Source organism: Dipteris shenzhenensis, chromosome 5 (genome assembly GCF_047967505.1).
Source record: "Dipteris shenzhenensis isolate YYH24624 ecotype China chromosome 5, Dip_SZ_1.0, whole genome shotgun sequence".
NCBI lineage: Eukaryota > Viridiplantae > Streptophyta > Polypodiopsida > Gleicheniales > Dipteridaceae > Dipteris > Dipteris shenzhenensis.
The window spans coordinates 173973-246061 of NC_141600.1; the positions used below are offsets into that span (position 1 = coordinate 173973).

Below are 72089 nucleotides of genomic sequence, written 5' to 3' on the forward strand. Positions count from 1 at the left end.
ATGATTATCAAAATATTCTCAAAGAAGTTTAAGAAACGATTGCAATAGCTCAAGAGAAGTACACAAAACAAGCTAATAAGAAACAAAAACACATGCTTTTTAAAGAAGGCGATTATGTACTTCGGATTGAGAAAAGAAGATTGAAGAGCATTGAGAAATGGCCAGTAATCAAGATGTCACCACGTTTTTATGGACCATTCAAGGTGATTCAAAAAATCAATTATCTAGCTTATAGGCTTGAATTGCCTGATAATTAAAAAATACATAATGCTTTCCATATCAACCTCTTAAAGCCCTTCAAAGGACCTTTACCTTTTCATCCCGTCTATGAAGAGGCCCCATTGATTGTTAATGAAGAAGAAATCATAGAACCCGAATGCATTATTGATCATCAACAGACCTCGACCCGAAAAGAAAATGTCTATACTAAATACTTGCTCAAATTTAAGAACCTCGACCCGAAAAGAAAATGTCTATACTAAATACTTGCTCAAATTTAAGAACCTTCCAAGAGAAGATGCTCAGTGGATGCCTGAGTGGTTCTTTCGAAGTTTTCCAGACCTTCTTAGTTCCTATAATCAAACACGCAACTAAGGTCAGTTGCAATCCAAGCAAGAGAGATGTTGCGAAAATTATATTTATGATTTATCTTGCTTTGAACATTATTATTTTAGTCGAGTGTGACTATGGCAAAGTACTCCATAAGAGCGCACCGAACGCAACGAGAATCCTAGTGGATACTTTGTATGGTTAGTTGGGGACGCCTGACTAGCTTGTGGTTTTGCCATGCTAAATGTTTCGGTATTGTGGGTGATTCCATGTTAATACTGATGTCGCTAGTGTTATTGGTATTGTGCTCGATTATTGTGCTTTGAGCGCGGTTATGTTAGGATCGGTTGATTCGGTGATTCGTTTAATCGATTGTTAATAACTAATATAATTGGCGGCTTGAGTACAAGTGATAGAACTCATAGCGAGGATTGGAGTTAGTGCGAGGGTGTGCCGATCGAGGTATCGCACAGTGCATTATATATGGCCATGGGCCAATTTTGTATTTGTTTAATTATTGCAAGTTTGAGCAATATATTTTGTTGAGGACATAAATCATTTTGGACCCTCAGATGACTATGTAAAGCAAATCCCTCATTTTTGGATGAGAGGGATAATTTTGGCTCCTTGGTGCTTTTATGAAAAATCATAAATACTCTAGATGAGGAAGCGTCTAGGGGGGGGAGATTGTGCCCATTCTGTTGTCGTTTTCATGGTGTTCTTGTGTTCTCTTGCTCTAATTGATTAAGTGGTGAATTTGTGTGAAGATAATTACCTTCTGGTTTCAACTACTAAATCTCCTTTGGAGTCTGACAAATCAAATAGATCTTCACAAGACTCGAGATCCTACTAGAACGTCTCATTTGTGGCCTCCCAAACATTCTGCAAATTTGACCGTTTTAAGCTAGAATATGCACAATTTTCAATATTGTGCCCGATATTAACCATAATGGCTGATGCTTTATGAGCTACAACCAGTCCTAGTAGGCAGCCCGAGACTTGTACATGATAGACTTCTCCTATGCAGAAGCCCTTCTATATAGTCCATAGTGATGGGACCAAGGTGGCGCAGTGTCCATCTCTGTGAGCAATTCATTACATTCAAAACATCTTAACCAGGGACTAGGTTTTCTTGAGCATGCAGATGTTACCATATTGAGTCTCAACATTGCTGTAAAAGCTTACCAAAAAATAAAAACAAATGCTTCCTAGGAGCCAATGGAACTTTTTCAGAATACAAGCAAGCACACAGACTACCTTTGTGTGCATCCTCTTAGTATTATTTTGAATCATACAACACAAAAATTTGCTTGGTTCTGTGTGGTATCTGATATTCAAACTTGCACCAAATGAGCAACAACCAAAGATAACCTTGGAGAATTATAACCTGCTCAACGAGTAGGGTAATTCTTAAATCATTGAAACATGCTCCACCTACTACAGATCCCTCTGTGCATCAACACAATGCCAAAACTGATGCATGAAGTGAACAGTAGCCGTAATATAATGGTCAACAAAGCGAACATTCGATGCAGTATTTGAGTTTGCCTTTACCATGATTAAAAGATTTGAGCTGCAGAGTTCAGCTTTTTAGCAAGAGACAATTGTGTTCTAGTCAGGTTCGCCAAGTAGAGCACCAGTAAGAGATCCTGGATATCAGCAGGGGAGAGTCAGCAATGGCAAATAAAAGTTCCATGTCTGAACAAATTATCCAAAAGCAAGCACCCATATTAGCATGAGTCTCTCAGCTGTTGTGGGTGCGGTTGAGCCTGCAAGAAAAGGTGGTCCCAGTTTTTTCAAACGAAGTGCATACCTGTATGCTGTCATTGAATAGCTTATCATACACATCTGAGGCTATCTTTGGTATGGATGCGATTGTATCTGCAAGATATCTACCCACAACATTGTCTGGAGGTATACGGGCCTCCTGAAGAAATTCACAAAAATTCAAGTCAAAAATTTCTAGATCCTGAATTTGTATATAGCGCTGGTGCAGATGATTAAATATTCAAAGGCTTGATTCACAAGGTATACTTACAACCACATCATCGACATATTTGAAAACCATGTCAATCATGCTGTAGAGCCTCCCCATAGATGTCTCTAAGGCCTCTAAGTCATCCGGAAGTTTCTCGACCATTGTCTTCTTCAAGACATCAACTGCCACCGCAAGAAATCAGCAGATGAGAATGATGTTCAATGAAAGCACTCTCAAAAAATGCTACTTAACAGTGGGAAGCGAACAACAATTTAGTGAATCACGACATACATCCAACCCTTTCTGCCTCCAGCATTCGAAGATCAAGTTGAATCTCGTGAAATTGAGCTGCAAGTTGCCGTTCTCCAAGTGTAAGAGTAGTTGACACGAATGCCTTGATACTTGCTGTTTCATCTTGGAAGGTAGTATCCACAGTCAAATAAACAGGATTTGTAGCCTCTCTCGCATAGAAGTCCTGAATTAGGGCATCACTACCACTCACCCCAGCACTTGTGGAGTACCTATTTGGAGGCAAAAGGAAAAGGGAGAGACTTTTTTTAAATGATTTGTAGGGTGAAAATTCCAGTTCACTTTTGTGCACAACAGAACAGCTCCTTAAAAATTGAACATCATTTTGATATACCCATGTATATACCTAGATGAATCCAGGAACATTCCCAAACTCATCCTCTAAAAACACAACATAGTGCAGTTTCAATCTCACGATATTCACTCATAAGATTGAAAACCATAAACTCCATCACGCATAGCAGGGACTAGCTACTATGACATCCCCACTGACGTCATCAGCGCCCAACAGTGGGTGTAGACCATAGTATAAAAGTATGCTCTCACACATACAAATCCACACACCCACACATACTTGAGCATCCATTTATACAAAGTCTTCGTACTGAGTTTCTTTCGGCACTCCGGAGGTGAAGGGCAAACTCAGCCATGACGATGGCTAGCACTAAAGGAGAAGGCTAATCAAAAAGTAGTCCAAATCTCTTCATTCAAGCTACAACTGCTTGTGAAGTCTAAACGATTTCATTTTAGTCCCATGTATCACTTACGGACAAAATGCTACAGAGATCAAAAGTTACCAGCCAATAATCACTTCTTTTGGATTCACACGTTGATGCAGCTCAAACATGGATCGATGATATTCTATGTCCACTGCCACCTGCTCAGCAATAAGACATCTACCATGAGCATAAATATATGATATACTTCCTGATACAGATGAGATTACACCCAAACTCGATAATAGCATAACCACATTTAGAGGAAGTATGAAAGGTGGTACCATATGGCAATTAAGGCAGAGTAATATGCTCTCTCTCTCTCTCTCTCTCTCTCTCTCTCTCTCCCCCAGCAGCCCTCCGTACAGCTCCCTGTATCCCTCCGTACAGTCCCCATATGCCTACGTACAGCTCCCCGTAGCCCTCCCGTACAGCCTCTGTAACTCTTCATGCACCCTTCTGTACAGCTCCCCATGGCCCTCCGTACAGCTCCCCGTGGCCCTCCGTACAGCTCCCTGTAGCCCTTCCGCACTCTTTCCGTAGCCCTCCGTACATCTCGTCGTATCCCTCCGTACAGCTACCTCTCGTACTTGCAGCAGCATTCTCCGTACAGCTACCTCTCCCATACTTAAAGCAGCTCCCTTCTCCGTCCCCAACCCAAGCTGGGTTTGAACCCCCAGCCCAGACCGGGGGTTAGCTTCAGCTGGGGAGTACTAGAAGACATAGCCAAGATGGAGTGGCCTATCCTCTCGTCCAAATCCCCCTCTGCCTCCACCCCAAAAACAACTATTCCTGCCAGCAGCAGCAGACTCCTCTACTCTTCAGTTGCCAGGACACTCTCTCCATATGCACAGACATATTACCGATGTGGTTTTGACCGACCCATTCTCGGGAAACGTGAACAGATTTATTTCTTACAGCAAGAAGTAAGGGAGTTGAAGATATTAATAGAAGACGTGACAGCTAGACTTCTCCTTGAGGGGCTTGGACAACAATCAGTTATAGATGAAGCTGTAAAGGCTTGTAAGGCTTCTCCCCCTACCTCCCAGTTGGTCTCCACAATCAAGGATTTAGTGCATACCGAAGTTCAAACAATTAAGAAGGAAGTGAGTGTGAAAGTGGACACAAAAGCAAGTAAGACTGATATTCAAGCAAAGATTAAAGAACATGATGCTAGATGGGGCGACGTGCTGAAGATTAGAATAGGGGGACTTCCAAAAGATTGGTACAAAGAGGACACATTTAATGAAACATTGGCAAAGGTCAAAGCACCCTTGCCCAACATTGAATGGACGGATGGTGATGGGAAGGAAGATGACGACTCCAGACCAGCTTCTATTGGACAATCTAAAGGTCATGCCATCCTTACATTAAAATCAAAAGATTTGCGGATCAAGCTTCTACGACAATCTTATAAGCTAAAGGGTACCAAAGTATGGATAGCTTAGGAGCTTACACAGGCTCAACTCAAAAACAAGGCAACAGAATTAGCAAGGTCAAGGCTGCCAAGAAAGATGGGAAATGGGCAGTATATCATGAAGGAGTAGCACTTATTAAAGAGTTCAAATCAAAGCCAAAAGACTCTCAGTCTTGAACCGATGTATGGCCAACTATATATGTGTGTATTATCTAGGTTATCAAGTAGGTACTTTAAATAAAATGGAGCTACCTCTGCACTCCGTGGGAGCTGCCATGTGCCCTCCCTAAGCTGATGTACTAGATGGTTTTCTTGTTGTCCCATAGACCTCTTGGTCTCCCGTGGACTTTAATAGACTCTCTCTCTCTCTCTCTCTCTCTCTCTCTCTCCCTCTCTCTCTCCCTCTCTCTCTGGCTTGACTCCTCCACCAGCGTCCACATGATCATCACAGTGATGCCACATCACGACTGCCATCCTCTCCATGGGCTCAAGGATTTTATGTATTGGTGTCTCTATGACTACGGTTTGTTGTATTTGTCTTGGGTATTGATGCCTGCTTAGAGGCTATATGATGCCAAATCTATGCTCAAAGACATGGATATGCCGAACATTTTTAGGCAGAAGCAATGAAGGAGACCTCATGTAGCATAAAGTTGCAGCTATCCAATGCATTCCACCAACAGACAGATAGAAATTCATAATCAACTCTATATATGCATTATTAATGCAAGGGTTGAAGCAAGAGGACAAGCGATGCCCCAAGTTTTCATACCGCAGTTTCGGACCATTTCCTATCATGAAAAAGATCAACGATGTCTCCATGAAGCTGCGATTACCAGACTATGCACAACCTTTTCCACGTCTCGAGGTTGGATCCCTACAGCACTCAATGTTGTTCCAGATGAGCAACAGCCCAAGATGATTGTCGAAGCTGAAGTAATCAAGCCAGAATAGATTCTCCTCCACAAATGGAAGCATGGGTCAAGACAACAAATTCGGGAATTTTACACCAAGTTCCGTAATCACGGTACCCATGAAGCAGTTTGGCTCGACAAAGGATTCTTCCAAGAGTTTCCCCAAATATTAGCAAACTACTTGGAAGCCATGCATCTACAGCCAAGTTAAGGAGGACGGAATGTCACATGCACCTCTGCACTAGGGTGTATTGTGACACACTAAGCTCATCATCAAGTGCTTAATGTACAGCAATAGATCCCTATTTAGGTGCTTTTGTCATATAACATTGTCTACTTGTGAGCCCTAGTACAAGGTTGAATAAGTCAAGCACGAGCTACGTAGGTCATTTTCCTACCCTTAGGATCAATGCATGTCTACGTAGATTAGTTAGGTCTTGGTTAGTTATGTCTAGGTCTAGGTTAGTAGGCAATCCGGCCAGCCTCGGCTGACCAAACCAAGCCGACGGACCCAGTTGGCCCGGTTGGGCTAACCAAGTTGATCAGTCGGTCCACAAACCAAGTTAGCTAGTCAACTGGTTAATCAGGTCAGCTGGTCGGTTGATCGCATTGATCAGTTTGTTCAGTCATAAACAGTCACAATGAAGCTTCAGTCACTTCAACCACTTAGCGAAACTTAGAAACAAACTTCAACAACAACAAAGGGGAGGCTATAATGCCCCTGCTCAATGAAAATAAGACAATGTGCACCCACTGGCCCCAAATGCCTTGGTGCCCCTTACGGTATTTATTTAATGCTTCTTAATGGAAATGCTTTACAACAAGGGTTCCACCCTACACGGTTCCTCACTGCAAATCCTCTACCTGCCTCAAGGCATCTAATCCAAGTGCACCACTAAAACTCCCACTGGCAAGGCATGCTCAGGCATCCACTTCTGATCTGACCCAACTGAGAGACATTCAGGCATCCATACCACTGGCAAATTGAGCTCAAGGCAGCCTCAAGGCTATTACATGCATCCACACTATCCTTAAGCCTACCACATGAACAACCTTGCCTCTAGGTGCTTGCTAGAACCTGTAGGAGCCCTGAAAGGACTGAAAACAACACACATGCACTGCAAAAAGCTGCAAAGCAAGAAAAAACAAGGAAAAACAGAACCTAGAATAAATTCCCGTTGTCTATGGCAGAGGGGTGAGCTCCTTACTCGCACCTATCCTCTATCCAGGCTCCCCGCAGGATGCAGTTGTCTTCCAGCAATCGGGATAAGAGAGAAATGAAGGTAGAGAACAGAGGGTGAACAAGAAAGAGCTGTAGAGGAAAGATGGTCTGCAGATCTATCCCAAAATGACTGCCTCGGATCTATGCCTGAGTCCTCCTAAGAAAGCATGCCAAAGGCAACAAGAAAAGTTCCTCCTACAGCCTGCACTCGTCCAAAACAGCTCCAGAAGCCACCACGCAGTCAAAAACACATACAGAAAAGTCCAAAACAGCAAAAGACAACCTCAGGCACCTGCTGGAGGTAGTGGTACACGTCTGTACAGGACGTACAGCCATAAGGACGTCCGTTCAGTTCATACGAAAATTTTTAAAAAGTTAAAAAAATGACTTCTTGTACTTCCTAGAAGTGCATACTAGCCTTGGAACAGCTGAAACAGGCTTAAAATGGCTGAAACAGCTCAAAAACTGCACAAGAACAACTAAAAACATCCAACACCTCTAGGAGAGTGAGGGGAGAGAGATGGAAGGTGAGGGAAGGGCACGCATACACATGCATGACAACTGGCATCTCCTTCTTGCCATTTTCCCGTTCAGTAAATGCCTGACTCCCATACCAAGGACAACCGTGTCCTTGGACCCAACTTTTAGACCCCTCTTTTAAAGCCTTTGCCTTGCCCCTAGGACCTAGTGGTGCACCTAGACTTTGCCCTAAGAACTTCTAGGAAGTGTGCACTTCCTCTAGCCAGTCCCTCACGGCCAAACCATTACAACACTTAACCATGGTTAACCCCGGGTTAAGCGTAGGTGGAGTTACAAAGATACTTTACATCACTTTTCACGCCCCCGTGACATACCCTCCTCTTAAAACAGCAAACTACCCAAGTTGCTGCAGAAAAATTACAGTGAAAGTAAAGTAATGCAAATAGGCAAAAATAGCCCATACCATAATATACATCTGTAAGATACAACCTATAATGATGATATGGACTAAGAGAGCTCGAGAGTCCATCCATACATCAATGCATCCTCTGTGTTGAGTATCGCGAACACCTATCATGGAGACCTCACAGCAGAAATACTGTCAACAAGCAGCATCTCGGATGAGATAATCGGTACCACCAAGCGATCTCCAAATACATAAACAGTCTGAATCAAGGAAGGGGAGGTGCTACCCTCCTCTCGAGCACCAAGAAATGCTCCAAATCTCTGCTCTGCTGAACCTGTAGGAGCCTATACCGAAGTGGGCTCAAGCTGAAACGCGTCCAAGTAGATCTGCAATATCTAAGGTGACTCTACCAGGTCACTCTCCTCTATCTACTTCGCATCCAGCGCAGGATAATTCTTGAACTTTACAAGGTAGCGATGGGAAACTTTAGCTTTCACTTTTCTGTCCATATGTGCCAAAATCTGTTCCGGAACCAAGATTTCATCCAACTGTTCCACCTCGGGCTGATCCTCATGAAGCAAGTCAACAGGCACATCACCCTGGAAGGCTTCAATAAACTTACATGAAAGGCATTGTGTATGGTCCAAGTGGCAGGTAGCTTCAGCCTGTAAGCTATAACAGAAGAGCCACTGCTCTTGTTGATGCCTGAGGAACACAAAAATGAGAAGGCACTGCGACACACAGAGCTCGCCCAAGAGAGGCAACAAAAGCTAGACCGAGAGGCGATGCTTCTCCAACACAAACAGATGTTAGCCACTATGCAGGCTCACCGCCACAACTTCGTCATCGACAAAGGTAACACCACTCACTCGGTCCACTCCAAATTTTTTAAGTATGATGTTAAGTGTGACCATTCAGCAATTTTGCAATTTATTCATCAGTTTGTAGCTCATTTGCGGATTCAAGATGAGCAAGACAAAAGTCCACCTCGCAACCCCTCATCTTACGGGTGAGGTGGTGACCTAGTGGCAACATTGGGCTAGTAAGTATGCTGACCCAACAACGTTTAAGATGTATTTTGTTTGGGCAACATTTGTGGCCGACCTCAAAGACCGTTTTCTCCCACCCCAATATATGCTTAATCTGGAGGATGAGTTTTCTCGTCTCTCTCAGAATGGTTTACCTGTGTTGACATACAGTAACAAGGTCATCACGCTGGCGCAGCAGTTGCGTGACGAAGAGTGCCAAGATGAAGCAATTCATTCAAGGATTGGACACCAACATCTGTTATATCATTCGGAACTTCGACCCGCCAGATTACGAGCAAGCGCTAACTCTCGCATTGAATCAGGAGATGATGCTGAATGGGGGAAAACCCAAGCAGGTCCAGAAAGATTCCAAAGCCACGCAGCAGTCAAACAACGCAACGGGTAAGGATCAGAAGAAGGACAACCAGTTCCAAAAGAAAGATGGCTAGGGTTCTCGTCAAAAGAAGAAGTCCAAGCCCAAGATGACTGCGGATGAAAAGGCTAAAGCAGATATACAGGAGGCTATCTACAGCCGGACGAGCAAAAGCAGTACCACCAAGAACATTGCTGCTTTCATTGTCACCACATCGCTAGGCATGGCAAGAAGGATTGTACGAAGTGGCTTTCCGAGAAGGCTGCAAAAGCACCTACTTCGTCCGTCGCCAATATATTAGCGCTTCCAGTCCCGCCTCCATCCTCAACAACAAACGCCGTCTTACTGCTTTGAACGCCATTCCCATGGTGGTCTTTCAAGGTAAGGAGGACGATTTCTCATATAAAAAAGAAAACGCTCATTCGAGCATACGGCATAGCTAACGGGCATCAGTTTATTGTCTTATTCGATACGGAGAGTTCAGAAGATGCCATTTCCCCTCAGCTTGCCAAGTCAGTGGGGTGCACCTTGGTGCCTCACAAGCTTGCACTGAACCGGCTCACGACCAGCTTGCCTACACACATCACACATAAGGCCATCCATTTCACTTTTTCAATTCATAAGGCATGTTTGCGCAGGATTTTATTTTGACTCCTTTGATGGGGTACAACAAGATTCTCGAGATTCAGTGGTTCCGTGAGCATGCACTGTTGCATCCGTACGCGTACGGTTCTTTTTTCCGTACAGATTTTGTACGGCCGTACGTCCGGACGTCCGGACCAATTTTCGTACGTGCCTTTGGGGGGAGGGGAGAGGGGGAATCAAGATGCGTACCTAATATTATTGCTTGGCTCTTATTTTCGAATCCGTACGACGTCCTTGTGAAGGCTCCCGAATCCCAAGAAAGACCGTACGTACTACATAGTACAATCTACGCCCAAATTCCAATCACGATTCACCGACTCTCTGCCTGCACACCGACCTTGCTGCCTCAAGAGCCTATTTAGGCAGACGTTTGCCCTCTATTTAGGCAGCCCTTTGCCCTCTTCTCAAGAGCCTATTTAGGCAGCCCTTTGCCCTCTTCTTCAGTCCTGACTCCGGAGTCCCCTCAGCCCTTCACTCTTCTTCAGTTTGCCCTCTTCTTCAGCACCTTGCTGCCCTCTATTTAGGCAGTCATTTGCCCTCTTCTACTTGCTTTGGAGGTGAGTGCTCACCGTACAGTTGCAGCCCGCAGCTTGCCTCTACGCTCTACCTGCTCCAAGTGTCAAGGTAAATGCAATGGCTGCTCTTTTTTCCTGTTTTGCAGCAAGTGCTCTCTCTTTAGTTGATGCCATCTAACAGGGCAGCCTGCAAGGGCTTCAAGCCCTCTTTGGAAATTGTTCCTTTGCCCAATGCCTTATTTGCCCTCTTTTGCAAATTTGCAGCTTGCAGATGTGCAAATGGGAAGACAAAAAGGACCAGAATGGGAATTTGTAGAGGCCTTAAAGCCTTTAGGGAAGGGCCAATACACTTGTAAATGTAAATATTGCCCTCGTTCATGGGATGGAGGACCGACCCGTATAAGGGCACATTTTCTTGGGCTCACAGGCTTGGGGGTTGACAAGTGTACCGCTCCTCCTGAAAATGGGAAGATACTTGTCGAAGATTGCAGGCAAAGGCGGCCCTAAAAACTGCTGCAAAACAGCTTGTTGAAGATGTGGCTGATTTGGGAGATGCCTCAGTGAGTGGTACTGCAAGTGGAAATGCATCTGGAAGTGCATATGAGCCAAAGCAAAAGACGTTGAAGATGTCAAAGGGAACCTTGGAAAAGGCATGGAAGTCACAAGCACAGAAGGATGCATACATTGCTCTCCGTCATTTTTTCTTTGCAGAGGATATTCCTCATTGGAAGGTGAGGAGCCCTTATTTTTTGGAGATGCTTCGTGCCATTGGCCAAGTTGGGCCTACCTTCAAGCCTCCATCCTACAATGTTTTGCGCACAACGGAGCTAACTAATGAAGCAATATGCATAGATCAAGAGATGCTACAATTTCGGGATAAGTGGAAAAAATATGGCTGCACCATAACTTGTGATGGTTGGTCTGACACTCGACGCCGGCCTATAATCAATATTATGGTCTCATGCATATTTGGTTCAGCCTTCTTGAAGTCCGTGGACACAAGTGGGCAGTATAAGTTAGGGAAGTACATCTTTAGGATACTGAAAGATGCCATTCTTGATGTTGGGGCTGAAAATGTGGTGCAGGTGTGTATGGACAATGCATCTAACTGTGTGCGGGCAGGAGAATTGGTGGAGGAAGAGTGGCCTCACATTTTCTATACTAGATGCACATGCCATTGCCTTGACCTCTTGTTTGAGGACATTGGAAAGCTTCCATGGGTGAAGCAAGTGTTGGTACATGCTAACATGATTGTGACATTTGTTACCCGGAAACACACCGTGTTAGCAATGTATAGAAAATTCAGCAAGAAGGAATTGGTGAAGCAAGCACAAACACGGTTTGCTTACATGTTTATCATGTTAGCAAACTTGTTGGATGAGAGGGTATACAATGGATTGTGTCGCATGGTTGTCAGTGATGAGTATTGCAAGAAGAAGGTGTCACGCACTGTGAAAGCACAACAGGTGTCTTCTATTATATTGGGTGGTTCATTTTGGCAAGATGCAAGACTCATTGTGAAGCTTTATGCAGCTATTTTGAAGATCCTTCGCCTGGCTGATAGGGAAGGGGCTACCATGGGACTTGTATATGAACTCACTGATCGGATGGTCGAGAAGATGGCAACTATTGATGGGATTGAATCCTCAAAGCTGGCTGATGTTAGAGCCTTGTGTGTTGACAGGTGGAATATGATGCATTCTCCATTGCATGCGGCAGCGTTTGTTCTCCATCCTATTTGGAGAGAGAAAAATCCAAATAGTGACAAGGAGGTGCACAATGGGTGGATGGATGCCATAGAGCGGTACACCAAGTATGATGTTGATAACCAAGGCACCTTATGTGATGAGTTGGATATTTACAAATCCATGTCAGGCACATTTGCTCGTGCGATTGCAAAGGATGAAAAGAGAATGCACCAAGGGGTGAAATGGTGGGAGACATTTGGGGCTTACACACCAAATTTGCAGCGGTTAGCTCTTCGAGTGCTCTCGCAAGGCACATGTGCTTCTCCTTGTGAAAGGAATTGGAGCACATTCTCTCTTATCCATACTTAAAGAAGGAATAGGCTGCTTCCAAAGAATACTGAGAAATTAGTATACATCCATACTAATTTGCGTCTCATTTCCAAAATCAAGGAAAAGGGATTTGAGAAGATAGAAGTGACCCTAGAAATGATCACCAAGGAGAAGGATGATGATAGGCTGCTAGCGAGGCAAGCAGATACAGAGGGAGAAGTCATTGCAGCCCCTATTGTTACACTTACAGGAACGATGGATGTTGCTGCAGCTTCAAGCAGCTCTAGTCTTTTGGAGTTCCATGGCGAGGCAGATGAGGATGATAGTGATGATGATGAGGAGGAGGAGGAGGAGGAGGAGGGTGCAAGCATTGATGCAGATGATGACGAGGATGCGGATGAGCAAGAGGATGAGAATGAAGATGCAGCTTGAGGCTTGAGCCTCATTGGTTGTGAATTGTCATGCATGCTTTATCTCCGGGCTGTGGCACACTGGCAGTCTTTTCTTTATGATGTTTTGCCTTTCATGTTTTGGTGTAGTTACTGTTGAAACACTGAAAGGAAAGAGTAGAGTGGATACAAAATCAGAGTACTTGCTTATAGAATGAAGAAGAAAGAGGTCCTTAAGTAGGCACCTCATACATGGTCACTGACATCACTGATGACCTCAAAGCTCCACAATCATCTCCTCAATCTGCTCCTAGATTCACTCAATCATCCTATGTGGCTTTTCTACCACCTAACTGTGCTTGTGGGCACCTAACTGTGCCTCTAGCACTCACACATAGAAACATAAGGTGTGCCTGAGGCATACACCTTGAGATATCCCAACAAACCCCCCCTCAAGGAAATGCCTCAGGCTATGTCATGGATACATCTAGTCTCATAGTTTCTCATGCCATCTCATGGTGGTCAAGGATTAATCTATGGCTAGGTTCTCATGCTAGCAAGGGTTCCCTTGGGTGTAAGGTAAACAGAAAGGGATACAAACAGACCTTCCAATGGTTATCTCCCCTACATGTACATGCACACAATGTCTGTAGGAGGTACCATGGAACAAAACATACACATGGCCTACATCATAAGGTGACCAGAGGTGTTTACAAAACACACAAAACACAATAGTTTATTTGCATTCATTTTGGAGGACTATCCAGGCTGAGTACCTTGACATAAAAAGAGAGATCTGGAGCATACATAGAGATGATTTAAAATGCATAATCTTCATGGGATGCCTCATCTTGTGGAGGCAAATTCACTGTAAGTAGATTTGCATTTTCTGTCTTTGCTTTGTTTCTGCAGAACTTCTCACTATGGTTGTTTTTGCCACAGTGCTTACATGGATTAACTTTGAAGCAGTCCTTTGAAAGGTGATTTGTCTTTCCACAGTGATTGCAAGGAGAATACTTGCCCTTCTGGAATTTCATAACATAAGCACTGTCATTGCCTTTCCTTAACTCCATATGTCTTTCTTCTTCTTGGAGAGCTGAGATAATGCCTTCAAGGTTTGGATTGGGAAGATTCTTCAAAGTGCTTACAATGTGATCAAAACTTTCAGGCATACTCTTAAGTAGTACTGCCATAGCATCATCAGGGGTGATAGGAGAGTTGATAGAAGCTAACTGAGTCATAAGACTCCGCATATAGTTGACATGGGCAGCTAAAGTAGTATCACTTGCCATCTTTAATTCAAAGAAAGAGATTTTAAGTGATAGTTTAGAAATATGAGAGCTTGCACCAAAAATCAAATCTAGCTTCTGCCATGCTTCCGATGGAGACTCCAAGTCAGATATATGATGTATGTAATCATCACCCAAAGCTAAAGCCATTATACCATATGCTTTTTCTTCTCTTGCTGGATCCCTTGCCGGTCGTGTCGGAGCTGAAGATTCCAGCATTTGAGGCCGTAGAAGAAGCGGTAGGAGAAGGTTTGACAAGTCCCCATAAGTTCTCCCGCATTAATGCAAATTTTACCTTCATTTGCCATGTATGGAACCCCTTTCCATTGAACTTCTCAAGATTATATAAAGTAGCCATGAGAGGGTCTAACCCAGATATTGGGCAGTGTCTATCTCTCTTACAAGGCAAAAAGAACTGCAATACTTCCAAAGTATAGCCACTTGTTGTAGCAAATAGTAGTGACTAGTTTTCAAACAATGATGCTACTTTTTATATGCTTCATAGAAGTGGATGAAATAACCACTTTCCAATCACAACCAGGTCTAGCAAGTCAAAACAAAACTGAAGCAACACTTGTAGTGAAGTTATTAAAAACTTCAAAAGACCAGAAATGCTAGAGTAGCATTTTATGTAGCATCATTTTCAAAAGCATGTAAAAACTGTCAAAACTAGAGAGCTGAACTTGGAGGGCTCGTAGCACACTCTTCAAAGCAAAAGAAAGGGGGCTTTCTGAGGCAAAAGAAAGCTGATATACCACAGTAGATCCTCTGGGAAGAAGAGGCGAAAAAACGCGTCAGGTCGCCTTCACCTTCTTGAACAAAGTCGACTGGTTTTTCTCTGTTTTCTCCTTCAATATGCAGCCATTGCTGCTCAGATTTCAGCACAAGGTAGCTCTAGGTATGTAGAAGCTTGCCCTGGAAGGAATTAAGAAAAGATAGAGCAGGTGCAGAGAAAACGCAGAAGAGAAAAACGACGACTTTTCTGCAATGGCGACCAGCAGCGCGGGTTGTTCTCCAATTGCTTGCAGCCCGAAGTTCGCCCTGACAAGAGGGATCTACAGCAGAAAGGGTGTGGGAAATGGTTGAGGATTGAAGGAGAACAAGCTCAAGCAAAATTTTTGGAGAAGAGGGAGAGATGGTGAAGAAGAAGAAGATGATGATGATGATGATGTGGCAAAAATGGGCTCAAGGGGGATGAAATGGCTCTGATACCATGTTGAAACACTGAAAGGAAAGAGTAGAGTGGACACAAAATCAGAGTACTTGCTTATAGAATGAAGAAGAAAGAGGTCCTTAAGTAGGCACCTCATACATGGTCACTGACATCACTGATGACCTCAAAGCTCCACAATCATCTCCTCAATCTGCTCCTAGATTCACTCAATCGTCCTATGTGGCTTTTCCACCACCTAACTGTGCTTGTGGGCACCTAACTGTGCCTCTAGCACTCACACATAGAAACATAAGGTGTGCCTGAGGCATACACCTTGAGATATCCCAACAGTTACTAGTACCTACTTCCTTTGATCATGATGTTTTAGTGTAGTATTGATTATTGATCTATGATCTATGATTCCATCATTTAATAGTGGACACTATGTATCATGTATGAATCATGATGTATCAAAATCTAGAATCCAAATGACTACGGTCTCTGGAGGCTGGAGTCTTTCATGAATGATGAATCACGATTCACGACTCATGACTCATGAGTGATGACTTTAAAATTAATACAAGTTTCAAGTTTCAGTTAAATACCTCTATGTCAATTTAATGTGTACAATGATCAATGATCAATCTATATTTTTCTGAAATTTTTTGGGTAAAACTAGGGTCACGTATGTTTCAGTCCCAAGGGCTAAACCATACTCCAATCATACTTCCGTGCTCGTATGACGTATGCGTATGGTAACGTATGGAAAAAACTATGTGAGCAAGTACCAACGCCTGATTGGCGGTAGAACACCTTCACTATAGTGGAAGGTTTACCTTTGCCCGCCGTGATGCACGGCGATCGGAGCATACCAAGGATTTCGTTAGTCTGCATATTCAAGCACGTGATGCCGCCTACAAGGATGCCATGTGTGCACTTGTCTACGTCCAGTGCCAAATCACTGCAGTTCAAGCTCCTCCTCCGATGGAGCAAGCGACATCATGCTCCGAGATGATCTTGTTGGAGATATCATAGTCAAAGAGTGTGGTAATGTGATGTGTTAGTGTGAAGTACTAGGTGATCTAGTACTAGTCTATGTGAGTGAGTCTTGTGTGAGTGCCACGTGTCATCATGGGACTTATCCCATATGCACTAGGTGCTAGTGTGTGAGTGAGTAGCCTATGTAAGGCTTGTACTTCACTTGTCTTGATATACTAGATGGATGAATGAAAGCCTTCATGGTTTCTACATTTGTGTACCACTTCTTCTCTCCCTAGCCTCTCTCTCTCTCTCTCTCCCCTTTCACCATGTTTCTAACATGGTATCAGAGCAGGTTAGTCCTACCATAGCTGCCTTGCCACGTCATCATATCTGCCCTAACCCTAACCCTAACTCTGCGCAAGCTCTTTTCCCTCTTGCAGCCGCCTCAGTTCAGCCACCTTCCCTTGCAGCCCTTTGCACTCCTACCTGCCCACCTAGAATCTCCATAGCCTGCATTTTGCTATGAAGATCTTCGCATTCAATGCCTCTCCAATCAGCACATTGAGAGTCATGACATGATCTCCCTTGGTAGCTGCTCCTATGGACTTCATCGGCACATCATTCGAGGGCATCCTCTCCTGGTTCTTCACCGACATACCTCTTCGCATCAGGATGTGCACACTCTTGCGCGGTAGCTACTTCGAGGTCATGGGTCACCACGAGAACAAGAGTGACTGCAGCTGAGTGAAGAAAGCATCATGATATAGGAGGCTGAAGAGCTGCAAACAAGCTGAGTTAGGGCTACACACCTAGGCTAACATCCAAGGCAACAAGGTGTAGATGCATAAAATGAATAAAAATATTGCTATGTGTGTCTGAGTTGAGTCACATAAAGGTTCTCAACCTTGAGTTGTCCCTCTAAATTGAATGTCTTTGGAGTCAATAAGTCCCCCAAAAATGATTGTATTGTGTTTTACTTTGGTTGATGGTATTGACCACCCAGTTCAGAGTAAGGGAGGATGACGAGTGATGGTTTGCCCTTGCCGGTCTTCGCCTTTTGCTGCACCCATTCTATTTGTGGCAAAGAAGGATCTGCACAACTATGTGTCAACTACAGAGCAACAAGTTTCCTATGCCCCGCATCGAGTACATCTTGGAACGACTCAATGGTGCAAAACTTTTCTCGAAGATTGACCTCAAGAGTGGCTACCATCAAGTCCGGCTTTTTAAAGCTGACATCCCAAAGACAGCTTTCCAAACAGAGCGAGCTTATTATGAGTTCATCGTCATGCCCTTTGGTCTGAAGAATGAACACCAACATTCAACAAGATGATGTCACGGATATTTGCAAAGTATATTGAGAAGAGCATGTTCATCTTTCTCGATGATATCCTAATCTTTTCCGCTCTACAGCCGAGCAGCATATTAAGGATGTGCGATGTGCCCTACAGTTATTACGTGACAACCAGCTATACCTCAACGCAAAGGAAAGTGAAGTCGGCTTGCTGGAAATTCAATATTTGGGATACATCATTAGTGGTCAAGGGATTCGATTGGACCCAGAGAGGATTCAAGCTATCACAAGTTGGGTTGTCCCCACGACGGCTCAAGAGATCCGATCCTTTGTGGGTTTGTGTCAACCATACAGCTCACACATGGATGGTTTCTCGACACACGCAGCCCCTCTTACAGATTTACTCAAGGCAATAAAGACACGCCAACAAAAAGTTACAGTCAAACAGGCAAAGCTTTGCATGCCTTCCATGACTTGCAACAGCTGGCCACGACAGCACCAGTTATGAAGATCGCCTCTTGGGAGGATCCATTTCTAGTAATCACATACGCTAGCAATGTCACCATCGGGGCAGTTTTTGTAACCAGCCTTCGGAATCCCAAAGGGCGGTAAACCACAACTATCTCTGATCACACCGTCAATTACATCCACTTAGCACCCAATTAAACACACCACATCAGATAGCATAAAAGAAAGTACATGTGAGGCTAGAATGCCCCTGCTCAATGATCACACAGTGACACCGATTGGCCCCAAACACTTGGCGCCCCTTGCGGTATTTCTTTATTCTTCTTTAGTAAAAAGCAATAGCAAACTTACAACCAGAGCGCACTCTGAACTGTTCCCACTAGCTGCCACTGTTCACCGGCCCACACTAGGCACACACTACATCAAACTGGCAAACTGTGCATCCCAACTGCTAGAGCAAGGCAGGCATCTTCTGACCTCAACAACCTGTTCTCAACACTCAAGACTTTCTCCCATTCCAGACCTCATAGGGAGTTTTTGTTTTCAAAGCCTTAGTGGGAGCCCGATTCAAAATGTAATTGGCACACATCAGACCCTCAAGCCAGAATTTGTGAGGCATGTGTTTGCTTTTCAGCATACATCTGTCCATCTCCATGAGAGATCTATTTTTCCTCTCAGCTTTGCCATTTTGCTGAGGGGTCAGCCTGACTGTGAGCTGATGCACAATACCCTTGCCTTTCAGAAATGCATCAAAATCTGCAGACAAGTATTCCCCACCTCTATCTGTGCGCAATGTCTGTATCTTGAGTCCGGTTTCATTTTCAACCATGGCTGAAAAGTGTTTAAACACCATGAACACTTCTGATTTGCGCTTCAGCCCAAAGACCCAAGTGAAATTGGAGTAATCATCAATAAATGTAACGAAGTAGAGATGACCACCCAACAATGGAGTCCTCATGGGACCACAGACATCACTGTGTATATGCTGTAATTTGCGTACAGCTTTAACTGAACCATCCTTTTTGAAGGGGAATCTATGTATCTTGCCTAAAATGCACCCTTCACAGGCATGTGGAGGAGGTATCTCAAGAGGTGGCAATGCATCAACCATAAAGTGCTTCTGAAGTGTCATCAAGCTGTTGTAATGCATGTGGCCATATCGGGCATGCCATAATTCTGCATTTTGCATGGCAGCAATAGGGGTACAAACTGCAAGAGCATGGGCTGCTCTTTTCTCAAAAAGATCAAGCTGAAAAAGCCCACGCAGCAGAGTACCAGATAATCTTAAGGCATAATCATTTTCCCTGTCTCGGACAGCACATTTGTCATCCTCAAAGATGACCTGAAATCGAGCTCTGTTAAGAGTGGACACTGAAAGAAGATTCTTGGTGATACCGCACATATAAGACATCCGAAAGTCTGAAAACTGAGCCATCAATGGCAGTAAGCTCAACTTCTCCTGTGCCACGTACTGAATATGACGAGTTATTGGCACAAGTGACTTTCTTACAAACGGGAGGTGGATGCAAGGAAGTAAAAAGACACTTCCTAGAAGTGATATGCTTGGATGCACCGCTGTCAAAATACCAAGTGTTCAGTGTTTCATTGACACTGAAAGTAGATGCATCCGTAGAAGAGTCATAACTGCAAGTCAAAAATGCATATGTATCATCATTACAAGTGGCTATACTATCCCGAGCATCTGGAGCAGCCAGCCTAGAATCTGAAATGCAAGATAAAAAGGCATAATCCTGTCCAACAAAGTTGGCTGCAGCATCCCCACTGTCAGATGCATGAGGAGCTGAATCCGAAACAGCCATACCGGAGCTGTTTTTCTTCTCTTTTGCAAGCCTTTTCCTACATTCTGCAATGTGATGACCTGGCTTTTTGCAGTAATGACAAAAACCCTTCTTCTTGGGCTTACTTGCATCATTTTTAGCCTTTTGTGAAGGCTGTCCTGACCCACTGGAAGGCTGATTTACTGATGTCTTTGCCTGTCCCTTTGTTTTTGACTTAAACTTTGAGAGCATAGCATGTTCACCTGCACGTGAAGACAAGTTTTTCCTGGTCTGCTCTTCCTGAAGCAGAAGTCCTATCAACTCATGAAAAGTGAGAGGATTTGCACCCCCCCTCAATGATAAGTTCAGCAAGGTATGAAAGCTAAGATAAGACTCAAGAAGAGAATTCAGAGTGGTAGTAATCATCTCTGAATCAGGAATAATCTCATCTATGTTCAATAATTGCTCTCTGAGATCCTGTAGCTTTGTGAGGTGGACTAACATGGAGTCACCCTCTTCCATATGTGTATTACTTAACTCTCTTTTCAAGAAAGATACCCTTGCATCATTCCGGGCTGCATACATGCTTTCTAAGATATCCCACGCTGCCTTCGAGGTCTTACACAACCGGATATGCGGAGTGATAAATCTTTTCACTGAAAGAGAGATGCATGACAAAGCTAAGGCATCCCGTGAATCCCATCTCTTCTGCTCTGGAGTAGTGGCTATAGCTGCACCAACAACTTGTTCTGCAGCTGCACCCTGTGCACACCCTTCCACCTTTGCGTACCATAAAACTCCAGAGGGAGTAGTTGGTACCATCCAACTTGTCTTCCTGTGAAAGACCACCGAACTAGAAATCGTTCTGATTTTGCTGGGCCATATCTGAGAAAGAGATTTTAGCAGATACAAGACTGAATTCCCTTACTGGGAATGAAATGCACAACTCCCAAAAAACACAGCCAAGCACAGGCTGTAAATGCAACTCAGATTTCTGCACTTGCACTGTCAGAAATCTGTCCAAGCATCAAAAAACTCTCCAGAACCTGCCAAAAGTGCTGCAAAACACTTCAAGAAAGGCAATATGAACTGAAATCTCCAGAAATTGCTCTCCCAACACAAAAGCCCCAAAATAGGCCTGAAATTGCAACCTGAAAGGGGCAAATTGATCAAAAGCCCCAAATGTTGCAAGAATTGCGCTCTGTCTGCACAAGCCCCAAATTTCACTGCCAGATTGCAGTGTAATTACAAAATCCCCAAATTTCTTCAAGAAATTGTACTGCAAAACTGAAAGCCCCAAATTTCAAGCTTGAAATTGCAACCAGAAAGAGACAGAAGTACAGAAAGCCCCACATTTTGCAATTTCAGCAGAAAGCCCCAAATTTCAGACCAAATCTGCAATGTTTGCTCCAAGTGTAGCTCCGAAACTACAAAATGATTGCAATGTGTGCAACAAACAGGATGCCCCAAATTCTTCCAAAAAACTGAGCCAAACAATGGCTATTTGCAAGATGTGCCTGCCTAGATCACCTACAAACTCTACGGATAGATAGTACGGAACTATCAGTCTATCTGTACAGCAGTTTGTACGAAAATGTACGGAAGAATGTGAACAACCGTACGTACGTACTGTACGGCAACCAGCATCCAGCGATGTACGGCGGACTACAACTGTACGGCGATGGCGTGCGGTACGAAAATGCAGATCCAATACGAAAAAGGTACGTGCTGGTACGGACGGCGACAACGAACTGTGCGGCTGGTGGCAGCGAACTGTACGCACATAGTACGCACATACGAACCTGTACGACGAACCATACAATCTGACGACGGACTGTACGGCACTTGTACGGATGACAATGTACGACGACCACGCGTGTTGCAGATCTGTACGATCGGTACGGTACGACATGTAAGGTACAACAGAGTACGGACGTGCAGAGACCAAGTACAGATTCCGTACAGTCGTACGGACTATATGGGCGAGATGTAGCAGCAGGAGCGTGGGCTATAGGCTGGAGCTGAACGGGGAAGAAGCAGGGAGCGGGATCAATCGCTCTGATACCAAATGTGAGAGAATGCGGAGAGACAGAGAGTAAGAGAGTGAGAGCTGGAGAGCTGAAAGCTTGAGAGCTGAGTTGCAATAGAAGAGTCTAAAGAGTACAACTCAAAGAGTGAGAGATAAGGTTTTGTCCTAGTCACTAACCATAGTTAGTGAACTAACTGCGGTTAGGGAGAAAAACCTCTTAAAGAGGGAAAAGTGCCCCTAACTAGCTTATTAAATTACATTGGTCACTGCTGAATTATATCTATAATTCTAACACATATGGTCTAGGAGAGCACGTGAATCCATCCATAAGTCCAGGCATAACCAACTAGAGTGACCACTCACTAGTACACTCATCAAGATCTCATGGCAGAAATACTGTCAGCCAACAGCACCTCGGGTGAACATGAAGTATCACCAAGCGACCCTATGATACCCTGTGAGCTGTCCGTTCCTGAGGAGGTGGAGGCATGACCCCTCTCTTGAGCACCAGGTACTGCTCTACGCTAGGTAAGTCAAAACATCGAGCGACTGCGTTCGAGCGAGCCTCTCATGTGATGTTTCTCAATTGTTGTTATCTTGTCAATTGGTATTTGCATATTATTAATATGATAATTTTCAGAAGCTGACCTTCACTAACAACTGCTTTGTTTCTAGTGGAACTCACTATGCATGGTGTTTGTTAACACCACCAACTGTGTTTACTAACACCTCAAGTAAAATATACATGTTGTCCCTAGACGGGGTGTTTATTAACACCACCAAATCCATGATTTTCAAACTCTGCCACAAATGCTTTATTCCGGTTTTTATATGCAATGAACCTTTTCACAACCAATGAAGTTTTCCATAATCATTGTAATTCCAAATATTAGCTTATTCAATATTGGTAAAATTTCCACAATCAATGGAAATTTTCCCAAATTTAATGAAGCCTTTCCCAATTTTAATGAAATCCACCCAATTTCAAAATTCCCAAAATGCAACTTTTGTCCCACTTTATCTAATACTGTGTTCAAATGCCTAATAGCTGATGCAATAGAATTAGATAGATCAAGAAGACACTTAGAAAGATAGATCAAGACTGTGGTGTATTTAAGTACTTGTATCCTTTCTCTCCATGGCTTTTGCACAAGTATAGGTAGGTGGGAACGATGATGGGAGAAAAGCAAGGTCTAAAGTATTGTCTAGATGAAGATGAGGAAGAACATGAAGATTCAGAACTGTTGAATGGATGGAGAAAAGTGAAGATAAGAGGAGGTGGCACAAATATGTATTCAAGTCACACTTGTAAGCCACTTGTGCCAAAAATGGTCTTCAAGGTACTATTTTTAGAGTATCTAGTGATTGCATGCACCTATTTTTAGACCAAGCTGCCAGACTTAATGATTCCCTTTGTCATCTCCATCTCTAGTTTCATCTTCCTCCCTATAGGCTTGTGATAGACAACCTCAATAGCTCTATCACATTGACCCAATACAAGTCCAACTCCTTCCCCCAGACCCACTACAGCTCTATCTCAACCCACCAAGCTGACGCCCATCAAACTGTTATCCACAACCTTACCAGCTCTATCACACTGACCCACTACAGCTCAAGATACATCAAGCTGAGGACCATCAAGCTATCACCCATGAAGCTCTTGTTATCTACATACTAATAAGGTTAGTACCTTTTGTAAACTGGTCTTTCTCAAACATTCTACAAACTCTTACAGAATTATTTGCTAAAAAACATGATATTCATGTTTGTTCAAGAACGTATTTTTAATCAAATTCTTGCACACCTAGCATGTTTTGTGAATAAATGCGATATAGGGTGTTTTTATGCAAAAGAGCCTCAAATCACGTTTTTTGGAAAAAAATATTATCCTCTATGGAGCAAGTATTAGCACCTATGGAAAGGTGAGGTCTACACAATCATAGATCGAGAAAATACTATGCCCTGGTGACTTGTTTGTGGCTCTTGCACAGGTGCAATAAGGGGGGGGGGGGATGATGATGTTCCGACACCAAAGTGTCACATACTAGCAATTGTTTTTTGCTTGGCAATTCATGTATCTCTTGGCTCAGCAAGAAGCAACCAACAGTTGCCACATCTAGTTGTGAGGCTGAGTAAAGGGCAACTTTCACCGCTACAGTAGAGTGTGTTTGGCTTCGATAGTTACTTACAAATCTTGGTATTCGCCAGACATCCTCCACTATTGTCTACACTGACAGCCAAAGTGCTTTGGCCATTGCTCGTAACCCAGTGTTTCATGCGCGTACCAAGCATATTGAAGTTCATTATCATTATGTTCAGGAGCGGTTGTCAGCAGGAGACATAGAGTTATCCTATCTTCCCACAGAGGACAACATAGCAGATATACATAGATGAATCCAGGAACATTCCCAAACTCATCCTCTAAAAACACAACATAGTGCAGTTTCAATCTCATGATAGTCACTCACAAGGTTGAAAACCATAAACTCCATCATGCATAGCAGGGACTAGCTACTATGACATCCCCACTAACGTCGTCAGTGCCCAACAGTGAGTGTAGACCATAGTATAAAAATATGCTCTCACACATACAAATCCACACACCCACACATATAGCAGATATGTTTACAAAGGCACTTCCTCACCCCAAGTTCGAACTCTTTCGACAGGCTTTACACTTAATTCCCTTTGTTACATGATCTCACATCCCTTGTACATTCACAGGTGTCTATATTCATTTGGATGAACATGTGCCACCATGACCAGAAAATACCAGGTATTCTGAGACGTTTCCAGAGTACTTCAGCCCATCCCATGGAGGGGGGTTTGTAGGACATCTTCTGGTGGTTCTAGTGATGCCCTATAAACCATGGTATGTGCCTTGTAGGCATAAATATAGGCACTTGTAGAGTTAGTGCCTTTTAGGCCACATAGGACACTTAGTCCTATGTGACACCTAGGACACTTAGTCCTAGGTCTAGGTACTTATACCTTGTACTTCTCTTTTTCCATCTATCCAAGTTTGACGTGACAGCTAAGACTTGTGCGACGCTTTGCTATCTGCACTCTCTCTCTCTCTCATTCGATCCTACACAAACAGTGCTTGCTTCTCCTTAGAAAACAACCGAGGTCGTGACGAAGGCTGTCCATGCCTCTGGCCTGCAACAAAGGCTGATTTTGCTGGTTTTTTGAACCGCTTAGCCTTTTTAAAGTCTTCCCTAGCATTACCTTTGTTTCCTGAGCTGTTTTTAAACCCACTGATCCGTCCTTGCATCAAAGCATATGCTGTATTTGCATTCTCTATAAGTTGGGACAGATTTGTCACCTGCGTTTTTGTGCAATAATCCCTTATCTATTCAGGCAATCCACAGCAGTACTTCTCAACCTGTTCAAAGAAGGGAACCTGACGGTAAGAGCTTACAGGTAACAAGGCATCCCAAATTTTATTGTTGTATTCATCCAAATTTCTGCAACCCTCTGCATTAAGCTGATGCCACTGAGTCATAATGTCCACTTCAAACGTGGTGGTCAACCATGCCGCTGAAAACAACTGCTTAAACTCAACCCATGTCGCAGGAGCTTTTCCTTGCAAAAGTAAATTAGTCCACCACTGAAGGGCATTACCCTTCAAGAAAGTGGTGGCTTTTCTGATTTTTGAGCTCTCAGTGAAGTTACCTCCAGTGTACGCAGCATCAAACTGTTGCAAATACATCAAAGCTTTCTGCATCCCACTGCAAGTCTCAAACTTGACTGCTGCCCCACCTTCTTTGAAGTCCTTTAATTTGCCCTTAGGCGCCAAATTGTCATACATAGGTGGCTGCAAGTATGGGGGCTGCATCATTCCAAGTACATTAGTTCCAATTCCCATACTGGGATTACCAATGCCGGGTCCCATACCAGACATCTACGGGGGTCCCAAGGAACCACCCTGCATACCAGGCATCCCTGTCTACATTCCGGGCTGCATCCCCATGTTGGCATACATTACATTTGCATTCCCGGGCTGCATCATGCCTCCCATCATAGGCTGTTGTGCCAGCTGCATGCCAGGCTGAGATGGAACATTTTGAGGGCCTAGCATACCCGTTCCTGCCATGGGCTGTCCCACCATGGCTTGGAAAACTGATCCACTGCCAAAATAACCTGGTTGCATCACAGGCTCAAGGTAGGACTGCTGTCCTTGATGCACAAACTGAAAATTATTCCCTTGCGAGGGATTTTGCTGCAAATTTGCGGGCTGTTGGGCATTTCCCATCCTAGATCCATGCAAAGGCATATATGGTCCATGCAAAGGCACCTCTAGTGGCTCTCCACTGAAAGATACATGCCTGTGAGTCTTCTTTTTCTTCGCTTCCCACTTGCTTCTGGGAGGTGCTTGCAGAATTTAAAGCTTCCATGGTACCTGCCACTCGCACTTTATGGAGAGCTTCTGCCTCTGAATCATTTGACTCATCAGACGACTCCTCATCCTAAGGAGCTACATGCATAGACTCAAGGGGAACATGCTGTCCCGCATCAAGTGCATCATCACCACTAGCATAAGACTGTTCCTCGTGGCCATCTAACTTAAAAGAGTCTTTGACCGCTCACAGTGTGACATCGTGGCTGATCCTGGCAATGGAACCACTGCAACCAGCCTTTGGAATCCCAAAGCGCGGTAAACCACAACTATCTTTGATCACACCATCAATTACAGCCACTTAGCACCCAATTAAACACACAACATCAAATAGCATAAAAGAAAGTACAGGTGAGGCTAGAATGCCCCTGCTCAATGATCACACAGCGACACCGATTGGCCCCAAACACTTGGCGCCCCTAATAGCAAACTTACAACCATGGCACACCCTGAACCGTTCCCGCTGGCTACCACTGTTCACCGGCCCACACTAGGCACATACTGCATCAAATTGGCAAACTGTGCATCCCAACTGCTAGAGCAAGGCATAGGCATCCTCTGACCTCAACAACCTGGTATCAACCTGGGTTCACCCTCTAACTGGGTGATTGCAACAGACCTGGGGAATCCCGTAGAGAATCTCAAAACAGAGAACTAGAAATCAATCCCACAGTGAAAACAAAGAGGAACTGGGCTGGAAATCCGAGATTGTGCGCCCACGAGAACAGGTCCCCGAGGTATCCAGAACCTTGCCAAAGATCTCAAAACATAGTTTCACAACCAGAAACCCTAATTCGCAGCAAGAGAAACCAGCCTCGGGCTGCATGCAAGCACCGGGCGCCTACAACAGGGTCCGTACAGTCCATACACAGTCCCACAGCCTCAAAAGGGGTCCGTACAGCAGCAGATATGCGCTAGGAGGAGCTCCAACAGATCACAGTAGACGGGAGGCTCCTTGACTCGGGCTGCATGCAACAGGGCTGGATGCAAGGAAACAGAAAAAAACAGCAGCAGAACAGCGACCAGCAACCTCTGAAAGGTCTAGCGCAAGAAGGAGAAGATGCAAAAGTGGACGAATTCTAGAACAAGCCCTTGCTCTAGGGCGCCATCTGCCCTAAAGGAGGGGAAAGGTGCTAAAAGTGGAGCTGGTAGGTTGCATGCCTGACACGTGGCACATTAATGCCCCTAACCCCCACTATGTTTAATACTCAATGTCTTACTATTGTTTGCCGCTTTAGTAAATATTGTATGCTTATTCCCTGCAAACAAACGGCCAACGCTGAAGGTGTAGCTCGTTTGTTTATCAAGTATTGGTATCCCATTGGAAGGTTGCCAAAGACCATCACATCCGACAAGGACTCCAAGTTTACGTCTAACTTTTGGCGAGCCTTGTTTGATAATTTTGTAACTAAGCTATAGATGTCCAGCGCTTTCCATCCGCAATCGAACGACGAGACGAAAAAGTATAATGGTATGGCGTTCGATAATTTGAAAGCATATTGTCATGATGCTCAGGGAAAGTGGGAGCAGTTTCTTCCACTTGTGCAGGCCATTCTGAACAATACCTATTCTTCAAGTACTGCTCGCACACCTTACTTATGAAGCGGCGTTTGGATGGTGGTTTACATCATTCCTCACCCGGATGGTGTCTCCATCTCTTGAAGCCAACAAAACCACCAAATCAATGGCAGAGATTACGAAGTTCGTGAAAAGCCGCATCAACGAAGCTCAAGCATCGTATACGCACCAGGCTAACAAATCCAAATGAGATGTCTAGTATAAAGAGGGGCAATGGGTGTATTTGCGCATTATCAAGCAAAGATTGAACCACTTCACGAGCTTCGGAACATTTTCTATTATTCAAAAGATCAACAATGTCTCAATGAAGTTACGCCTTCCACACAGTTGGACTATGCACAATCTGTTTCATGTAGCTTGGTTGAAGCGATATTTTGGACCTCCTCTTTCAAAGATTTTCAGTGAGCAACAACCTGAAGTTCTTGATAAAGCCGAAGTTTTGAAACCAGAACAGATCCTTCTTCATAAATTCAAGCATGGGTCATGACGTAGGATCCGAGAGTTTTACACCAAGTTCTGAGGTACCCATGAAGCAATGTGGTTGGACGAAGATTTTTTCCAGGAGTTTCCCCAGATATTGGCAGACTACTTGGAAGCAATGAACCTACCGCCAAGTTAAGGAGGAAATGTTACATGCACCCCTGCACTTGGGTGCAAAGTGACACACTGACTACATCGACAAGTGCGTAATAGTTCCCTAATAGGAGATTTTGTCGTACGTACTACGCTGTGACCCCTTTGTGAGCCCTTGTCCAGGGACAGTCAGGCACAAGCTACGTAAGTCAATCTCTCAGCCTTAGCTCAAGTCGGAAGATCAATCCTTGTTCACTAGTACCCATTGGAGAACCGTAGAGTAGTGTTTTCGTCTTAGGTTTAGGGATAGGTTTAGGTCCAGCCTAGGATAGGAGCATTTCTGGGCCCCCTGAGGGCTGAAACACATGGAGAATGGCAAGGGAAGAGCTGCCTTTATAGGCTACCCTGCACCCCTCCGTAGGCTGCCATTTATGGGACCTAGGGCTGCCTTTATGGGGCCAAGGGACCAGCCAACCAGCCCAAAATCCCTATAAATAGGGGGCCTCCACGCCCTCTTTCCTCATTCAATTCTCCCAGCACTTCAGCCTCCTACACCTCCTCCTCAACCCCCTCTGAACAGCCTGACACACACCCCCAGTGGCCCTCTGACCAGCCTCAACCTTTGGCATCTGTTCAGCCTTAGGTCAAGTCAGAAGATCAATCCTTGTTTAGTAGTACCCACTGGAGAACTGTAGGGTAGTGTTTCCGTCTTAGGCTTAGGGATAGGTTTAGGTCCAACATAGGATAGTAGCCATTCTGGGCCCCCTCAGGGGTGGAACAAGTGAAGAGAACGGCAGGGGAAGGGCTGCCTTACCCTGCACCCCTCCCTAGGCTGCCTTTATGGGGCCTAGGGCTGCGATTTTATGGGGCCTAGGGCTGCCTTTATGGGGCCAAGGGACCAGCCAACCAGCCCCAAAAGCCCTATAAATAGGGGGCCTCCAGGCCCTCTTTCCTCATTCAGTTCTCCCAGCACTTCAGCCTCCTACAACTCCTCCTTAGCCCCCTCTGAACAACCTGACACTCACCCCAATGGTCCTCTAACCAGCCTCAGCCTTTGGTATCAGTTCAGCCCTCTGGGAAGGTGTTCACGCAGCGCATCATACCGGGAGTCCCGACAGCGAACGGAATAAGGTTTGGGGTCTGTTTCAGCAGCTCTTTTCAGTTATCTTTTACAGTTTTACACAGCTCATTCTCAGCTCTTTATTTCAGTCACCTCCCAGCTCTCTTGTAGGATCTATCCCTCCTAGCTTTCACTTTCTCACTCACACAATAACCCTGCATTTCAGTGGACAGCACAAGCCTCTCCCTTGCCTTGCAGAAGCATCCTGCATCGTCAGTATGGACAGCATCAAGGTCTCAGTATTGGTCAGCATTGCCTCTCAGGTCTTTGGGTCTGCTATACATGTGCACAGTGAGCTCTTCAGAAGCGCGTTTTTCGTGCTCTCTCGAAGAGTGTTCTTTGTATTTCTCAGTTCTCCAAGTATAAAGCAAATTCTCCCCTGATTGGGGGAGGGGTCCCTCAGTGGGTACAAGGACCCAATCGGTTGTCAACTCTACTCTCTCTCTACCCTCATCTCCCTTCTCCCTCTATGGTGTACAACGCTAATTCCTCGCTAAAGGTTTAGAGAAGGTCCTGCTGTGAATTACTCGATCAGATTATCGTTGCATGTTACAATATGGTTGGTTGAACCATACGCGTATAAAATAAATTTTTAGTACCCGTATGGTACGGCCAATCATACTTGCCTTTTTCTGGGGGAGTCGAAATCAACACCCCCCCCCCCCCTTCCCCCTCTGTGGTGTACATTGAAGACGACTTTGTTTAAAGGAGGTCTTGCTGCAATTCACACGATCATTAACCATTGCATTTTACAACGTTTGGGTGCATGTCCACAAAGATACTAGGACCAAGCTAGATCCAAGGAGAAAGAAGTGTGTCTTCATTGGCTATAGTGAGGATTCTAAACCCTATCAAATGTATAAGGAATAGTAATAAGAATTAGTAGTCATGAAAAATGCCGTCTTCCAAGAGACAGGACAGTGAACTAACCTCCTCTTCGAAAGCATCCCATGCATTACCCAAACAATCTCTAACATAAAAGGCTCCCCCCTTCTCCACTCCATTTGTCTCACACAGTACCTCCTTTGAAGCATTCTCTCTCCCTATGACCAGCCCCCTGGACACAATATATAGTTGTTATTGCATATTTAATCTCTCTCTCTCTCTCTCTCTCTCTCTCTCTCTCTCTCTCTGTTTCTCTCTCTCTCTTAACTCTCACATGAAAGTATGTGGCCAGTCAGTTGCATTAGTGTGAGTTCGTTAACCGCATAATGACCGATTTCTTTCCTCATCAGAAGATAGGTTACATCACATCAGCAGGCAGCTCAGCAGCAACAACAAGTCGGTGAGGGACAAGGCTGGTCGGTGGGCCAGCAACCTACTGGTCGTCAGTTTGAGGCCCAAGGGGGCCTAAAGCAGTGCCCTTGGCCTTCACTTCTCGTCCCCACCTCACGCCTTCCAACCACCTCACCCCTTCCAAGCCTTCAGTGCAGGCTTTCCCGCAGCAGACCAGCAAAGTGCCTCAACCTCTACATAGATCTAGTGAGGATTCACCTCCTATAGGTAGTCTAGTTTCTTTCTAGTTTTGCAGTTGAGGGTTTCAGCCCCTCCAGACAGTTGTATTCAGCCCTTTGGGCATTCATACATTTCAATTATATTCTCTCCCTCTGATTCTCACTCACATCCACAGCATCACTTTGTGTATTAAGTGCATCATCTTGCAGCTAGTGAGCAGGAGAGAGAGTGAGGATAGTCTATCTCCCGCTAAAAGTGTCCCCAAAGCAAAGTGACCCACTATTCCAAGGCATGAGTCCAGCACTAAGGCATGCACTTTTGCCGGTGGAAGTAGGGTATGTGAAGGCTGAAGTGCCTCTAAATTTAGGCAGGCAATTTCGAGTCACGAGGCTGGTGTTTGCCACACAACCGTCTAAGGCATTTTCCGCATTGTCATGGATATGTGCCTTAAGACAACATACAACTGGTCTCTCTGTTACAAATCAGCCAACAGAGGGTACGCACAGCAGAAGACTCAAAGAATAGCCCAGGAGCTCACACAGTGTGGTGTGGGGTGTGGAATCACAAACTTCTTAAACTTATGTGCATAGGACAGATGTGCAGACTCATCAATAGACAATGAACCAGCCAGATATAGAAGACTCCAAAATAATATATTTCCATCCAAAGCTATGGACACAATACAAAAGAGATAGATCCAGAGTCCCACCAATGTTGTGGTCCTCTGATCTTACCACAAGGTACTTCTACTATCTGCCGGCTATCTCTAGACTCGAGCCCGTGTGCTCCACCTCGAGCGTTAAGTAGACTTTCCGTCCAAAGATCTCAGCACCTTGCTGCCCTAGTAGACAGCATAGGCTTCAGCCCCAAGTGAGCTCAGTCTGCAGCAACTCTGGCCCTGCTTTGCCTCTTGGATGTAGGCCCAAAGATCAGGCTTCTGCTGCTCCTATGTTTGCTGACTTGCTGGATAATGAATGAGGGTCCGGAGGCCCTCCTTTTATAGGCCCTTCAAGGGGCTGCAAAAAACCAACCAGGAAGGCTGCTTATGGCTGACCCAAACAGGCCGACCAGGTCCTGCTCTGTTCTGCTATAAATGCCCCTTTGGGGCTCACTTTTCGAGGGCCTTTGGCCCACACTTCAAGGCAGGGGCACAGCCCCTATGCTGGCAGACTTGTACCCTGCCTCCCCGCCCTGTGGGGCTATAAAACCCGGGCTAAACCTTGAGGGGTCCAGCCCCCCATAGTCCAGCCATGTTCCAGGCCCGATAGGTGTTAGAAATCAAGAGGGAATGAATCACTCAAACCTCCACCCAAGATCTCTCCAACTCTTACACACACTCAACTCAGATAGATGATCACAGATGCAACAAACACTCTCTCAGAAATAAATATGGACGGAGAGAGAAAGAGAGTATATTCATCCACCAGATGGTGGGCGGAAAAATAGCTCCAAGGGAGCAGTACAAAACACAGCAAAGTGCTGGAGAATATTGATGGACTCTCTCTCTCACCAACTGCTCCAGATCTGAGTGCTGAACACAGCCTTGGAGAGGGGCTTTCAGTCTTGCACTGGATGCTGGAATGAATGGAGTAGTAGGCCTTTTATAGGCACTGCCTAGGCCCCTTGACTTGACCGACCAGCAGGGTCGGTACCCTGTCTGGTGGCCGACCACATGGGCCCTAGAAAACCGACCAGGGTTGGCCCTGGTTGGTGGCCCTGGTTGGGCCGACTTGGCCAGCCACTGGCCCTTATTTAAGGGCACCCTGAGCGGCCAGTCAATGCTGCTCCTGGTGCCTCTGTGTGAGGCCTAGAGCCCCTTTATTCCTGCTGTTGCAGACTGCAACCAGCCCGTGTGCTGGTTGCTTATGATGCCGGCCTGAGTCTCTCTCTCCCCCCAGCCGTCCTACCTCTCACTGCCCCTTGTCCCCTCAAATCGAGGGCTCACAAGTGGGCACAATGAGTTTCTAACAATAGGCTCAGCCCTACCAGCCTCCAAACAGTTGACTCTTGGTTGCTGGCTGCCCTCTCCATGCTGCGCCACATACAAGGCCCGCTCCAGGTCGCTTTCCTGCCCACACCCACTGCCACGTGGCTCACCGTACAAGCGCCTACCTCTCTCCTTTTTATTCTTGCCCACATGGCAGCCATGCTGCTGCTCATGTGTAAGTCTCTCAAACCCTAGGTTCACCCCCCCCCCATGCTCTCCTCATATGGGGGCTTGCAGATGGGGACGTGACCTTTCCAACACCCCCTCTCACCGACACATCTCGGCCCAATGCCAACCCGTCAATGACGATGCTCTAGTGACTCCTGGGTCGTTGTCCTCTGGAACACTTCGACGTCAAGATCTTTTCGTGGCTTTTCATCCAGTGGCTGGGCTCCACCAGGTCCGGTTCCGCTTCCACACACCATCCTCGTACACAGCCTTCGAACTCGAGCAATCCAGCGGCCACGATCTTTCAATCGTCCCCCTCATAATGAGTGAACAACTTGGAGTCTTCCAAGCACCATGCTGTGAAGGTCTGTTTCAACCCGTCCTTCCTTTAGCAAGGTCTTATCTCCAGGTAACCTGGACCATGAACTCTCACTAAGCTCTCAAGCAGGTACTCTTCTGGCTTCAATACACCTTGTCCATCACCTTCCAGCAATCCGTGTCTGAGATTTGAAGAAGCACCCACACTTCCCCTTCTGCCTTCGAGGAAGGCCCATTCCTTCCAATCTCGCATTACCTAAAACAAATGAAGAGCAAATTCTCTCCACAGCATACTATAAAGGCTCAAATGAAGAACATCAAGTACATACCAGATTGTTGAACAGCCTGTGTGCTTGCTCTGAGAGCAAACCATGCACCTCATCAAGGCACATAGCAATAGCCTATGTAATCATATATTGTCCTCTTTTGAAGTACAACATCCATCTGAACATGAAACCCCAAAGCAATCCATGGAATCCACCCTCGTGTCAGTATCAACAACCATGCACCTGGAAGATACCAAGCACTCCATGCTCTCCTTCACCTTCACAATGGCATCTGACTCCTCGTCAACCTACATCTCAATGTCAGATATCATCACTGTGGTTTCTAGGTCGGCATATCTTACCTCAGTAACACACGGAGATGTCACCAAGAACAGCCCTTCGATTACCACATTAGCTTTGGCTTTTGTGTCACTCTCTGAATCTCAGTTGGACTCCTTCCTCTTGTTTTTCTGATCCGCTTCTTCTCTCTGCACTCCTTCGCAAAATGACCTAGCGTGTCACAATGGAAGCACTTCTTCTTCTGCCCTCTTGGAAGTGTCCTCGTCATAAGAGTTGTCTTTCTTGGACTTGCCACTGTTAGGCTTGCCCTTCCCTTTGCCAACGTAATCCTTCGCCAGCAACGCCTTGTCATCTTTGTCGTTGTTGTAGAGCTTCTCCCTAGCTTCTTCTTGTAGCAATAATGGACCCAACTCCTCAAAAGTCAGAGGTTTGGTCCTCTGTCATGCTGTCACAGTCGTTACAAAGCTTTTAAAACTTCGAGGTAGCCTCCTTAGTGCCATCAAGGCCAAATGGCAGGAGTCCACCTTCTGACCAACTAATGCCAGTTGATCCCTCACCACCTTGACCTTTGTCAAGTGGTCATGTACCGAATCTCCCTCATCCATATCAAGGTTGTAGAGCTGATGGTGAAGGAGTAAGATCCCGGATGTGTTGTCTGTCTCGTACAGATCTTTCAAAACGACCCGCGCCTCTACTGACGTCTCGGCCATCTAGATGAGAGAAAGCATAGAGTCTGCCATAGTCCCTATTATCAATGCGAGGGCATGGGCCTCTCTATCTTTCCAAGCTTCGAGCTCCTCTCCGTCTACATGCATGAGTATCTTCCCCTCCTTGTTCACCATATCCTCCAGCTTCGCCTCCACTCCCGTTGTAAGTTTCCACAGCTTCCGAGCCACTAAATGACTCCGGATCTTCACCTTCTAGATCGGGTAATTTGACCCATCCAGTTTCCCAGACACTCCAAAATTAGGAAAGTGAAAGAAAGAAATCTGGGGGAGGAGGAAGGAAGAGCAAAGGCTGAAGAGGATGAAGAGATCGACATCTCTGCTACTAAACCACACAGCAAAGTCGAACAAACTTAACCTTCAGTAAACCAGAACTCTGATGCACCTGACTGAACTTGAGTCACCCTCCTTCTCGAAAGGGGGCACTATCTTCCAGTCATGGAAGTCGATTCCCAAGAGCTTCTAAATCAAGGTTGTCCTTCAGCAAGGTCCCTACCTTCAGGCTCCGACACCTGTAAGCCTCCTACTTGCGCTCTAATACCATGTTAGAAATCGACCAACAGAGGGTACACACAACGGAAGACTCATAGAATAGCCCATGAGCTCACACAATGTGGTGTGTGGGGCGTGGAATCACAAACTTCTTAAACTTATGTGCATAGGATAGATGTGCAAACTCATCAATAGACAATGAACCAGCCAGATATAGAGGACACCAAAATAATATATTTCCGTCCAAAGCCATGGACACAATACAAAAGAGATAGATCCAGAGTCCCACCAATGTTGTGGTCCTCTAATCTTACCACAAGGTACTTCTCCTATCTACCGGCTATCTCTAGACTCAAGCCCGCATGCTCCACCTCGAGCGTAAGTAGACTTTCCGTCCAAAGATCTCAGCACCTTGCTGCCCTAGTAGACAGCCTAGGCTTCAGCCCCAAGTAAGCTCAGTCTGCAGCAACTCTGGCCCTGCTTTGCCTCTGGATGTAGGCCCAAAGATCAGGCTTCTGCTGCTCCTATGTTTGCTGACTTGCTGGATAATGAATGAGGGTCTGGAGGCCTGCCTATTATAGGCCCTTCAAGGGACTGCAAAAAACCGACCAGGCAAAATGCCTATGGCCGACCCAAACAGGCCGACCAGGCCCTGCCCTGTTCTGCTATAAAAGCCCCTTTGGGACTCACTTTTCCAGGGCCTATGGCCCACACTTCAAGGCAGGGGCACAGCCCCTATGCTGGCCAACTTGTACCCTGCCTCGCCACTGCCCTGTGGGGCTATAAAACCCGGGCATATGCCCTCTAAACCTTGAGGGGTCCAGCCCCCCATAGTCCAGCCATGTTCCAGGCCCGGGGGCCGGTAGGCTCAGCCCTACCAGCCTCCAAACAGTTGACTCTTGGTTGCTGGCTGCCCTCTCCATGCTGCGCCACATACAGGGCCTGCTCCAGGTCACTTTCCTGCCCACACCCGCTGCCACGTGGCTCGCCGTACAAGCGCCTACCTCTCTCTCTCTGATTCTTGCCCACATGGCAGCCATGCTGCTGCTCATGTGTCAGTCTCTCAAACCCTCCTCATATGGGGGCTTACAGATGGGGAGGTGACCTTTCCAACACTATCCCCGTGCAAGCATTCATGTCACCCATGATAATGATCTCACCCTGCTGGTATAGCTTGGTGATGTCCCTCTCTAGCTCTCAAAAGGGGTCATCCAGGTCCGCCCTTGTGAATGAGCTGTAGCACATGGGATCAAGATGGGAGATATAGGGGGGTTGGGAGTGGAGCCTATCATCAGATGTATCTTTCGCGAGACTGCATGACTGAGGGCACGTTGGACTGGACATGCAGTTCCCCCATGGCTGCATTTGCGTGAACCCTTCTTAGGCCACCACAAAGAGTGCATGTCAAAGCGTGCATTGTGGGGCAGCCTTTGCAGGTGCATGTTCCCATGTCTCTGCCAAGAAATGATATCTGCAACCTTAATTGTTTGCCCTAGTCCCCCCCCCTTTCTGCCAAAGCAGATGCAAGCCGCAAGGTGGCTCGTCTTCCTATTTGGAAGACATGCCTAGGGCACCTGTTTCTTGTTGTTGTATTAGTCCCCATGTTGGAATGTGGATTATTCTTGTTGTCACAGAGAGAGAGAGAGAGAGAGAGAGAGAGAGAAACAAAGAAAGATATATTAACGTCCACGGGAGGCCTCGCGGGCCTATGGGACAAAGTACACAGAAAAGCGGACTCATAAAAGAGAGAGAGAGAGAGAGATGAGATGATATGATATGATATGATTCTATTAAAGTTGACTTGAGACCCTACAAGATCTATGGGACTAGAAGCCCCTATCATAATGTATGTGCACACACACCCACATACGGTTACATGATTGTGTGAAGGAGGAAGAACCAAGAAGCAAAGAAGAGTTTCTTAAGAGGCAATAAGGTGGATAATGCACTTTTAGAGCAGGATTTAGAGATAACATACAAGTCTTTGCATCTTACCTGAACCAAACATCTGTGAACATGGTGGAGTAAATGGAATGAATGAACAAGTTATAAAGAATACCTAAGATACATGAAATGTACGAACCATATTTTAAAAACAGACGAATGGAATCGAGCCAAACTGCAAGCACCTGTTCAGAAGATTCATTGTGAGGAACTGCATACGAATTGCGGATATCAACAATGCCTTCTGAAGATACAGAACCCAATAAAGTGCCAATCACACGCTCTGCTTGATCATGGCGTCTAATATACGAGTCGCAAATATTGAAAAGCACAGTAGGATGGAGTTTTGCCACCATCCCCGTAGGGCCAAAAACAAGCTGGAGGATAGTAGTTCCACTAGACATCTCCACAACACAGATGTCTCTAAGGCTGGCTGCACTACAGAAAACCAAGGAGCAACACAGCTGTTAGTAACCAAGCTAAGGTGCGTGACCTCTTTAACTAGTATCAAGAGAATACTTCAAGAAAGGAGTAAATATCCAACCTTAAACGGCAACCGTATCACAGTATTGCCAAAAAATGTGAAAACAATAGATTGCAACTAGTGTCTTAAGAGTGAATTATCACAAAAGAAAAGATAAATTCTCATAATGCACTTTGACAAACCTGTTTCTTTTTTCCTTTGTTCCTTTTTCTTTTATCTTCTTTTGGGAAAGAGCTTATAAGTTTATTCCAATAAGGGGTCCCAAGGATCGAGGTGGCCATTCCTAATGACTTGGCAAACTATGACAACTCACAGTACGCAACAAACTAGGTGCAACCAAAACGTCATGTTGTACATCTTCCACGGGTGCAAAAATCAAGTAAGAACTCGCAGTCCTCCCCCCTTGGAGACAACCTCTGCGTTCCCATGGTCTCTGATTCCTTTCTTTCCTTTGTAATACATTGATTCTTGAGTACGAGTTTATTTGTATCTACTAATGCTTTTGATTTGCTTGGGCAGAGGCTATTTTCGACGAGAAATGCAAAATCTGCACCCGGCCTTTTGCGTTTAGATGGAGACACGATGCACAACAACTTGGTTTAGTCAAGTTATGTTAATAAGTTAGGTAACACACCAATTCAACCGCCAATCATCGCCAGCCACTTTAATAAACATCTAGACCAAATCACTATCTCCCAGCTTAAGGCTGAATTCTCCCTCAACTCTCCAAAGGGTTTCCAATTCCCCTTCCTAGAGTACAGGCGTTGATTCCATGTCAAGAGCCCTAATTAATCAACTTACTTGCTCTCCTTAAATTAAGCATAGCAAGGGACTTACCCTCCAATAACAAGATATTTTCAATCGCCCTTTAATCAATCCCAGTCTGCCTTTCCAACAAACAGTGTCCAGAACCTGCCAAATAAGCCTTTAACCAAATCTGAATCTCTAGTTTCAACTGGAAAAAATGAGAGCAGATTCTCAAACTAACCAACGTTCATCCAAGTACCAACATCAATGCTTTGGGCTCTTTCAAGGAATCACCTCAACGTCTGGACCCAAGGTAAAGAGTAGTCAAACTTCAAAGTCTTACCCAGATATTTAGTGATAAAAGCTACTGTCCTCACCATTATGTCTGCCACTTTCAGGCCATCATTATCCATCAGGATTATCCCCTTCCAAGGTCCATAAAATATCTTCCTTGAACCGTCATCCTTCCTTTAAAAGAAAGGACCTGGATGTGTCAATCCTAGACCATTGTGATACACACAGGAAACAAAAACAGCAGAGGCAGAAAGCACATGCTTCGGAACCAAAACCCTATCATTCCGAATCAAGCATCTCCCTTACAATTTCTGTAGTTTCTCCCTGAACTTCGCTAAAAACCAACCAAATCTTTGCTGCATAGGACATTCAACATGCCTTACCATTGTACCCTTAGCAATCCATTGCAGGTCATATTTGCCCAACCAACCTCGCTTCTCCAGCTCAGAAACCCATGGCATAGGACTTGCTAGGATTAAATAAAAACCTTAAACCATACCAAAATAATCACATATGTTCATTAGAGCATCCAATTCACTCTCAATCAGAACAGACTCTGCAACTAACTGCAGATTAAGAAATCCCCCGAAGGCAACTCCAACCCTCGAATTTCACCCAACAGTTGCTGCCTCCTCCCATCTCCGAATGGGAAGCTGTAGCCCCTATGGTTTTTTGCACACGTCAAAGGTTGCATTCGTCCAGTGTCCATCGCCAGTTTTTAAAAATGTTTTTTTATTAGATCTCCTATTTTAAGATCATATTGTATGGAGTATAATCTATGAAGCACAATGTATGTGTATGTTTTTAACATAAGGGGTGTTAGAAATAACCCAACAGAGGGTACGCACAGCGGAAGACTTATAGTAATGCCCAGGAGCTCACCCAGTGTGCGGTGTGGGTGTGGAATCACAGACTTCTTTACTTATGTGCATATGATAGGTGTGCAAACTCATCAATAGACAATGAACCAACCAGATAGAGAAACCACCAAAAATATATATTTCCGTCCACAAATATGGACACAATACAAAAGAGACTGATCCAGAGTCCCACCAATGATGTGGTCCTCTGATCTTACCACAAGGTCCTTCTCCTATCTGCTGGCTATCTCTAGACTCGAGTCCGCGTGCTCCACCTCGAGCGTAAGTAGACTTTCCGTCTAGATCCCTTCCACCTTGCTGTCTTTGCACCAGCCTAGGTGGGCAGCACCCTCAGCTAAGTCTGCAGCTACTGTATGCTCTCTTCTCCTCCAGTGATGAGGCCCAAGACAAGATCCCTGCTGCTCCTTTCTGATGGGGTTTTTCTGCTGCTCCAAGTGATGTCCAAATAAGGCCTGAATGGCCTCTTTATATAGGCCCCAGGGCCTGTACCAAAAAACCGACTCAGTCTGTATGAAAACCGACTCAGTCTGTATGAAAACCGACCCCACAGCTCCCCATTTATGGGACTGTGGGCTGCCCTTTTGGGGCACTCATTACAACGGCCCTTGGCCCATCTTTCAAGGGCAGATGCCCTATAAATACAGGGTCCAGCCCCCCCCAAAACATACTGCAAACAGTGCGCCTCCTGTCCTAGATCTATTGCAATCTGTCCCAGACTGTCTTGCTTCTGCTCCGGGCTTGTTCCAGCTCTAAGGCTCCTGCCTGAGCTCCGTACGCCAGCCGTACAGCAGGCATCTGTATTCTGCCATCCTTCCGTACTTTCCTGGCCCTCTGTCCTGCCCATAACAGTTCTAGATGTGCTGCCCACATGCCAGCCATGATGCTGTCTATGTGGCAGCCCCTTTCTCTCTTTTTCTGTTGGGTACTGCCCTAGGTCTCCCTCCCCCATGCTCTCCTCATATGGGGGCTTACAGATGGGGAGGTGACCTTTCCAACACCCCCTCTCACCGACACATCTCAGCCCAATGCCAACACGTCGATGAAGATGCTCCGGTAACTCCCTGGTCGTAGTCCTCTGGAACCTTTTGGTGCCGAAATCTTTTCCTAGCTTTTCATCCAGTGGCTCCTGCTCCACCAGGTCTAGTTCCGCTTCCGCACACCATCCTGGTACACAGGTCCATCTCTGGTACCACCTCCTGGTACCACCTCCTTCAGTCACATTCCCGCCTCTGAACTCGAGCAATCCAGCCGTCACGATCTTCCAGTCGTCCCCCTCATAATCAGTGAACAACCTGGAGTCTTCCAGGCACCATGCTCTGAGGGTCTGTTTCAACCCATCCTTCTTTTGGCAAGGTCTGCAACCAATGAATATTTCAAGATAACCTGGACCATGAACTCTCGCTGAGTTCTCAAGCAGGTACTCTTCTGGCTTCAGTACTCTTTGTCCACCACCTTCTAGCAATCTGCGTCCGAGATTTGAAGAAGCACCAATACTTCCCCTTCTGCCTTCGAAGAAGGCCAATTCCTTCCAATCTCTTATCACCTGAGACAAATGAAGAGCAGAATCTCTCCACAGCATGCTATAAAGGCTCAAATGCAGAATATCAGATACATACCAGACTGTTGTACTGCCTGAATGTTCGCTCTAAAAGCAAACCCTGTACCTCAATGAGACACCCGCCAAGATCATGTGTAATCCTGTACTGTCCCCTTCTGAAGTCCAGCATTCATCTGACCATGAGACCCCAGGGCTTTCCATGGAATCCACCCTCGTGTCAGTATCAACAGCTACACACCTGGAAGGTACCAAGCGCTCCATACTGTCCTTCACCTTCACAAAGCATCTGACTCCTCGTCGACCCACATCTCTATGTCAGACATCCTTACTGTGATTTCTAGATCAACATATCTGACCTCGGTAACACTCGGTGATGTCACCAGGAACAATTCTTCGATTACCACATTAGCTTTGGCCTTTCCCTCTGAATCTGAGTCAGACTCCTGTTTGTTTTTCAGATCCGCCTTTTTCTTTCTGCAGTCCTTTGCAAAATGTCCGGGCGTATCACAATAGAAACACTTCTTCTTGTGCTTCCTCTTCGAAGTCCCCTCATCGTCAGAGTTATCTTTATTGGACTTGCCACTGTTAGGCTTGCCCTTTCCTTTGCCAGCGGAATCCTTCACCAGCATCGCCTTGTCATCTTTGTCCTCGTTGTAGAGCTTCTCCCGAGCTTCCTCCTGTAGCGGTAATGGACACAACTCCTCAAATGTCAGAGGTTTGGTCCTCTGTCCTGTTGTCACAGTCGTAACAAAGCTCTTGAAACTCCGAGGCAATCTCCTCAGTACCATCAAGGCCAGATGGCATGAGTCTGTCTTATGACCAATTGCTGCCAACTGATCCCGCAGCACCTTGACCTTCGTCAAATGGCTATGTACCGTATCGCCTTCTTCCATATCAAGATTGTAGAGTTGATGCTGAAGAAGCACGATCCGGGAGGTATTATCTGTCTCGTACAAATCCTTCAAGGTGGCCCACGCCTCTACTGACGTCTCGGCCAACTGGATATGCGGAAGAACAGAGTCCGCCGTAGTCCCTATGATTATTGCCAGGGCATGGGCATCTCTTTCTTCCCAAGCTTCAAGCTCCTCTCTGTCTACTGCCATGAGTACCTCCCCTTTACTGTCCACCATGTCCTCCGGCTTCGACTCCTCTCCCGTGGTCAGCTTCCACAACTTCCGAGCCACTAAATGACTCCGGATCTTCACTTTTCAGATCGGGTAATTAGTCCCGTCCAGGTTCCCAAACTCTCCAAAATTAGAGATAGTGAAAGAGAGAAAATTGGAGGAGGAGGAAGGGAAAGCAAGGGCTGAAGAGGCTGTAGAGGTCGACATCTCTGCTGTTTATACCACATAACAAAGTCAACCAAACTCAATTTCAGTAAACCAGAACTCTGAACGCACCTGACTGAACCTGAGTCACCCTCCTTCTCGCAAGGGCACAATCCTCCAATCGTGGAAGTCGATTCCCTAGAGCTTCTAAATCAGGGTCGTCCTTCAGCAAGGTCCCTGCCTTCAGGGTCCCACACCTGTGAGCCTCCTACTTGGGCTCTGATACCATGTTAGAAATGACCCAACAGAGGGTACGCACAGCTAAAGACTTATAGTAATGCCCAGGAGCTCACCCAGTGTGCGGTGTGGGTGTGGAATCACAGACTTCTTTACTTATGTGCATACGATAGGTGTGCAAACTCATCAATAGACAATGAACCAACCAGATAGAGAAACCACCAAAAATATATATTTCCGTCCACAAATATGGACACAATACAAAAGAGACTGATCCAGAGTCCCACCAATGATGTGGTCCTCTAATCTTACCACAAGGTCCTTCTCCTATCTGCTGGCTATCTCTAGACTCCAGTCCGCGTTCTCCACCTCGAGCGTAAGTAGACTTTCCGTCTAGATCCCTTCCACCTTGCTGTCTTTGCACCAGCCTAGGTGGGCAGCACCCTCAGCTAAGTCTGCAGCTACTGTATGCTCTCTTCTCCTCCAGTGATGAGGCCCAAGACAAGATCCCTGCTGCTCCTTTCTGATGGGGTTTTTCTGCTGCTCCAAGTGATGTCCAAATAAGGCCTGAATGGCCTCTTTATATAGGCCCCAGGGCCTGTACCAAAAAACCGACTCAGTCTGTATGAAAACCGACTCAGTCTGTATGAAAACCGACCCCACAGCTCCCCATTTATGGGACTGTGGGCTGCCCTTTTGGGGCACTCATTACAACGTCCCTTGGCCCATCTTTCAAGGGCAGATGCCCTATAAATACAGGGTCCAGCCCCCCCCAAAACATACTGCAAACAGTGCGCCTCCTGTCCTAGATCTATCGCAATCTGTCCCAGACTGTCTTGCTTCTGCTCCGGGCTTGTTCCAGCTCTAAGGCTCCTGCCTGAGCTCCGTACGCCAGCCGTACAGCAGGCATCTGTATTCTGCCATCCTTCCGTACTTTCCTGGCCCTCTGTCCTGCCCATAACAGTTCTAGATGTGCTGCCCACATGCCAGCCATGATGCTGTCTATGTGGCAGCCCCTTTCTCTCTTTTTCTGTTGGGTACTGCCCTAGGTCTCCCTCCCCCATGCTCTCCTCATATGGGGGCTTACAGATGGGGAGGTGACCTTTCCAACAAGGGGACCTAAAAGACAGTGTGCAGATGTAGAATGATGCTAAATGTGCCTTATAATATCTTTGCAGAGGTCAGTAGCTCTGAGGATTCAAGATCTGATTCCAAGTTTAGTGGGCAAGGAGCAGCATGGATTTGTCCGTTAAAGAAGTGTTTTCGAAAATGTGTTTAGTTTGTTCTTGGCTGTAGATTATGCTTTGGCTTCTGGCAACGATATGGTTATGTTTTGGACAAGACATATGATAGAGTCAGCTGGGAGTACATCTTAAAGGTCATGGAGTACCTTGGATTTAGGCATAATTTTTTGCAAAAAGCTCCTTTTGCTAATGCCTCGGCAGTGGTTACTTTGAAAGGGGGAGTTGCGGGTAGATTTATGTTTCGATTAGGCAAGGCTGTCCATTAGCCCCTCTCCTATTTCCTCAGGCCTGTTAGAATAGAAGTTATGGCTAACTCAACCTCAGATGCAGCAGAAGGATCTAGACAATCTCTCTGATACACTCACAATGGTACACAAAGATGATTGCAATGATGTAAAAACAAAAATTGTAGTACTCAAGGTCCTCTACAACTTTCTTGAAGACATAAACCTATCTAATCCCCGATTCCTATCCTGGCCATCCCTAGATCTACTGCCCTAAGTCCTCCTCGTGTGGAAGCTAACAGGGGGGCAGTAATCTCCAATACCCCCTTTCGCTGACTCACCATGGGCCCATGCCCATGCATCGTATGAGGTGCTCCGTTTGATCTCTAGAGAGAGACTTAGTGAACACATCAGAGAGGAGGTCTGAAGTCAGACAGTACATCAACTCCATGACATCATCAATGATCAGCTCCCGGATGAAATGGTAATGTACATCGATGTGTTTTGTCCATGCATGAAACACCACATTCCAAACAATGATGAGCAGCAATGCTATGACTGTCACAAATAATTTGGCTACCTCAAGAGCACCATTGGTCTTTTCCATGGGAAAGAAATGGGCCATTTTGGTCAAACGATCAACAACAACAAGAATAGTGTCATAACCCCCCTAGTAGTACGCAGCTTAGTGATGAAGTCCATTGAAATAGATTCCCATTTTCGAAGAGGAATATCTAGGGGTTCCATTAGACTTGGCATTCTATGTTGTTCAATTTTGACTCGTTGACAATGTAAACATTCCCTAACATAAGAGCAGACATCATTCTTCAAATTAGGCCAAAAGAAAGACTTTCTAACCTTCCTATATGTTTTGTTATATCCTGCATGTCCAGAGAATGGTGCATCATGACATTCATGCAAAATTTTATCCTTAAAAGGAGATCATTTAGGTACACAAAGTCTGTCATTGCAATACAATTTCCCATTTACTAAGTAAAATCTTCCCTCAACTCTCTCAGAAGGTTCGTGGCAAGTTTGTCAATGATAGTGGCATAAAAAGGATCCTGTTCAATTTCATCCTTAATGTTTTCCGTTAAATCATAACGAGCAATAGTTAGGGCATTCACAAGAGGACGTCTACTCAAAGCATCAGCCACCTTATTTTCTTTACCCTCAATGTATTTAATCTCGAAATCATATTTGGAAAGAAGATCCATCCATGATCTCTGTCTTGTGTTCGACAAGGGTTGAATAAGGATGTATTTCAAATTTTGATGATCCATTGAATTTCAAGCTTCACACCAAGTAGAAAATTTCTCCAATGTTTCAATGCATGAACAAAAGCAAGCAATTCACGATCATGAGTGGGGTATTTCTCTTCATGTTTTCTAAGTTGTCTAGGCTCGTACTTGACTACTCTACTATCTTGAGAAAGAACACACCCAATTTGTGTCCCACTCGCATCACAAGTCACAATAAAAGGTTTTCCCAGCTCAAGTATCTTCAAGATGCAATTTTCTGCCACATTTGCTTTTAATGTATCAAAAGCTTCCGGACAATGATGAGCAGCAATGCTATGACTGTCCGCATAGTTGTCACTAATTGCTGTAGGGAAAATGTCTCATCAAAATCAAGACCCTCCACTTGAGCTAACTAGCCTGGCCTTGTACTTATCAAAACTACCATGAAATTTATACTTACCTTATACACCATTGGTTGGGCTCGGTAATGGCTTGGAAATGGGTAATGCATTGCTTGGCATGTTGTCAGACTGGTCTACTTGTGATTATGCATGTCTATTGAAAGGAACCAAGGTAATAGCACTGGGAGTTGGTCACTAGCACAGCCACGGGTTGGCGTTGTATTGGGTTGCACCTGCGGGTGAGCTCTTGAAGGGAGTCCCTTTGTATCTTTGAGCTAACCAACTTAAATAAATACCGCAAGGGGCACCAAGTGTTGGGGCCAACAGGTGTCACTCTCTATGTTTCTGAGTAGGGCCATTCTAACCTCCCTTGTCTTGAATGGTTCCATGATGCTCTGTAGTAAAGTTCTATGCTTTGAGTTTTGTTTGTGGACTAAGGCAATCCTGTAAGTTGGCTGTATTTTCATCTTTGTGAGATAGTAGAGACAGATACATTGCCCTTAGTGATCTAAGGCCGGCTACATCACATCGATCAAAGAAGGATCTCACTATGAACCATGTACTACGGATTCAGATTGAGCTCCTTAGGACCTTTGAGGAGGCAAAGGATGTACTAGAATGGCTGGCTGCCATGGTGGAGATGAAAGCCATTTTGAAGAATAAGACTTGGCTGCCATGGTGGACATTGGACACGAAAGCCATGGGACTTGACAGGAAGGCCTCTTAAAAATGGAAAGGAGGCCAACCACTGTACCCCCCAGGAAGAGAGTATCACAACCAGTGCCCCAATCCTCTCCCGGGCCAACGGCAAGGCATCCAACATAGCAGGAACTCAGTAGGAAAGGCTGTAGCAAAGAGTGTAGAAGGAAGATGACTCATCCTGTTTCAGCCCGAAACAGCTCCAGAAATAGGGTGAGAAACGGACAGCAGACTCTGGTAGGAGGGAGCTGCCTAGGAGTGTCTTCCAACACCAGAAAAGATCAGAGAAGAGTGCGTCCAGCAAACTGTAGCAGATCAGCCAAGAATGCGTCCACCAAAACAAAGTTTACAGCCCACAAACACCTCCATTTTATGTGAGCCTTGCACCAGGCAGGAGCAGGAAGAGAGTGCCCATGAATAAGAAGAACTTCTATCACGAAGAAAGTCGAAAACAGCTTCAAAAGTGGCCCGGAATGAGAGGGCACCAAGGAGAGGAGAACTGTCGCGAAGAAAGCACGAAGTTCGACTTCAGCAAGCAAAGGGAGAGCTGCAGAAATCTGCCATGAATGAATGAAGCTGCCCCTGGTAGGGGTGAAGTCTCTAATCAGCAAGGAAAGCCGAGGAAGGGCTCCAGGGGCTTCCAAGGGTGACACAAGGCAAGCAGATAGGCCACCAGCAGACACAAGCAAAATGAGGCGTGGGATTTTTAATGCCCCTAGGGGGTCAAATGGCACACCATGACCCTAGTGCAAAGAAACCAATAACCCTATTTTGTAGGATCTCTAGGGGGTTAGTTTTTAAAGGGTGACCCCACTGAACCAAACCAATGACCTTAGAAAATGAAACCACTCTAATAGCACCAGGAGTTGCACTTATTGCACATGAAATCATAGGTACCTTTTGGGCATTAACTAAGGCCCCTAGCCTGGCACCCTAGGCCAATTCAGTGACAGTTAGTTTAGACACTTCACCATCACCACCACGTCCCTGTGACATGTGATCTTCTCACCTCCGAACTTGATTCCGGAATATCAGTGAGTCTTGAGTCAAGGTCTTCCAATACCAACTAGGAAGTCTCCTCTCCTTGGACGGAGTCTTCTCGCATGGTTCAGGATCCTTTGGCTCTAACTCCTCTGACTCTAAAGCCATCTCTTTCTCTTTCTCCATGATAGCCATCATCGGTGGTTGTGGGAGTCAACTAGACCTTCTTGGGCCATGACCTCAAGCTAAGGCTCCATCTTCTCAAAGACAACATCCCAGCTATCATGATATGCTTCAATAAGCTTTCGACTCTCCACTAAATCCAGTAAAAATGCACTTTTTGCTCCTCGGACCACTGTTAAAGTTTATGGCATCTCATGTGTAGTGAGAGAGAGCTTCTTTGTCGGTGTGCCCACCCAGGGTGAGTAGACACATTCCGTGGGCAGTCACCTGGGTAAAGGGCAGACTATAGACCAGTTGCTGGCCTGTTTTAGGCTGGTTGGTGGAAGGCCATTCTGGCCCATGGTTAGGGCTGACTTGGGACCCAGTTTGGGCTCCCGACCAGGTCGGGACACCAAACTTTTCCCTATAAATAGGCCTCCATTGCAGGAGTCCAGTCATTCTTGGAGTCTCACCTGCAGGTAACTATTTTGGGTGAGCACTGAGGAGCAAAGGGAGAATCGGGGATCTCCATCAACACTACTTGCAGGACAGATGTCCAAACGTCTACAGCACACCTGGGTGCATATCTACTCAGAGTCACTGTAGGAGGGCATACGGGGTGCAGCAAAAGGAGCTTTGTCTGCAGTACACATCAGAGCATATCTTTGCAGGAGTGCTCAGCCTTGAGCAGCTACTGAAGCCTATCACAGAGGCACATGGCAGAGAGGAGTTTCATTCAGAGGTTGCAGCAAACAGTGCCTTGTTTTGGTATCTTACCAAAGGGATTGTTTCTAGAAGTGTTGGTCCTGTTGGCAAGGTTTTGTACTTGAGATTTATCTATATATCTACTCTGTTTTTGGCAGTACATCTGAGTTCTCTTTCAGAGCTGAGTTGCATTCTTTAAATTAAGTAAGCACATGTATTTGAGTTGCATTCCACATTATCTTCTGATCTAAGGGTGATGTCCGGTTGATGGAGCCAAAACCGGCATGGTTCTCCAAGTGTTCTAACTTGAGACTCCCATCTAGGAAGCTAGTTTAACCCTGCTACGCTTAGTCCCATTAATAAAGGTCTGCTTTCCAATCATACTTCTTGAAACTGAGCTTCCCTGGGAATAAAGCCTTTGTTGGTGGTAGACTCATCTTGCAGCCTCTATTGCACTAGCCTGGAACAGAGACAAGATCAATGCGTGATCACGCTCTTCTTCAGCTTCTCGGCCCTACACCTTGACTACGCATTCCTCGACTACGCAGTCCCACTCTTCTTTGGCCTTCAATCCCAAAGCTCTTATGTGGCACAAGCATCCTTGTGCTATAAGAGGCTACCTGAGGTAGAAGACACCTGGGGTGCCCTACTTTCTTTCCTCACAAACTCAAGAAGGAAAGAAAAAAATTGATGCTCCATATCTATGTAACAGGTATGAAGATTGTATCTAGATGAATCCAGCAACATGCCCAAACTCATCCTTTCACTTAGATTACCTACTGGGTGCAAAAGCATGAATGCTAAGAGAGAGAGAGAGAGTCTATTAATTTCCACGAGAGACCAATAGGTCTATGGGACAGCAACAAACCAGCTAATACATCCATTCAAGGAGGGCACAGAGAAGCTCCCAAGAAGTGTATAAAGCAACGCCGTATTATTATAAAGTATGTACACTGTAGACTGAAAATTAAGATAATAAACAACAATACATCAGTTTAACACTGAGGGTCTTTTTGGTTTGGATTTAAACTCCTTGACGAGGGCCACGCCCATCCCCACTAACGTCATCAGCGCCCAACAGTGGGTGTAGACCATAGTATAAACATATGCTCTCACACATACAAATCCACACACCCGCACATACTTGAGCATCCATTTATACAAAGTCTTCATACTAAGTTTCTGTAGGCACTCCGGAGGTGAAGGGCAAACTAAGCCATGATGAAGGCTAGCACTAAAGGAGAAGGCTAATCAAAAGGTTATCCAAAATCTCTTGATTCAAGCTACAACTGCTTGTGAAGACTAAACGATTTAATTTTAGTCTCTCCCATACGAGCATCTAAATCTAACTGATAGGGCAATGCACCACTTAAGATAGAAAGAATTATCATAATATTGTCCAATTTACATCCTTCCTAGCAACATTGACCTTGGCCAACTCCGTTGCCTTTTGATTCAGCTGAGCTCGTGTGAGTTCCTTGGCTATCCATATGTCGGTCCATTTCAGCATGTAAGTTTGGAGAAGAAGCTTAATGCACATATCCCATGTGCTATGAGTAATAAAGGCGTGCCCTTTAGAGTGGCGAATATTTGTTGTGGAATCTATTCCATCTTCATCCTGGTCTTCCGGCCATGTAATACTAGGGGTGGGTGCTTCTAAAGTCTATTGAATGTATCCTCCTCTTTGAAATAACCTTCACAAAGGGCTCCTATTTTAATCTTCAGTGCATGTGTGTGTGTGTGTGTGTGTGTGTGTGTGTGTGTGTGAGAGCGAGAGAGAGGCATATGACTCATCATATCATACATATAACTCTGACACAACAAAGGATTGAGAGTATGCTTTTACTGTGACTAGCCTTGGCAATCACCAATGGACTATGCATACACTGTTGGCTTCCTTAAATGAAGGGGGCTGAATCTGAATCCTCATTTGAGAGGCTGATCTAATGAGGGTGGAAATCGATGCCTGTTTGATGCTTCACGTTAAGAAGCTTTCATATAGCAAAGCCTTGCTCTTAATGCATTCAATGCAATTCCAAGGAGTTTTACATTTGCTATTTCAATGTAGGCTCCAACACAGCTAGAGATGAAGAAACCGACCCTGGACAAACTTAAGGTAATAACAGCAATACTTAATTAACACGAGAACTAATATAACCTAACCTAACCCCTCCGGTCACCTAGCTGCTTCCTCCCCTCCCGCTGTCCCCTTATCCCCCTTCAGCTCCTCAGCAATCACCACATTCCTGTAAACGGGCAATGTAGGACCAGCGCATGCATACTGAATGCAACACCGAGAGAAGTCGCACCAAACCGATCAAACGGGAAAACCGCATAAAATTTCACGGTTATGCTGGCTCTTGCTTGCACGAGAAAAAAATTTCAAACATACCTCAATGGAGGAGAGTTCTGCGTTGCAAGCCTCGGTTCGCCACTTTCAACGGATCCTTCGCTGACAGAACAATATTCTCGAAGGAACAGGTTTCGTGGAGACGAGGCCAGTAGCGTAAAGGATTGTATAGAGAGAGCTGGGAAAGTTCAACTCGCCGTGTCTCCTCAGGGGAAGCGAGGCAAGGAGGATGGCAACAAGCGGAGGCGTTTAGGGCAACTATAGGGGGTGTAATTCATCTCCACCAACAGGAGAGGTTAAATGGTTAACCTTTATCCAATTGGTTAATTAAATTTAATTACGGGCAGTTTGTATAGGCCCCCCAGCGATAGAAAACACGCCTATTAATTAATTTGTCTGCATGCGGGGGGCCGCACTTCCAAAAATTAAGCTAAGGCGAGGCTCGATTAACGTAAGGTAAGCATACAAGTTCTAAAACCTTCATTCTGGAATTTTCATTTCAGAACATTCCGACCAAGGTGCTCTCAAGTATCTGAGGGAGGGGGGGTAGTAGAGGTCAATAGAGTTGATCGAGGGGGAGTTGAGGGAGAGAATTTGGTGAGCGAAAGGTAGAGGGGTGAAGGGAGGCTGAGCGAGGGAGAGGGGAGGGCTCAGCGCATGGAGCGGAGGGGAGAGGGAGAGGGAGAGGGGAGACCAGAGGAGAGGGAGAGGGGAGGGCTAAGAGGAAGGAGAGGGAGAAGGCCAGAGGGAGTGGCGAGACCGATAAGTGGAGGGAGAGGGTGCTCTGAGCAGAGGTTTTGGGGAAAAGCAAGGCAGAGATGCAGGCAGAGATTCTAAGGTGGAGGGTGGAGAGGTTTGAGCAAAGAGGCAACTACGAGAGAGCTAGGCTAATTCACGTGATTAGGTTGATTAAAAGAATAAGCTTATGTTAATTAAAATCGAGGGGAGGTGATAGATTAATTAATTAATAGTTTTGGATAGAGGAGCGATTAGGATTGCGTGCGGTTAGTTTACTACGGAATTCAATGGTTTTTGTCTCTTTCTTTTTTTTACATGAAAGAGACTTCTATTATGTATGAAAAAAACCCACGAGAGCAAGCTCAATATCATGTTGGTCATGAGAAAAAACACTCCCACCTCAACCCGGATGTAGTCTCTAAGAAAAAAGGGGAGCCCCTCCATTCCGTAAGGAATATAACCCTCCTAGAAGAGGCTGCCCAGGAGGACCCTTTGCATGCTCACCCAACTGGCCATCAGAGTGTGAATGGTATCAGCCCAAATACTAGCCAAGGTACGAGAAGGGTGGACCTGAGATCCATCAATGGCCTCTGTGCATTTGGCCCTCTAGATCTACCAAGCAGTAATACTAGCCAGTATCTCCCAAGCAAAATCCACATCAGCATGCACTGGTGTATATCGGGAGATAGGCACGTCCTCTGAGAGCAACGCTCAACTAGGTGCCGTCGAATAGAAATGGCCCAGGAAGCATTCTTCCACTCATAGAATATCTAAGGACCTGATAAAGAGAGCCAAGCCACTGATCCCCACATGATGAAGAAATGGAGGGGGAAAAAGTGCTAAAAATCCTGGCAACCCCCATCCAAATGGCTCTCCTATGTATGCAATCCCAGAAGCAATGATGAATTGACTCATTTGCAGACGAGCACCTCATACAAGTGGAATCTGCCCCAAACTTGGACCTCCACCTATTCACTGCAATCCCTCCATGTATAGAAAGCCAAAAAAATAAAGTAATCTCTATTTCTTCGGGATTTCCAGGCCCTTCTCTAAAAGCATCTCTGCAAGTCAACTGAAACCTGATAGCCCTCCCAATGAGGGGGCTAGAAGGTCTCCAACCTTTACAACTGATCTGGAACCTTCTGGCATTACTGACCATGTAATCAAAGAAAGGAAGTCTCCTCTACAACAATCCATTTCCACTCTCCAGGGTCCCAGTGAAGATACTTTATGGGGACACCTCCATAGAGCCACAACCTTCATGAACCCGAAATATAGAGACGAGGGCTTGGATCTATATGCCGAGCAGAGTCCTTGCCTTGTTTACATAGCCTATGATCCTGACAAGCTGAAATGGCGTGCCAATAGTTTTCATCCCTTAATCACATGGTGGAGATTAATCATCTACCAACCACGGGGAGGCGAAAGGAGGGAGAGAGGCAGTTGACTCACGAGGGGATGGCATTTAATTGAGCAATGAGCAATCGACGAATTCGTGGGAGTGGAGAACTACCTAGGTAATCAGGTCACGAATTTTGGAAGGTGGAGCCAACTAATTAATTCGATTTTCCCCAAAAAGTTCAACTGATGTTCGAGGGACATTATCTCTGATCATCGACTTAATGGGATGTAATTCATTCTCAAATCTCAACTACTTTGGGCACCACAACTCCTACATGTAAACCCCATTATTAGTTCTCTATGGGTTCTTCAAAGAGTGCTTTCTTGGGGTGAAACTATTTACGTGGTCAACCTTGTCTCTTGCATGTGTGTGTGTTTTCTTCCCTATGTGCCCCTTTTTCAATTGTTTCCTTACTTGATGGTCCAATCCTACTCAAAATTAGTGTCCAATCCTCTGTCCATGATCCAATGTTACTCAAAATTAGTATCGAGTAATTGAACCACATTCTCATCGTATGTTGCATTTGTGTACATCTATGTCCCCAATCATCACTCGAATATATGGCACCTTGATGCAACGTGAAGCTTGCTCTACATGTGTGTGTGTGTGCCTGTGTGTGGGCATGGGCGAGGAAGTGGGTGTGTGCGTGTGCATGCGCGTGCACGTGCATGTGCATGTGCATGTGCGTGTGCATGAGAGAGAGAGAGAGAGAGAGAGAGAGAGAGAGAGAGAGAGAGAGAGAGAGAGAGAGAGAGAGAGAGAGAGAGAGAGAGAGAGAGAGAGAGAGAGAGAGAGAGAGAGAGAGAGAGAGAGAGAGAGAAGAAGAAGAAGAAGAAGAAGAAGAAAGGGGACAAGGGGGAAGGAAATGAGGAGAGAGAGAACCATTATATACATAAACAAGGGGGAAGGAAACGAGGAGAGAGAGAGAACCATTATATACATGGACATTTCAATTACTTCTATAAAAATTTGTGCTTGAAAAGCATATGTAAGGAAAAGGCGATTGAGACGAGCAAAATGAGAGTAGGTAATTTACTATGGTGTCTCTCAACGTTCTTCCCAAAATACTTTAACAATTAACTATTCTATCAAAGGTAGGGGCATACTATCAAAGGCGGGACATACTTCAGGTCAGTGAAAATAAAGGATTAATTTCCTTTAGTGAGACTAAAGCAATTTGTGCCCTAGTCAATAACAATTGCCCAAAATCAAACCCATCTCACCTCTTGCTCTACTTCACAAACCACATGCAACATTCAAAAATCCATCATACTCTCTAGTCTAAATCTTTCAATCCAACACAACATTCAGTTTTAGCAGTCCCACACCAGATGTAAACATCTTTTATCAAAGAAGGCAACACTCTTCGTGGAAGATAACAAAAACAAAAAATACATTATTGCCCCACCAGTGAATCTCATTGAAAGTTCCTCATCAATGGATAAGTTTTCCAAACATTTGCCTAAGGGCAAAATAATATGTGATCAATTAATATTAAACTTTACATGTATTCAATAGTTATTTCATTATATGTGTCCCACAATGACAATGCTGTCCATTAATGCCTAAAAATTCATGTTCTTAAGAAGGGCATTCAGAACCCTTATGACGTTCCGTACTTTGAAATCAAAATTAAATTTATATAGAGAGTATAAAAATTAAAATACAGGAGAAGAGACTTTGTATTGAGTTAAAATTGTTTACAACCAATTTTGGAGACACATTACTCCTTGTATGGAGCTCGAACTATCCGACCACCCCCAAGCTATTCTCACTCTCACTTGCATCAAATTTCTCACTCTCACTCACATCAAGGTGTTGCAATGAATCCCACTCTCATTCAATATGATACAACAATAGATGGAAGATGAATCTCACTCTCACTCTCAATCTCAAAGCTTCTTCCTCTGCGTATTCCACCGAATTTGGTTTTGACCTCTTTTGTAAAGTTGTAGATCTCAATTTCAGCTTTCCAAAAAAAAAAAACAGCACCCCAATCTAGGTTTTGGATCAAAAGTTATGATAAAAATAGTGACTACTACTTTTGTTATGGGAAGGTGTGGCTTGCTTTTCCCAATTTAACCCGCTTTCTATGCCCTTCACGCCTATCCATTCTAATCATAGTAATATACTTTATCTCTTTTCAAACAAACCACTCCTTTTCAAGGCTTATCTGGATCCTCCTTTAGAACCTGCAAAGTTGGATGCTTCTTTCAACGTGCAAACCATTAACACAACTCCCATATATATATATATAATTCATTAAATCCCAAATCATTTGTTAGTATTTTCGAAACTCAAAATGGGCATGAAAATAAATTCCATAAATGACTATTGATAGAACTTTTAAAAAATAATCTAAAAAATATGAAGTGTCACAATCGCCCCCTCTTTGAAAAACTCTATCCTTAGAGTTTAAAAGAAGGAAACTTGGCAAGAAGTGAATCTAAATCTACCCAAGTAGCATCCTCTACATGATATACATCCCATTTTACCAAAACTTCTACTATTGTTCCATTTCTAAGTTGCTTCGTTTGTCTATCCAAAACAAGTTGAGGTTTAACCTTTTATGTTTCAACTTCTTGAATTCTAGATGTGTCTTGCAAAACTTGAGAAGGATTAGCAATGTAGGTTTTTAATAAGCTCACATGAAAAACAAGATGTACTTTGATGTTTTTTTGGTAATTCAAGTTGGTAAGCCAATGTTCCCACTGGTTTTAAGATTTTGAAAGTTCCTGCAAAACAAGGTCAGAGCCTTCTATCTCTTCCAAGAATTAAATTACTTTTCTTAGGAATGATTTTCAAAAATACCATGTCACCCAACTTGAATTCTCGAAAACTGTGGTGCTGTCTATCCTATGCTCTTTTAATACAATGTTTAATGTGTTTGACCTCCTCATCCATCCTTAAGCATTTGTTTCGAAATCTCAACTTTGTTCTCAGAGTCAGAAAAATTTACTAATGAATGACAATTTTGTCCATATACAGCTTCAAAGGGAGTCATTTTGATTGAGCTATGCCATGAAGAATTGTAAGCAAACTCAGCCAAAGATAGGAATTCAATCCAATTAGTTTGCTTCTCATTGACATACATTCTAAGAATGTTTTCAAAAAAATGATTTACTATTTTAGTTTCCCCATTTGTTTGTGGGTGAAAGCTATGCTCATCTTTAGTTCAGTTCCTACAGCTTTAAATATAGCTTGTCAAAAATAGATGTGAACTTGAATCCCTATCAGAAACAATATGCTTAGGCATACCATGCACGCGAAAGATTTCTCTCACAAATAATTTGGCTACCTCAAGAGCACCATCGGTCTTTTTCATGGGAAAGAAATGGCCATTTTGGTCAAACGATCAACAACAAGAATAGTGTCATACCCCCCCTAGTAGTATGCAGCTTAGTGATGAAGTCCATTGAAATAGATTCCCACTTTCGAAGAGGAATATCTAGGGGTTCCATTAGACTTGGCATTCTATGTTGTTCAATTTTGACTCGTTGACAATGTAAACATTCCTGAACATAAGAGCGGACATCATTCTTCAAATTAGGCCAAAAGAAAGACTTTCTAACCTTCCTATATGTTTTGTTATATCCTGCATGTCCAGAGAATGGTGCATCATGACATTCATGCAAATTTTTATCGTTAAAAGGAGATTGTTTAGGTACACAAAGTCTGTCATTACAATACAAATTCCCAGTTACTAAGTAAAATCTTCCCTCAACTCTCTTAGAAGGATTCGTGGCAAGTTTGTCAATGATAGTGGCATAAAAAGGATCCTGTTTAATTTCATCCTTAATGTTTTCCATTAAATCATAACGAGCAATAGTTAGGGCATTCACAAGAGGATGTCTACTCAAAGCATCAGCCACCTTATTTTCTTTACCCTCAATGTATTTAATCTCAAATTCATATTTGGAAAGAAGATCCATCCATGATCTCTGTCTATTGTTCGACAAGGGTTGAATAAGGATGTATTTCAAAATTTGATGATCCATTTAAATTTCAAGCTTCACACCAATTAGAAATTTTCTCCAATGTTTCAATGCATGGACAAAAGCAAGCAATTCACGATCATGAGTGGGGTATTTCTCTTCATGTTTTCAAAGTTGTCTAGACTCGTACTTGACTACTCTATCATCTTGAGAAAGAACACACCAAATTTGTGTCCCACTCACATCACAAAGTCACAATAAAAGGTTTTCCCAACTCAAGTATCTTCAAGATGCAATTTTCTGCCACTTTTACATTTAATGTATCAAAAGCTTCTTGATATTTCTCATTCCAAATAAATTTGTTAACTTGCTTTATCAGGTCTATCAAAGGGGATGTTATTTTAGAGAAATCCTTGATATGTTTTCTCTCATACTGTGCCAAACCAATAAAACTCCTTACATCTCTCACTGTTTTAAGTCTTGACCATTTCTGAATTACTTTTGCTTTATTAGGATCTATATGGATGCCTTCTTTGGAAATAACTCACCCCAAATAGACAATTTTATCTTTAGCAAATAATAATTTACTCCTTTTTCCACATAATTTATGATCCCTTAATTTTCAAACATTTTTCAAAGATGCATCTCATGTTCTTTCACGTCCTTTGAATATACTAGAATATCATCTAAGAAGACCAAAATAAAATCATTTGAAAATTCACGAAACACATCATTCATCAAGCACATAAAAGTGGCAGGTGATTGGTGAGTCCAAAGGCAAGAACAATGTCCATATTGAGTTCTAAAAGTAGTCTTTGGGAGGTCCTCTTTCTTGATACGTATTTGATGATATCCAAATCTTAAATCAATCTTGGAGAAGATAGTACTTCCACTCAATTGAGACAACAACTCATCTATGTGAGGTAGAGGATATTTATTCTTGATGGTTTGTCTATTTAATCCCTTGTAGTCAATGCATAACCGGTATGTTCCATCCTTTTTCTTTTGGAATAAAATTGGAGCACCCAAAGGAGAAACACTAGGCTGAATAAACACTTTTTTCTATAAATCCTCTAATTGAGTTTTTAATTCTTTCAATTCATCCAATTGAATCTATAAGGAGCCCTACAATAAGGTTGAGTTCCTAATTCTAGTTTTATAGCACGGTCAAGATGTCGAGGTGGTGGCATCCCGGGTGGGTCATCAAGAAAGATGTCAGAAATCTCATCAAGGAGTTTTTGAACATATTCAGGCTGTTCTTCCTTTTGTCTCTCCCCCTCAATCTTATGGGTTCTCTTCTCAATCTTTTCAGCAAATACCAAGAATGTCTCACAACTTTGTCTCATTTCTCTTAGCAATTTCAAGGCTAAGATAAGAAAAGCTTAACTATCGCTTTCCTTGAACAATTTGATTTCTTCCATTCTCTCAAGAGAAACTGATGGTTCTCTCTCCATAGTTGATTAAGGCGTTCTTCAGATAACCAATCCATTCCAATTATGACATCACACCTCCCCATGTCTACAACATAAAAATTTCCCTTACACTTCCTATGTGCTAAGGTAAATTGTAAATTTTCAAAAAGACCTTGGGTATAATGTATTTTTCCATTAGCTAATTAGACAGGTCTTCTTATCTCATTCTAACTTCTAAGTGTAGTGCCCGTATTAGTTTGGGAGAGATAAAACAATGTGTGCTACCCGAATCAATTAGGAAATTTATGTCATGAGCTCCAATCATTCCTTTTACTCTAATCACAGTAGAATGTGCATGAGATGTAGAAGAAACCATGCATCTCATTGTAGGTTTAGATGGCTTACCTCCTTCCTCTACTTCAACGATGGTTGGATTCATCTCGCCCATTTGAGCTTTCATCATTGATCCTTTGACAAAATTGAAATTTACTTTGTTTGGACATTCAAATGTCTGATGCCCTTATTCTCCACATCTGAAACGCAATCCAAGCTTTCATGCTCATTTAATAAAAGCAGGGTCATTCTTCCAAGGAGCTGCTTGTTGACCTCTCCAGTTTCCAACACCTTTATTAGCTGATCTTTGTTCTAGCCACCTTGCTGACAATAAGGAACAAACCTTCATTGATTTCTAAAATTTTTGCCATCTTGGTTTTCATTATACCCTTGAAATTTATTAGTACTAGAAAACTTTGGCCTATGTTGGGGAATATTTGAACTTTGAGCTCCTGGAAAACAATGACCTATCAGAATTATCTTTGTCTTTGCCACCTTTCTTTTGTTGTATGCCTCCAATTTCTCAAAATTTCCTACCTTGGCCATGGCATCCAGGAAATCCTTGGACCCTATCCCTTTCGAATGTATAAAAGATCTTCCTTGAGACCTTCTACAAACTTGTGTGCGAGAGAGTCACCTATCACTTCGAGTGCATATTTATTCAAGCGGCGAAATTTTTCTTTGTATTCATCCACAGAGAAGTCATGCTTTCCTTCTTGAACCTGTTTGAAATTATAAACTTCCATCTTCTTTTCCATGTAGTAATGAGGGGAACAATACCTCTTTTCAGTTGCTGCAGCTCGAAATTCTGCCCAAGTGATAGGTTCACTTGGTTTTTCTCTAATCTGTAGATGAGATTTCCAACATAACTTTGCGACTCCTTGGAGTTGTAGAGATGCAATCCTTGCCTTTTCTATCTCATTAAATTCTTGCAAGGTGAAGAAATCTTCAAGCTCCTTAAGCCAAGCCTCAGGGTCTTCTCCAGTCTTCTTCTCACCATTAAATCTAAAAGTTTGGCCTTCTTCAAAACTTCCTTAAGAGTAGATTCGGCAACATCTTCTTCAATTCTTGTTCTCTTTCGAGGTCATGGTTTTACAGCATCGTTATCAGCACCGTCTTCCTTAGATCTTGTCCTCTTCCGTGGCCTTGGTCCTATAGCATCATCATCTCAAGGTATTTCCACATAAATACCATTGTTGAGACCTCCATTCATCTCCTTTCTTTCAGAAGACCAATCACATCCTTGTATTTCAATCGCTTCAACTCTTCAGTAAATGTTTGAATCAAAAGATCTTATTCAGCCAAGAAGAATCGTTTCTTCAGAAAAAATGACTAAGCTCCCATGTTGGGAAAGGATTTGATCGCATCTGCTGCTTAAGAAAAGATTTATGTATTCCTTTTTCCATGGTAGTCGTTTTGTCGAAGGAGGTTTAGCAGAAGAAAAATGTTTTGTCTTCAAGATGTCAACTCAAGGCCCAACATCTAGTGTGGACCTCATAAATCGAATGTGGCGAGAGGGGAAATGGAGACCTATGCAATTCATGGGTGCAATTTGATCACACATATCGAGTCATAAATTGGAATATAATGGCATGTCATGTATGTGACCCTAGGTATTTGGAACACTTTGGATCTCCAATACATTGGTATGAAAATTAAAATTTGAGAATCTTTGATATTAAAATTTATTAATATTATAGTGTGTAGGAGCTAATGATAATAGCCACGTGTGAAATAAGGAAGAAGATACAGATAGCCAAGTTTTGTTTTGGGAAATGTTAAATGCTACTATGCAGCAATGTGGGTACCCATGTGCAGACTTCCATGGGTTCATGGCAGATGAAGCAGGGGCAAATTGGAATGCAGTGCGAATAGTTTTTAATGGTGGACCAAAGAACCGAATTAAGGCCGAGAGTGATCGTATCTATTCCATTGGGAACAAAGTTTGCACATCCATACACGGAAGTATGTGAAGGTTGAAAAACAAAATGAGCACCTTGCCATGTGTGAAAAATGGAGATTATCCACCAATAAAGAAGTGGCAAGCAATCAGAGCATGCAAATTAGGAAATGGTGGCAAGCAAGCAATGTTCTCAAAAACAATATCCCCACTATGGATATGTGGCTAAATTGGTGGGAAGTACAGGTTCCCATTGGGGAAATCTCATGTCTACGGTGTGAATCATAACCCTACTTTGTTCATACTGAATTTATAAAGGATTCTCTCTAATATTAAATGAATTGAATATAGGTGGCAAAGAGTCCATTGGAAGAGGCATGTACTCCAAGGACAAATCTAGCTGAGAGCATGCATGGAAGTTGGTTGGTTGGGGAACGTTACAAGAGTAAGATAACTCTCTATGATTCATGTGTATTGGACATGAACACTGTACTCAAAAATTTTGGATTTGTGTCCAATTTCAAAGCTGGACTAAAGAAAAGTCCAAAAATCCCAAATACACTCCTAATGCAGTTTTTAAAGCTAACTTAAAAAACCAAAGTTTAATGAAAATACCAACTACTTGATGAGATTACCAAAATACTTACTATTATGAATATTGTGTTAGTGATGAATAGTTTGCTAATGCAATTTTTAAGCTCGATTAACTATATGGTTTTTAAAGATTACTCAAATTATGCTACAGGGTCAAAAACTTTCCATGAACATTCTACTTTCTATAATTTCTTGAGAACATTAATAGATTAACCTATTCACTTGCAAAGGTGGTGTATATTGTGCTAGTGATGAATAGTTTGCTAATGCAATTTTTAAGCTTGATTAGCTATGTATTTCTATGGTTTTTTAATATTACTCAAATTATGCTACAGGGTCAAAAACTTTCCACAAACATTCTACTTTCTATAATTTCTTAAGAACATTAATGGTTTGACCAATTCTCTTGCAAAGGTGGTGTACATATACACCGTCTTGGTGTAGAAATACACCCTTAAGTATAACATCAAATTAATAAACAATGGATGTAACATTATAGAGCCGTAAGGGCCACATAGGATGAGAATTTTCCGCTCAAAAACTGAGAATTTGCCACCGAAAAACAAACTATTTTAGAAATTCTAATATGATCTGCTCAGCCCCACTAGGCTTGTTGTAGAGAATACAAAATAAGATTATCAACTTTACTATTACAAGCCACATAGGCTGAGATCACGAAGGTCGAGATATAATGCCACACATTTAATACTTGGAAGTGAAAGGTTACTTGCTCATCACACATTTAATATTTTCTAATAATTGCATCATTACACATTCATATCATAAAATAATACACAATGTGAAATAATGAAATGAAAATCATGAGTAAATGACACTCATGTAATAAGTAACATTGAACATAATCAACAAAAACAACATCATGATTCAATAATTCATCATAGAAACAAAAATGCCCATCATAATTACCAAGGTCATGTACAATGGGGTGGTCTTTTGTGATGCTTCCTCTAGCGTTTAACATATAACTGCATCATAAGACTCACAATGGAGTGGTGTCTTGACTAGCATGTTCTTGAGTACCAAGCTCTTCAATGTGAGGACCTTGACTACCAGGGTCCTAACTAATAGGTTGCTCTGGAGTCTCCTCTTCCTTATCAAGATCCTCCTACACCTCCTTACTAGTATTTGCTAGAGCTGCAGGATCTTCCACTTCCTTACTAGTATCCGCTAGGGCTGCAGGCTCTTCCACCTCCTTCTTAGGATCCGCTGGAGCTATCAGCTCTTCCTTATGAGGACCCTCATGCACCTCCTTACTAGGATCCTCTTCCACCTCCTTACTATCATGTGCTGGGGCTGTAGGCTCTTTCACCTCCTCCGTAGGATCCATTGGAGTTGCCGGCTCTTCCTTATGATCCTCATGCATCTCCTTACTAGGATCCACTGGAGCTGCCGGCTGTTGAGGTTTTGGCTAATCATTACCTTCTATAGGTAAGACTTGTTTGCTTGACCCACCTTCTAATGAGACATTGGGTGGCTTAATGAGTTTTAATTTGTCTCTAGTTTCCACTTCTATAGCCTTCCCTTTTCCTTGCACTTCATGGATTATGACTTTCCTTTGGCCTTCCCATATCATAAGTGGAACCTCCTTGACCCTTCTTTTTTATTTTTGATCCTCTCGCAACCTCAAGCATCCTCTGAATCATGTCTTTGAGTCACTATCTTCTCTATTTTCTTTGACATTTTCCTCTGCAAAGAAGGTAGTGCAACTATAATATGTATTAAAGAATTTCACTTGATGGGCTGTATCAATGACATTTACATTAATACCCGTCCGTAGCAATGTTTCTATAGCATAACCCATTCAATAAAGTGCTACCATCCATCCATCATTTGATAAGTTTCTTAGCATCTCCTCTATTAGTTTGGGATGCTTCGACTTTCGATAGCCCTACATTGCTGCATTTAGTTTAGCCATTTCTTCCTCAATGTAAAATAGCTCTAGAAGCTTTACAGGAATTTCAAATAGAGGACCATCACCCCTTGATAAGAAACAAAATCAAGAAAGGCTGCAAGACTTGAATGGCGGTGCCGTTTGTGACTGTATAGTCATTGCACTAAACTATACCATGATATACTTTTGAAAGGGGGTACCTAATGACAATTCAATCTTGCATACAAGGGATCTCCTTGTGCTTCTATCACAAACATGACCAAAGTTTCTTATCACCCAAAGGACCTTATATGATAAACCGTATGAGATCAAATATCCCTGACACTGCAAGGTCCTATAACTCATCCATAAAAAATATACATGGCTTCTCCCAAGCATCTTCCATCAGTGCCATGAAGTGCTCTGTATCAATGCCATTGATGTGTATAGAATTTTTATCCGTCTCTAATAACAAGATATCATAGGAGAAGTTGAACGAGTTGCTGTACTTTGCACAACACCTTCTTCTTGATGTCTCCACACTCTATATCTATGACCTTTGGCATTTTTTCTCTAAGATCCTTTGTTGGTATGCCGTCACTATCCATTGTACTCAATCACTTTCTAGCCCACAACTTGTCAAGAATTTGAGCAAGGCCAAGTGTTTTTTCATGATCCACGTTTACTGTTTTGCCGGCTAAGTGCTCATCTGAAGTTATAAAAAACAGTAATGATGAGAGAGCAGCTTCACTTTTAACCATTTTGGTGACCATTTCATCCCAAGTAGCTATGCTTGCTCTTTTGATTTATAAACATCCATGATGCATGGGGGTTGACTCCTCATGAAACACAATGCAAGTATAATTCCTATACCTATTAACGACCGTCCTCATATCATTGGCACTTGGTTGTGGATCATTTTCTATGCTCTTCAAGCATTGATAAAAGCAATCAATATTTGCCATGTACTTAGATGTAGCTCTCTTGCCCTTCAGTGTTTGTGGCTTGCCACATCCGATCCATAACTCCCTTGCCTTTACTAGGATCTCAGAAAGAGTTGACCATTTCTTCTTCGTAAAAGGTAGCAAATTCAATCTTTCTGATTCAAGAATGTACTTAGTCATCTTTAAATAGGCATATCTAAGTGATAACCTATGCAAACTTTTCCATGTACTCAAGTTTGGCAAGTTTCCATTTTGTCCCTCTACTAAGGCGATCTTGCAAGCCACAGAGAAGTGCTACCCATCAATGGGCTCGAACCTGCGTCTCTCCAAGAAATTGTTTTTGCTAGCATTAATTTATTTGATAGGTCACTCCTATGTCTGCTCTCGTACAAACCAAGCTACACGAACAAGGTCACTAGTTTTGAAGCTTTCAAAGGCATTGTGAAAGTCTTCGGGCTTTTGAAATTTGACATCAGGCAATTGAGGATCATCTTCTTGATGTCTCTTAAATGACATGGGACATAGAGTGATATTGCCAAAAAATGGCAATTTAGTGGCCCTCATATCTTCATACAATTTTCGTGCAAGTTCCTCATCAATGTTTTGTTGATTGGTGAACAAAGAAGCACGATCAATCATTGTTGTGAACATGACATATTGAGATGATCCCCAAATATAACGCTCGTCTTCGGGAGGATGTAAGTTTTTAACGTCAATAGAAAACTCAGCTAGTAAAGAATCATCCGCTTCATCTATATCCTCTTCATCACTATTCAACTACTCACCTACTTGTAGATAAGATGCACTCAAATGATTTGCACATGGCATTGGAATTATTTTGGCTTTTTTCTTTGAATAGCGGTGGTAGTTGAATCAATTTGAGGAGGACTCCTTCGAGTTCCTACTATTGCAGTTGAAGATAATACAACGTTAGATCGAGATGCTGTTGGAAGCACAATTGCTGCGAGTAGTGCTCCTTCAACAAGAGATACTATTGGTGGCACAATTGCTATTGGTGGTGGAATTGCTACAGGTACAACAATGTTCGGTAATGCATCCCATATTTTTTTCAAAGATTCCAAGGCTAGAAGTATTTCTTGAGATCCTTGAAGTAAGTGTGACTCTGGTATAGCCTTCAGAAAGTACTTCTTGTCACTAACTCTTAGAGTATAGAGTAGCAATTCATTATTCTTGCCTGCTGAGTACATAACTTTCATCAAACCATTTTCTTCTTGAACATCTATATTTGTGACCATGCCAGCAATCCTTATTGCCTGTATACTATATTTTGGGCTTCAAACATGTTGCTCAGTGAACCAACAAAAAACACACTACATTTCTCCCTGTCGTAAAGTATGAGCCATGATTAATAAATATGTTAATGACCTTGACCTTGGGAGTCACAGACGGTGTCGTGATTTCCTTGTTAATGACCTTTGGAGCCACAGACTTTGCCATGATTTCCTGCAAATTTATATTTGTTTACCTTAGAACTTATTTCATGGAGATGTAAAAAAGCACATCGAGATGTAGAAAAGCGAGTGTCTAACTATTTAAAAAACGTGTGTCTAACTACCTAAGTCTTTTGGAGTCGGTAATCCCTTAGTATTACTAACCAAAGCGTAACAACTATCCTAACAATAACTCTATGTCGATAGCATCAATCATCCTTAGCATTTCTTCCTTTTTCTTTATTTTAATATTCTTCCTTTTCTTTATTTTAATATTTTCTTTAACATGAAAGTTGAAAAACTTTATTCTAAATTGACTTTTTCAATTTTATCTTCATAAAAAAAATTAAGTAAGAAAAAATTTAACTTAACTTAACTAAAGTTAAATTTTTTTCTTCAATAATAATATCACTTGACATATATACATTGAGCTTCCAACAAGTGAAATATTACTGCCTTGTTGAATGAGTCATTGAAGCTTATCATGCTAATATGAGGGCCATTTGTGAATGATCCCATCCATGAGAAAAAAGATCATCTTGTCATACCAATCCAACAATGTATCTAGCTAGACTGAAATTAGATTAGCATCTAGAAGGTCATCTGCTACGATTGAATCATGATACACTGAAGCTTATCATACTAATATGGTGGCCCTTTGTGATCTTCTAACGGTGCATTAACCTTGCGATGGAATCATCAAAGATGGTAGATGGACTCAAAGATTTCAGTCCCTTAGTTATTTGTATAACATTCATTTGGTGTTCTTCGCCGAGGTGTAGATATCATTGCTTACTAAAATAAAGAGATTTTTTTAAATATATTTATTATTTTTTAAATAAAATAGAGGAAGAAAAAATTTTAAATAAAAAAATTGACTTAACTAAACTTAAACTAACTAAAGTGATTTTAAAAAATAAAATAAAGAGAAATATTATTTTAAATGAATTTATTGTTTTTTAAATAAAATAGAGGAAGCAAAAATTTTTAACGTTAGTAGGTTGGGAGGGGGTGTGCTGAAGGTTAGGAGGGGGGGCTTTAAACTTAAACCTAATTAATCTTACCCCTCCCAACCTGTGATGCACGGCGCAGGTTGGGAGGGGGGCTTTTAAACTTAAACTTAATTAATCTTATCCCCTCCCCTCCCAACCTGTGGTGCATATCGCAAGTTGGGAGGGAGGGGGCTTTTAAACTTTTAAAAGCTCCCTCCCCTCCCAACCTATGGTGCGTGTCACAAGTTGGGAGGGAGGGGGCTTTTAAACTTATAATTAATCTTACCTCCCCTCATAACCTGCGGCGTGTGCCAAGGGTTGGGGGGGGGGCTTTTAAACTTTTAATTAATCTTAACCCCCCTCTCAACCTGCGGTGCACGTCACATGTTGGGAGGGGGGGTAGGCCCTTGCCGCCCATGCTGTGCCTGTAGCTCCCTGTGCCGTTGTTGACTTTGCGCCAACACGGACTTAGGTAGAATAGAATGTGTGTGTAGAGTAGCGACAAAGCTCCGCTTGTACTTGCATAAGGTTGGAAATAATCCCTCTTAGAAATCCAACTTGCATGTTCTACATGTAAGTTCTATATGCAACTCCTACATACGAGTTGTACATGCGAGTTCTACATGCAAGTTCTACACATGACTTCTACATACAACTCCTACAGCAACTCCTACATGCGAGTTGTACATGCAAGTTCTACATGCAAGTTCTACATACGACTTGTACATGCGAGTTCTACATGCAAGTTCTACATATGACTTCTACATACGACTTGTACATGTGAGTTCTACATGCAAGTTCTACATATGACTTCTACATATAACTCCTACATGCAACTCCTACATGTGAGTTGTACATGTGAGTTTTACATGCAAGTTCTACATACGACTTCTACATATAACTCCTACATGCAACTCCTACATGCGAGTTGTACATGCGAGTTCTACATGCAAGTTCTACATACGACTTCTACATGCAACTTCTATATGCAAGTTCTACATGTAGAGAGAGAATGTATTACAATTCCTACATGCAAAGAGAGAAGCTCTCCAACTTGTATAAATACCCCATAATGGAATGAAGCCCACACTCTTTGGGGCATTGTGTTGAGTTCTACTTTGGTATTCCAAGCAATTGTCTCAAGTGTCCATGCTTCCTTGCACTGCACGTCCAAAAGCATGTCCTAACCTTGCAACTCCTCCTCCCCTCTCCTCCAACCTTGCAACCCATCCTCTCCCTCTCCTCCTCCCTCCTCCTCCTCCTCCTCCTCCCTGTTCCTCCTCCTCCTCCCTCCTCCTCCTCCTCCTCCCTCCTCCACCCTTAGGACCCCCCCCAAAAAAAAGCAAAATTTACCCCTTCTTTAACCCCTTGTAACTCATCCGTTTGGGACCCAAACTGAACCCCATTCGAACCCAAATTTCACACACAAAAACACCATGCTACGGGGTATTTTTCCAGCCCATTGCACACCATTTTGGCATCCCTAGCACTCACTCATTAGTGCCCCCGTGTGGGTCTCGTTTCACACAAATTCGCTCATATCTTCATGCCGTGACCTCTGAATAACGATTCGTCTATATCGGCACATTTTCTTACAGACGTAGGATAATCTTAGGCACATTATTAACATGATGGTCCCTACACCAACTAACATCACTCTAACCCTCCCAACAAAACTTCATCCATACTTGCACTTATGGTAGAGATACCCTTGGCAAATCTCGCCCAATCTACATGCAACTACGTTTCGGCCAATGCCTCCAACTCCACTACTCGCCAAATCTGCATACAACCACTGCCCCCACAAATCCTCTACCTTGAATCCCCCCTTGAGATTTAATCACTCCCTTTAACTCCTCCATGCCCCAACATGGCTGGACGTTGTCACAATAATGATTGGGATATCGACCTTGATGCAGAGGCTGACAATTTCTTTAATCGAAGAAATAATAACAATCAAGGCAGATGCCCCTTGGAAAAACTAGAACTTTCCAAATATAATGGTAGGGGAGATCCAACCCGATTCCTCCAGCATTTTGATGCCAGATGCCACATGCCACGCAAGTGGAGATCAATCCCATGAAACCAAGGTGGCTTGGTTTCCCATGGCCTTAACTGATGAAGCATATGAATGGTACCTAGACCTTCTAATAAAAGAGTGTGCCACATGGGACCTACTTCAAATGAAATTTAAAAGATGCTTTCAAACAGAGAGGCTACAAGATGATCTCACTCTCAAACTAAGCAAGATCGAACAAGGCCAACGAGAAGATGTATGCATGTACCTAGGTAAGATGAAAAGATTAATCGCCAAATGTGACCCACGCCTAGATGCAAAGTACCTCACGGCATGGTTCATTGTAGGATACGAAAGAAAATCCAAAAGGAAATGAAAAAGATAAGCAGCTATGAAACGTTTAGTGCTACTCATGCGACAGCAAGGATGGCATGACCGACTCAGACACTAGCAGTGATGACGACAGATCTAGTACACGTGATAAGTGCTCGAAAAAGGGCAAATCAAAGATGACTGCTGAAACATCAAATGAAGATCACCTAGACGCCATGACCATGAAGCTAAAAGATGACATGATGCAGGCCATGGAACAAAAAATTTACTTGTCTCAGCCGCCAACTCAGACATATCCACGGTGATAAAATGTCTGGTGTCCACACTACATGGCCAATCATATAGCAAATGAGTGCCTGGTCCTAAGAGCCAGGATCACTGCACAAGCAAATCCACAGCCAAGGTTGTGGTGCCATATCTACGTCGTCGGCAGCCATGATGAGAACAGTTGCATCTTCAACATGCGCAACAACCCGCCTTGCCCTCAATAATACCAAGTGGCACCCATGCTAGTATATAGGCCACTAGCACTTGCACAAGTGCCCCCAGCTTCGAGGCTAAATTCTATTTCGGACATAAGTCCCACAACTACTCAAGAATCCGAATCCACGACCATATCCAAGAGCACCAAATCTAGCTCCTCAAGTAGTTCCCATACATCAATTACAATCCGAGGAAGTAGACTCGCCATTTGAGTATGAAGCAGAGTATACAATGTACTATGTAGAAGGTGTAGAGGGTCTAATACCAGATTATGCAAATCAAGTACGTCCCAACACATATCACGCACCAATCAAGTGCTACGGTTGTGGAGAAAATCATCGGATCGCAGAGTGCCCTCATCGTGGTAGCCCAGCTACTTTCCAACCCCTCTGTAGAGATTGTGGCATAGGACATGCATGTATGGATTGTCCCATGAAAAATAAAGGCCCAGAACAAACTGAGGTTAAGCTTGACATCCCAATCGGCATCATTGGGTGGACCATCAAAGTTTGGGTCTGGCAAGTGTAATATCACAATCTATAAATGTAATTACACAACAACAGAAAGAGACCACCAAGGACCCGAACATTCCAATCCAACCAAAGAGACTTCTTAAAAAGAAAGCACAAGTGCCTCCACCTCCGCCAAGCAATGAGCAACTGATCAAATAAAAGAAGCTCCATACCCAAATGCAGAGGTGGAGAAGGCTCGTTTTCAGGCACTTCAACAATGGGTACAAAACAAACAAGCTCAATTTGAGGCTGAGAAACAAGCTCAAGACCCAATCCATAACTTGGCCCCACAAAGTACTATTACTGTACTCGAGCCTCTGTTCCAACAACAAGCTCCATAACATAATGTACCACCAAGTCAACTTGAAGGAGCTGCACTCTCTAGCATCCTGAGTTCATTAGGGTAGAATTGGGGTCTCAAAAGGGCCTATAAGGAATGGATTAGGGAATGCTTAGTGGGCTAATGCAAGGGGCTTGGAGGGTCCCAAAGAGGCCTAACCAGCCCAACCTAGGTGGGTTAAGCCCACATTTGAGCCCACCTCTCCCCCCATCAATGAGGGGTGGGGGCCACTTCTTGAAATTTGAATTTCAAATTTTGAATCTCCCTCCCTCCCTCTCTCTCTCTCTCCCTTCCTCCCTCTCTCTCCCTCCCTCCCTCCCTCCCTCCCTCCTTCGCCTCCCTCTCCCTCTCCCTCCCTCCCGCTCCCTCCTCCTCTCCCCTCCTCTGTCTTGCTCCTCCTCCTCCTCTCCCCTCCTCTGTCTTGCTCCTCCTCCTCCCTCCTCCCTCTCCCCTCCTCCTCCTCCTTCTGGCTCCTCCTCCCTCCTTCCTCTCCCCTCCTCTCCAACTGCCCAGGATCCCTCTCCTCTGCTCCTCCCTCCTGCAAAATCTCTCCCCTCCTTCTCCCTTCTACAGTAGCTCCTTCCCTCCCTTGTACAGCTATTGCCCTACTCTCCTCCTCCTCTTCCTCTTGCCCTCATCTGCTTCTCCTCCTCCCTCTTCCTTGCTACTCTCTTCCTCTCACTACTCCATCTTTGCCAGCTCTCCCCTACATTTTAGCCTGCATCACTGATACCTCTCTTTGAGTACTCATGGCACCATTCGAGGACATATCCAACAAGTACCATGTGGACTACAACTAGAGGCAGAATATGCAAGCACACGCTCTTTGGGATATAGTGGAACTCCTCAAAGTGTGCTCCACAGTCTTCGATTGCAAGGGAAGAAGCATCTTGACCTTTGGGTGGATGGAAACCTGTATCCTTTAGACCCTGCCACCCAAAAGAGTCCTCCTTTTCATACAGTGCATGATGTTGTTCGGTTTGTTGGCAAGGGACATGTTGGATTGCTCGGTTATTGCAATCGATTGAACCATTCTCAAACATTGGCTATGCAAGTAAGCGAGGTGTAGAGAGCCCAAGCAGAAAAACTTGCACATTTGGGAAATATAACTATTGTGGCAATGCATAATAGGATGCAGGATCTCCAATTGCAAAACAAAGAACTTAGTAACAAAGCACATGCAATGGACTTGGAGCGACATGAAATGGAAGAATCAATCCAAAAGCTTGCTGAAAGCAAACAAGATTTGGAAAGGTCTATCTATGGCCAAATTCAACGTGCTGTGGAGAAGGAACGAGAGAAGCCGATAGAACAAGTACAAAAGTTGAAGGGAACACCTTTGTGACTGAAGGAGAGGAAAAGACAATTGCAATCTATGGATGCATTGTCAACCAATAGTGGTGCCCAAAAGAGGAGAATATGGGTTGCAAGGTTAGTTCCCCAAATTTTCAATGAAATTTCTTACTCCAAACTATTTGTGGTGTTGCATTCTTTCCACTAAGACTCATTTGTACTTTACTTTAGGAATTTCATGGAGGATGTGATGAGAACAATGGAAATGGATGATAGGGATCCTTTATATGTTCTAAGAAGTTTAATAAAGCCAAGTGATGTCATGGAAGTGTTCAAGGACCTTAGACAAAAAGGGCTACGTAAACAAGTTCCTAGAGAGGTAATGAAGGATTTTAAGGGCCTCATCCAAGCAAAGGAGGTGCTTGGAGCTTGTGATGCTGCTAGTGTAAGTCGTGAAGCTTACAACTCTATTTTAAAAACTTTCAAGCCTGCTATGGAGGAAAAGTATAAGATATCTACAATGCCATTGCCAACACCATGGTCTGTAAGGCTTGCACGTCAAGAAACAAACCAATGTGCTAGAGAAAAGCTTAGAGGATACCATTGTGTAAGTGGCACAATGACTTGCAAGAGTAAAAAGAAATCTGGCATCCAAATGTTTGAGATGAATGCTTTCAATAATGTTTACGTGGATATAGAGAATTTGTAGAGAGCCATGGTCCCATTCTATGGGATGAGAGAAGATGGTAAGAGAAATTCCCTCTTCA

At 43.8% G+C, this 72089-nt stretch overlaps 1 protein-coding gene and 1 pseudogene across 4 annotated transcripts; one reads left to right on the top strand and one right to left on the bottom strand.

Moving 5' to 3' along the window:
• Positions 1 to 1408: 1408 nt before the first annotated feature.
• LOC147901447 (eukaryotic translation initiation factor 3 subunit F-like) lies at positions 1409 to 51032 on the bottom strand. 4 transcript variants are annotated; one of them, XM_087374687.1, is made up of 8 exons: positions 50795 to 51032; positions 37462 to 37709; positions 3634 to 3713; positions 2819 to 3048; positions 2588 to 2709; positions 2363 to 2476; positions 2104 to 2198; positions 1409 to 1630 (listed from the first exon to the last, which is right to left on the bottom strand). In XM_087374687.1, exons 2-7 carry the CDS (start codon positions 37678 to 37680, stop codon positions 2109 to 2111), a joined length of 855 nt encoding a protein of 284 aa, XP_087230813.1. In that variant the 5' UTR covers positions 37681 to 37709; positions 50795 to 51032; the 3' UTR covers positions 1409 to 1630; positions 2104 to 2108. The 4 variants fall into 4 exon arrangements, with proteins under 4 accessions (XP_087230813.1, XP_087230812.1, XP_087230811.1 ...); XM_087374688.1 differs by lacking the exon at positions 1409 to 1630 and adding an exon at positions 1739 to 1936; XM_087374686.1 differs by lacking the exon at positions 1409 to 1630 and having other exon boundaries at positions 1738 to 2198; positions 37462 to 37714.
• LOC147901448 (uncharacterized) lies at positions 10832 to 13002 on the top strand (annotated as a pseudogene).
• Positions 51033 to 72089: the final 21057 nt, after the last annotated feature.

What these genes read in the sequence shown, in the direction of transcription:
- LOC147901447 (XM_087374687.1), bottom strand. Translation starts at nt 37,680, where the DNA reads ATGTCTAGTGGAACTACTATCCTCCAGCTTGTTTTTGGCCCTACGGGG. An exon ending in ACAATGAATCTTCTGAACAG is followed by an intron (nt 3,714 to 37,461) that starts GTGCTTGCAGTT and finishes ATTGCTGAGCAG; the next exon opens with GTGGCAGTGGACATAGAATA. An exon ending in TATTCAATGACAGCATACAG is followed by an intron (nt 2,199 to 2,362) that starts GTATGCACTTCG and finishes GCTGATATCCAG; the next exon opens with GATCTCTTACTGGTGCTCTA.